This window comes from Capricornis sumatraensis, unplaced genomic scaffold (genome assembly GCF_032405125.1).
Source record: "Capricornis sumatraensis isolate serow.1 unplaced genomic scaffold, serow.2 scaffold1, whole genome shotgun sequence".
In the NCBI taxonomy this organism is placed as follows: domain Eukaryota; kingdom Metazoa; phylum Chordata; class Mammalia; order Artiodactyla; family Bovidae; genus Capricornis; species Capricornis sumatraensis.
In genome coordinates, this window is record NW_027184612.1 from 974,002 (window position 1) to 1,046,090 (window position 72,089).

At 39.8% G+C, this 72,089-nt stretch overlaps 1 pseudogene; it reads right to left on the reverse strand.

Moving 5' to 3' along the window:
• Nucleotides 1-21,245: 21,245 nt before the first annotated feature.
• On the reverse strand, nucleotides 21,246-21,366 carry LOC138072319 (5S ribosomal RNA; annotated as a pseudogene).
• Between the last annotated feature and the right edge of the window lie 50,723 nt (nucleotides 21,367-72,089).

A 72,089-nucleotide genomic window follows, 5' to 3' on the forward strand; every position in this document is an offset into this window, starting at 1 on the left:
AGACCACAAGTTTCCCAGGTGGCGCTGCTGCTGCTAAGTCGCCTCAGTCGTGTCCAACTCTGTGCGGCCCTATGGACAGCAGACCACCAGGCTCCTCTGTTCACAGGATTCTCTAAGCAAGAATACTGGAGTGGGCAGGTGGCACTAGTGGTAAAGAATCTGCCTTAGGTGCAGTAGATGCAGGAGATGAGGGTTCGATCCGGGTCAGGAAGATCCCCTGGAGGAGGAAGTGGCAGCTCAATTCAGTATTCTTCTCTGGATAATTCCAAGGACAGAGGAGCCTGTCGGGCTCAAAGAGGTCTTTGGGGGTTGCAGAAAGTTGGGACATGGCTTAGCAACTGAGCATAGCACAGCTCACGGACCACAGTATCTTAAAGAAAATAGAAAAAGGGATTTGCAGGAAAACTGCCCTGACCTAGTTCTGACCCAGTGGCAGAGTAATCAGCTCCTCCCCTCCCACAGCATCCCATATTTATTTTACGTTAGTAGTATTTTTTTTTTTTTTTTTACCACTTACTCTTACCATACTTCCCTCCTAGCTCTGTTTGGCTTGAAGCTTCATCTCCCTCCCTCTGGTTCCCACTGGCAACGGTGAAGGCCAGGATCTCCAGGAGAGGACCAGAGAGGCCTGACCCCACCTAAGGGAGGTGGCGGCTGCCTGTCCAGGGTCAGGGCCTTGCCCAGCACAGAAAACACCACTCAGAGGCCTCAGAGGCCAGCAGCCCCTGAGAGAGGGCTAGTGAGGGCACGGCTAGCCAGAAAGGGGCTGCCCCTGCTGTCCTGTCGGCAGCTGGATGTAGTATTCAGCCTGTGGGCCCCAGTTCCACTGTCTAGGCGGCCATGCGGATGTGGAGCAGGGCTCTGTGGAGAGCAAGCAGTGGGGGCAACACAGCAGTGCAGGCAACTCCTCTACCGGCGAGAAGCTAACGCCACCTCCGTCCACAAGTGTCCTCCGTAACCCTTAGCATCCCTGGAGCTTCCAGTACCAGACAGCACTGCCCTTGGCAAGCAGCTCCTCAGTTCCATGTCCTTCCCCTGCATCCTCATAGCGTCCCTGCTGGTGGTTTAGTTACCAAGTCGTGTCTGACTCTTATGATCCCATGGACAGTAGCCTGCCAGGCTCCTCTGTCCATGGGATTCTCGAGGCAAGAATACTGGAGTTTCCATTTCCTTCTCCAGGGGATCTTCTCAACCCAGCAATCAAACCTGGGTCTCCTGCATTGCAGGCAGATTCTTTACCAACTGAGCTACAATATATTTTCCAGCTTAGTCCTTACTCACTACTCAGCGTTCTCTGCTATACTGTCTGATGATGAGTCTCTTGAGCCAGGGGCTGTATTTTATTTTCTCTGGTGCCCCAAGGTCTCACCTGTGCCTGGCATATAGTAGTCACTCAGCAAAGATTTTTTTCATTTGAAGGAATACATACCTTTGAGTAATTTAAATCTTTAAAAAAAGGTAAGGGATGATCATATAATAAACTTTAATGCTTCCACTGGGAAACTTTCATGGCTAAAAGCAACCATGAAGGGTATTAAGTAAAACTGAGTTTGATTATCTCAAAAAATAATCCCTGGGTCAGGAAGATCCCCTAGAGAAGGGAATGGCTATCCACACCAGTATTCGTGCCTGGAAAATTTCATGGATAGAGGGGCCTGGTGGGCTATGGTCCATGCGGTCGCAGAGTCAGACATGACTGAGCTACTAACACTTTCACTTTCTTTCATCTCAAAAACTGATCATACTGTTTTAAGTACTCTCTCATGTATATGATTGAGCCTGATTTCCACACAATGCTTGGTTCCTAAATGGATTGCTCTCCCCTGGGGTAGGTAGGCCTGATCTCAGCGGTGGCCTGGCCATGGGCGGCAGTGTGGCTGGTGATGTCAGCTGCTGAGTCTTACTGTTTTCATGTCCTCCTAGAACTGGAGAGAGGAACTGGCCACAAATATTTGGCTCTGTCTCCACGAGGGGGCGTCTGTGCACAAGTAAAGATGAAAAAGCACCACTCCCTCAGGACCAAAGATGGCTCTCACTCAAAGCCCTAACAGTAGGCCACTAGAACTAACACTCACTAGCATCATTCAGTGTTTATTCAGTTTTCTTCAACTATTCTAAGTGCATTATATCCATTTAGTTCTCATATATACAAGATCCATCAAGGACTAATGGTGTATCAAATACTGTAATAAGTCCTTTCATGGAATTTATATGAACAATGGGCTTCCCAGGTGGTACTGATGGTAAAAAACCCGCCTGCCAATGCAGGAGACATAAGAGATGCGGGTTCGATTCCTGGGTCGGGAAGATCCCCTGGAGGAGGGCATGGCAACCCACTCCAGTATTCTCGCCAGGACCATCCAATGGACAGAGGAGTCTGGCAGGGCGCAACCCATACGGTTGCAAAGAGTCAGACACAACTGAAGTGACTTAGCACACAATATGAGCAATATTATTACTCCACTTTACAGTCAAGGAAATGGAACAGAAAGGCTAAGTTACTTGGTTAAATGTACCTAGACAGTAAAGGATGGCGGCAGCACTCCACTCCAGACAGCCAGTCCACTCCAGACAGCCTGGCTTAAGAGTGCTCACTCACAAATCATTGTATTATCCTGTTGCTAACAAAATTGTACCCAGTACCAAATATATGCCTCATAACTCTACAGAGTCAGAATCAGCCACTGACCATCTAAAATGTGGATGCATAGGCCTTGGTTCAGTGCTAATGGAGAGAAAGGGCCTGGCACCACCTTAAAGCAGTGGTTGGTTTAGTCACTAAGTCGTGTCCGACTCTTGCGATCCCATGAAATATAACCTGCTAGGCTCCTCTGCCCATGGGATTCTCCAGGCAAGAATACTGGAGTGGGTTGTCATTTTTCTCCATTAAGCAGTGGAGGTAGTGTTATTTGGTCTTTCATCAAATCCCTTCCCTATCAGGCCTCCACTGGAATAAACCTCCCATTTATTCTCTGTCCTACAGTGGAAAACCACACCTCTCCACCCACTCGAGTATTCTTACCTGGAGAATCCCATGGGCAGAGGAGCCTGGCAGGTTACAGTTCATGGGATCACAAGAGTCGGACACGACTTAGTGACTAAACCAACCACTGCTTTAAGGCGGTGCCAGGCCCCTTCTCTCCATTAGCACTGAACCAAGGTAAAAGACCTTGTTACGGCCTCTCTTGCCCTGTGGTCCTTTGTGGGGTCCCATTGCCCTGTTGGATATTTGTTCTGGAGGGCAGGGAGTATGTGTATATCTCCCTCATCATCTCTTTTTCAATCTAGAAAAGATATTATGCATTTCTTTTTCTTAAATAATAAGCTTTTATAAGTATATATCCCTTGATTTAAAAATATTAATGATCAATCTTCTTTTTCAGAAATTATTTTTCTACCAGAAAGGATTTTAAATATTTTTTATCTGGGACTTTCTGAAGTCCTGGATGAATCCCTACTAGAAAAGAAGGAGTGGGAGAGACAAGGTGAAAAGAAGAGGAAGGAGGTGATGAAGGAGAGAAGGAATTGGCAGGAGAGAGAAACTGTCAGTGGTATCAAAATATTAGGTTACTACTGAGAAAGAGGCTGAAATTTTGGTAACACCTTTCTATCAATTCATCTGGAAATGGGATGGTAGTGCTAATAGGGTGTGGAAGAGAAGGAGTGAGGTGCAAACGGAGCAGTGATAAAGGAGAAGGTGAGAAGAGGGTGGGAAGGGCTGGGCACTCACCCCCCTCCTCTCACACCAGCATAGGGGTGGTGCTAACACCAAGAGCAACTCGCAGTAATGAGCCCTGCTATCTCATCTGCTTCTTGACTCCTGCTTGGGAACTCCTTGAAATTTCGGTTTAATAACACTTGAGAAACGCCTTCCACAAATCACATAGAGCTAAGAATCCAGTCTTTTTATTGCGCATAACAAGATGTATATGGCTAGGCACAATAAGCTTTCCACAAATGATTCCAAGTTAACATATTCTGTCCTCTTGACCTCAAAAGCACATTTTATTTTATTTTTTTATTTTTTGCGGGAGAAGGAAGGCTTTATTTTTCCTTGTAGCAAGTAGGGAGAACACTGGGGATTCTTTGCAATGCAGTGTCTCCAAAACTTACATCATTTTTTTAATCGGAGGATAATTACTTTACAATAAATATTGTACTGGTTTCTGCCATACAGCAACATGAATCAGCAATAGGTATAGATATATAGACATACGTCCTCTCCGTCTTGAACCTCCCTTCCACCTCCCACTCCGTCTAAGTCCTCTAGGTTGTCAGGGAGTACCGGATTTGAGTTCCCTGCATCATAAAGCCGATTCTCAATGGCTATCTGTGTTGCATATGGTAATAGGTATGTCTCAATGCTCTGCTCTCAAGTGGTCCCACCCTCTCCTTTCCCCACTGTGTCCACAAGCCTGTTCTCTATGTCTGTGTCTCCTGTGCTGCCCTGCAGATAGGCTCACCAGCGCCATCTTTCTAGATTGCATATAAACGCATTCATGTATGATGTTTGTTTTGCTCTTTCTGACTTACTTCACTGTGTATAACAATTGAAAAAGACATATGCACCCCAATGTTCATGGCAGCACCTATTTACAATAGCTAGCACTTGAAAATAACCTAGATATCCTTCAACAGATGAATGGCTAAAGAAGACATGGTACATATATACAATGGAATATGACTCAGCTATTGAAAAAAAACATACTTTAAACTTGTCAATTCATGTGCCAAAAATTTTGCTTTGAGAAAAAATACAGTCAACATAGACTGATCACATGAATGCTTAAAGAAAAGAGCATTATCTTGTTATTAACAAAATTGCACCCAATTTCAAATATATGTATGCCTCATAATTCTACAGGGTCAGAATCAGTCAACAACCATCTAAAATGTAGGTGCATGGGCCTTGGTTTAGTGCTAATGGAGAGAAGAGGCCTGGGGCTGCCTTAAGGCAGTGAAGTTAGTGTTATTTGGTGTGTGTAACACTTGGAGTTCACTAGTTCTTTGCTCCAGATCATATTCAATTTTCTGCCAAACACCCTCCAACGACTCTCATTAGGTCCAAAAGAAAATCTTAAAATCCTTGCCACACCTCTCAAGGCCAGGTAGGATCTGATCTCTACCTTCTCTACCCTTTCATCACCACCTTCTAGTCATACTGGTCTGCTTTTCATTCTGTGAACTTGCCAAACTTATTCCTGCCTCATGGCTTTGGCCCTTGTTCTCTCCCCTGGCTAGAATGTTTTGCTACTTGAAGCTTTTCATGGTGAGCTTCTTCTCATGGTTCAGACCTCGATTCAAAGTCAGCTCTTTAGGATGTCTTCCTCTGTGGCCATTTCTAAACTAGCACTAACCTACCCCACTCCAGACACCTTCTTGGGCCCTTATCATGGCCTAGGATCATCTTGTTTACATAGTTAGTTGTTGATTATCTGTTTTCCCTATCACAATGTTAGTTGCAGTAGGGCAAGGGTCCTTTTCTGACCAGAATCTAAGATAGTATCTGATTCAAAATAGGTACCTAAGAAACAAAGATAAAAGGTCAGATACTAATAAATATTTGCATGATAAATGACTAAATCAAGGTGTCTCTCTTTTCCTTTGGTAATCAAACACATTGTAAGGTACATAGTATACACAGAAGTAAATGGAGAGGGTCAGAGTCGCCTAGCATGTGACTATCAAGCTCATTTCTGTCTCCACATCCTTTGCCCATTCTTTTCTCCCTTTCTTACTCTTTAAAAAAAAAGTATTTATTTGTTTATCTGGCTGTGCTGGGTCTTAGTTGTGACTTGTAGGATCTTTAGTTGCAGCATGAGAACTCTTAGTTAGGGCCTGTGGGATCTAGATCCCTGACCAGGGACTGAACCCCAGTCCCTGCACTGGGACCGGGAAGCCTTAGCCACTGGACCATCAGGGAAGTTCCTCCCATTTTTCCTCTTGTCTTTACAGTTTCTCAATCTCTGAACTAATAGAGAAAACATTGGGGAAAACATTTCTTAAGCCCACTGTGTTTGCTATATAACTATTGCCGTACTCAAAGCTTAGCTCTAAGTGACTCTCTCTCAGGAGAAGAAAATGCTTTCAAATATGCACTTTGGTTTTCTTTTTCTCTCTGCATTACTCTCATACACCACCGGCTGTACACAGGACAGATTGCTCACATAGTTGCATTCCCATGCTTAGCTTTGACCATGTTGGCGTTATTTCTTAGTCTATAGTACTTTTTGTCACCCTGCTTATTTAACTTCTATGCAGAATACATCATGAGAAACGCTGGGCTGGAGGAAGCACAAGCTGGAATCAAGATAGCTGGGAAAAATATCAATAACCTCAGATATGCAGATGACCCACCCTTATGGCAGAAAGTGAAGAAGAACGAAACAGCCTCTTGATGAACGTGAAAGAGCAGAGTGAAAAAGTTGGCTTAAAGCTCAACATTCAGAAAACTAAGATCATGGCATCTGGTCCCATGATTTTATGGCAAATAGATGGGGAAACAGTGTCAGACTTTATTTTTCTGGGCTCCAAAATCATTGCAGATGGTAATCGCAGCCATGAAATTAAAAGACGCTTACTCTTTGGAAGGAAAATTATGACCAACCTAGATAGCATATTAAAAAGCAGAGACATTACTTTGCCAACTAAGGTCTATCTAGTCAAGGCTATGGTTTTTCCAGTGGTCATGTATGGATGGGAGAGTTGGACTATAAAGAAAGCTGAGCACCGAAGAATTGATGCTTTTGAACTGTGGTGTTGGAGAAGACTCCTGAGAGTCCCTTGGACTGCAAGGAGATCCAACCAGTCCATTCTGAAGGAGATCAGTCCTAGGTGTTCATTGGAAGGACTGAAGCTGAAACTCCAATTCTTTGGCCACCTGATGTGAAGAGCTGACTCACTGGAAAAGACCCTGATGCTGGGAAAGACTGAGGGCAGGAGGAGAAGGGGATGACAGAGGATGAGATCGTTGGATGGCACCACCAATTCAATGGACATGGGTTTGGTGGACTCCGGGAGTTGGAGATGGACAGGGAGGCCTGGAGCGCTGCGGTTCATGGGGTCACAGAGAGTCAGACATGACTGAGTGACTGAACTGAACTCAAGTACTTTCTGACACTGTTTGCAAAGTACTTCATAACAATTTTTATAACCTAGAAGAATGTAGCTAGCTTTCTGCATTTATTCACTTTGATCTCCTCTAAGTCTGTCAACAAATGCACTGCAGCACCAAAAGCAACATTAATCTTGTTATAAATTTTCATGAAATGAATCAGTTAAAGATAACTATTGATTGTGCACTGTGACTAAATCCCTTATTTTTCATATTTTTGGGGAACTTGAAAGCTCCTGATATTTACTCATTTGAAAGAAACATTTTTGGATTCCTTCTGTATTCCAGGCACCAGGGCTGGGGACCCTGAGGACACAAAGTCTAATGAGATATGTGTTCCCCATATCTTCAAGGATCTTGTAGTCCAAACCAATGACTATCGCACATGGAGACAGATGGAGACAAGTGTCAGGAGCTATAGAAACACAGAACGTCAGCTCCCCTCAGACATGTAAGTTCCATGCAGGCAGGGACTTGTCTATTCTGTATATAGCGTCTAGAACTGGTACATTGTAGTCACTCAAAAACTTGATAAAGGAGTGAATGAATGAATTAATCTAAATCAGATGGTGCAGTCAAGTAAGATTACTTAGAAGGAAGATTGAGAAGGAGTCTTCTTGAGAAAGAATGATAGGCAAGAACATTCTAACTTCCCCTCCTCTTACTTTGCTCTGAGTTATTCAGGGCTGAGGGAAACCCTCAGGCTATTACAAACCACTGTGTGTGGTGACGTAAGCATCTATGAGAACAACTTGGGTATAAGTGAAAGAGGAGAGTGAATAAGTTGGCTTAAAGCTCATCATTCAGAAAATGAAGATCATGGCATCTGGTCCCATCACTTCATGGGAAATCGATGGGGAAACAGTGGAAACAGTGTCAGACTTTATTTTTGGGGGCTCCAAAATCACTGCAGATGGTGATTGCAGCCATGAAATTAAAAGATGCTTACTCCTTGGAAGGAAAATTATGACTAACCTAGATAGCATATTTAAAAGCAGAGACATCACTTTGCCAACAAAGATCCATCTAGTCAAGGCTATCATTTTTCCTGTGGTCATGTATGGATGTGAGAGTTGGACTGTGAAGAAAGCTGAGCGCTGAAGAATTGATGCTTTTGAACTGTGATGTTGGAGAAGACTCTTGAGAGTCCCTTGGACTGCAAGGAGATCCAACCAGTCCATTCTAAAGGAGATCAGCCCTGGGCGTTCTTTGGAAGGAATGATGCTAAAGCTGAAACTCCAGTACTTTGGCCACCTCGTGCAAAGGGTTGACTCATTGGAAAAGACTCTGATGCTGGGAGGGATTGGGGGCAGGAGAAAAACGGGATGACAGAGGATGAGATGGCTGGATGGCATCACTGACTCAATGGACATGAGTTTGAGTGAACTCCAGGAGATGGTGATGGACAGGGAGGCCTGGCGTGCTGCGATTCATGGGGTCGCAAAGAGTCGGACACGACTGAGCGACTGAACTGAACTGGGTATGTACACATTTGTTCACATTCTGTTTAAATCTGAATTCTGTGTATATCGATGGTTGAGTCTAAGGTTTTCTCCCTCACATACTGCATTTCAAAGACAATTGCAATATTATTTGGCATAAGAAAATGTGTCTTGAAAAACTAAGAAAAGTTGTCATCAAGTCTCCCCTTTCTGAATGGCACTTTTGGACTGAGAAGTGCATTTTGAGCAAGGACACAAATGAGGACCTTGACCTCTCACTTATAAACCAGTCTTCTAAAATGCCCTGCCCTCTGTGGTCACCATTATCAGTCAACTGGTGTTGACTGAGAGTTTCATGGGTTGATGCTGATCAGGCCTATCCATGATTTCTTTTCTTATAATTAAAAAAAAAATTGTATAAAATTGGTGTGCCCTTTATTTTATTTTTTCCAGCTGCATCATATGCATGAGGGAATTTTGCTTCCCGATCAGGGATCAAACCTATGTCACCTGCCATGGAAGTGGCAAGTCCTAGCCACTGGACCGTCAGAGAAGTCTCACCCATGACTTCTTAAGAACTAAAAATGATTTTCTATATTATCATAACACTTATAATGTGCTTCTGGAGAACAAAGTTGTGTTACAATTAGCAGATATTTTACTCCTCCTATTTAAGCAAATAAAATTGAGGCTCAGATTGATGAACTGATTTGCTGAAGATCACAAAGTTAGACAGTGGACGGGCTGGACCTTGGTCTCAGAATTTGGGTTCAGGTCTAGTGCTCATTGTCCGACTCTGGAAGTACCAATGGAGCCACCAAAGACATAAAGTGAAAGAAAGAGGAGCATGAGGTCCTGAGGTTAAAGATCTATGCAGCAGCGCATTCTGGCCATCATAGCAACTGGATGTAACTATGGATGATGTATTAGTTAAAATAGGATAGGTGATGATTCAGTAACAAAGGGCTCCACATGTTCAGGAGCTTTATTGATAAAGAATTATTCTCGCTCATGCACCTCATGTACAAAAGATGCACCCATGTACAAAGGATGCTCATTATATTTCAGAGACCCAGGCTGAAGGAGGCTTCATGTGACATGCTTCCATAATCTCAGAAGCAAGAAAAAGAGCACAGTTTACAGTACAAAGGCTCTAAAGCTTAAGAGCAGAAGTGGATTATATCGCCTAAAGCAAGTCGCATGGCCAAGTCTGCCATGGAAGAGCAAGGAATCTCGTGAAGGGTAGTACAGTCTACTACAGCTGCTCGAGCAGCTTCTGTTATCTTTTAAAACTGTAACATCTATGGATAGCAACTTTGCCAAACCGGCACCTCTGAATCTGAAAGGCAATCACTGATCTCTCACCTGACCGGGCTGTCAACATTCTGTGCTTCTGCCAGAGGTCATCTTTGTGCAAGGATATGATCACTTTGCCAGAGAGAAAAAGCTGCCATCAGGGGTTCTAAGGTCTTTTTTATATCCAAATGCGCTGTCTGGAATGGCGAATCAAAGTAACTATGAAACATTTTACACATTGCCAGCCGCTAGGCTAAGCTCTGTGAAAGATATTCAGTACCTAGCACAGTGTCTAATATATACAGTGTTGATAATAGCTAATCCACACCTAGCCTCTTTTTAAAGACTTTACCTGTTTTAGCTTTTTTAAGTTCTCACAACTCTTAAGAAAAAGTTACTGTTATTATCCCCACTTTACAGATAAGGAAAAGGTGACTGGCGCAGAGAGGTTAAATAACTTTAACCTCGAGTTCCCTTAATGAATAGTGATTTGAATCAACAAAGCCCACACTTTTAACCCCACTGTGTAAAGCTGAAAATGATAAATGTTGAATATATTAATTAATTCTTCATTTTAAATTTGTGACTTGGGGGATAGGAGTAGGTTTAAAAGTGTTTTGTTGGCAATTCACCGGAAAGCACTATCTCACTTTTTTGGACCCAGCAGACTTAATGGGCTAATAATCATCAATCAATAGCCTAGGTAAAGTCTCAATTGAGTTCTTTCAGATATTATTTTGGCATTCTCTGTAACAAGGAGCCAGACTGCAGAGAAAAGTGAAAGGAGGTTCTTTGAGCCCACCCATGGAGAAGATAGAATCAGAGGAAATGAAGGTTTCCCAACCCTCCCTTCAGCTGTGGAATGCTCTGGCTTCACTCTGGGTGAAGAATTCTGTTGTTACAAATGCTACAAAATAGAGCAACCCACACAAGTGGTACCATTTTCGTTTTGGCTGGTGTTCTGCAAAGCTGGCTCTCGGAGGACAGATGGCAAGCTGTCATTTCAGGCCTGCTTTTTGGCTCACCTGCATGTAGCCACATGAAGCTTTCTATTTCTTAAGAAAGCATTTCTTTCCTCAGGTCATATTTATAGTCCCTGACACCTCATTGCTCCTCCTAGATCTCTTAAAGTCTTAACGATCAGGAAGTCTTCCAACATGGATCTTCCCACTTAAATCCCAACAACGTTTCTTCTAGTAGAACCCTAATTCCATTCAAACCTGATTCTGCCTGCTCTTGCTCACCAACATGTTTAGTTTTAATGCTCACATTCTGAAACAAAATCTTTCTTGCCCAAATTTAGCGTCTCCTCCAAGACCTAAATAGATACAGGCAGATCTCAGAGATATTCTGGGTTTGGTTTGAGGCCACCACGATAAAATAAGCATTGAAATGCAGTGAGTCCCATGGATTTTTTGGTTTCCCGATGCATATAAAAGTTGTATTTATGTTATACTGTAGCCTATTAAGTGTGCAATAGCATTATGTTCTAAAAAAACACAATGTGCCTACCTCAATGAATAAAATACTTTATTGCTAAAAAATGCTAACCATCATCTGAACCTTCAACAAGTCACAGTCATTTTGCTGGTGGAGGGTTTGAAGTATTGTGAAAATTACCAAAATGTGACACAGAGACACAAAATGAACCCAATGCTGTTGGAAAACTGGCACTGACAGTCTTGCTTAATGCTGGGTTGCGACAAACTTACAATTTGTAAAAAAAAAAAAAAAAAAAAACGAAAAAAACAAACAAATAAAAAAAAACTGAGTACCTGCAAAGTATAATAAAACAAAATGTAATAGGCATGCCAGTATAACTTTATCTTACCAAATTTTCTATTCTCAATGCCTGGAATAGAATTAGAGGGCAGAATGTCTTGCTCACTACAGCAACACTGTTTATTTAAGTCATGGCAATGCAACTGTCCCATATGCTGGGAGCTTTATGATTCATTGGAAAATGAATTCGTAAGCTTTTGCATTTCTGTAGATCAGGGGTTGCAAATTCAAATGCCAACAGTGAGCAGACACATAAAACAATGAAGAAAGTGAGCAGGGCTGGAGAGTAGTAGTCAGAAACAGAGTTGAGGTTCTAGCTACAAGGCCAGCAGCTTGGAGCTCTGGCCAATTGTTGCTGCGTGCAAAAGCAGACTCCATGCCGCCAGAGATGATTTTTCTAGAGAAGTTTAAAACTCAGATTTTTAAAACTGTGAAAATCTGATTTTTATTTTTAATTTTTCTATTTTTTTGTTGTTAAAGTTTTAATTTTATATTATAGCTAATTAACAGTGTAGTGATAGTTTCAGGTGAAGAGCAGAGTGACCTAGCCATACAAATACATGCATCCATTCTCCCCCAAACTTCCCACCCATCCAGTCTGCCAGATAACATTGAGCCAAGTTCCCTGTGCTATACAGTAGGACCTTGTTGGTTATCCATTTTAATATAGCAGTATGTACATGTCCATCCCAAACTCTTTAACTATCCCCACTCTGATGGTAACCATAAGTTCATTCTCTAAGTCTGTGAGTCTGGAAAGCCTCTGAGTTTTCAGTGTTACCTGAAGTTGAAAAATATTATGGGGAAAGGACTTTACAGGCAGAGAGAATCTGAGAGAATGTGGTATGTCTGAAATTAAAGCAATTTCATGTACTAGGGTGTAGTGCATGCTAGGCAATAATGGAAAGTGGGCTGGAAAGTCACGTGGATTTTATCCTGCAGGTGATGAGAGTATATGGAAGGATGTTAGTGGTTATATGGTGCAGATTCACCTTTATATTTGAGTGGTTAAGAGGATGAGTTGAGGAGAAAACTGGGGTTGGAGCAGAAGTCAGGAGGATGCCACACCATTTCTGTGGAACATGTTGAGGATCTAACATACACAGGGATGCAGAGGACATACGGACTTAAGAATTCGTAGGAAGAGAAGTAGCAGGAAGTGGTGGTGGGGTCAGAGTGGTAACGAGGGAGAAGCAAGGACACAGGCTGCCAGTCAAGTTTCTAGGTTGGAAAAATGAGTGGGGAGTGACTTCTGTCATTCCCTGAGGCTGGAAATATGGGACAACAGTAAGCATGGTGGATTCATGGTGTGGGGAAGAGGAGGTAACAAGTTCAGGGTTTGACAAGTTCTGTATGATATGCTGTGAGGTATTCAGGTGGGCTGGAGACAATTTCTGAGGAGACATCACTGTAAAAACTGCTTGAAGTCCTGGGAGTGGAGGGTGAGACAGGAAATACCTTGGGATCAGAAGCTGGAGCACAACAGCCTTTAAGGTAGGGAGTTGAGGATGATGTCTTAGGGGTTTAAGGAAGACAATCAATGCAGACAATACTCTTACTTCCATCTCATTTACCCTTGGAGACTTGGATCCTACCACCAAAAAGCCTCAGTAGGCAGGAGAAAGCAATACTTCCCTGCCCCTACACATTGCAGTGGTTTGGATATCTAAGCTGACAAGTGGCGAGCTCCCTTTGCATGTAGCAATCCAATGGAAAACACCTGATGGAACAAATGTGACATCTAGAATGGTCCCTGAAAAGGCCCCAGAGGGACAGACTCAATACATGGAAGAAGCTTTCCTGGGACTGCTCAGTCCCTCCCATGCATTTCTTCTTCAAACAGTCACTGCAGCTACAAATGTTATCACACTGGGAAAAGGATGTACAATGACTTTGGCTTTGACTCCATCAGCAGGCTTTCTAGAGACTCAGGCAGTTATTGACTTTTGAATCTGCATTCAGAAATTGCGGGCACATTGTGGGGAACAGAAATCTTGTCTTCTGCCACAGATGTCAGCCTCATGGAGCGTGGGCTAAAGTGAACTGCAAAATATCACCTGACACTGGGGCACCAGACATACCCGGGCTATTACTGTAGGACTCCAGTAGCTCCACAGCACCTTGGTGGCCTTTAGAATATGGTAACTATTATTGAAATGTATTTCTAAAAAAAAATTTACATTTACCGATGTTATCTTCTACAATTTTTTAAAATTTATGTTACTAAAAAAATGTTTTAATGTTTTCTAGGGCTGCAGGCTTTTGCCCCATTTTTATCGTGACAAGCTTATATATGTGTGTAGCAAAGCCCCACTGAATGATGATGTTCTGAGCCATCTCTCTCTGCATATCCTCAATCTCTCGGGCCACCTAACTGAAAGTTTTGATACATGAAGATCTTTATTCAGTCTTTTCAACTGACAAAATCACATGGGTAATGTAAAGTGCAGAATTAGCTCATTTTCTCAAATTAGTTTGATGTTGGCACCTAGTAGAGAAACCATTTGAGTGATTCAAACCATTAGAACTCAAGTGACGGGAATGTAAGACCAATCAGGGCAGGGTTTTCCTCTCTTTTATTCATTGCTGCTCCTTCAATGGTTGGAATCATGCCTAGGATCCAGCAGGTCCTTGATGTACAGCTGTTAACTAATAGAATGACTTTACTCCCAGATAATCCTTAAAAGTAAACCATAGTAAAAGAACATTTTTAAAGGAGTAAAATTATATTTGTCATTCTGCATACAAGGTATCTATCCTGATTACTTGCTTCCTGGCTAGAAAATATTTCTTTAGCATCTCTTACTGGAAGTGACTGATGCTAAAAGTTAATTTACAGTCAAACATATGTCAATAGTTAGTTGAAGGGATGACTTGGAGAAAACAGCATTGGCTTGTAGTCAAAGACAAGGCTGTCTCTGAACTGAGCACCATCCTGGAGAAGCTGGCCACAGACCCTTGGCTGAAGTAGCCTATCAATCTTGCTAATTGCTCCTGGGTAAACAAGCCAGAAACTGGGAGCTCTGCCCACTGTGTATCTGGAGACAGAGAGGAGGAGCCTGAGTGGAGATATGTGGGGCCTCTTTCCCCTACTTTTCTCCACTCACTTAGGAAATCCTATGGCTTTCAGGCCTCTTTCATTCAGAAAAGTAAATTTTCCAAGAATTAGATCCAATTCACCTTCTAAAAGCTCATATGTAAGTTTGATCAAAGCTAGAGCAAAAGCTAGTGATACTGTTACCACACCAAACTTGAGTCTGCTTGCCTGTGTGCAGTAAAGTCAATCTACCAACACTGGGTTATGGTGAAGAAAAGTACAGCATTTGTTGCAGCACACCAAGCAAGGAGTCCAAGTAACTAGTGCTTAACAGGCCCAAATTCCTTGCATGGTGCCCTGTAATAAACACTGCACTTTCCTTCACCACAACCTGATGTCGATAGATTGACTTGGAACTATTGTTTTCACTATCTTTAGAAACCATTTTGGTGTTCATTTAATTTTGTACTACTAAAGGACTTTCAATCTGTGAACTTCTGAAAGTCTTAAGTTAAAGATTCTCTTTCTACTCTTGTATTGTGTGTTAGTCACTCAGTCGTGTCTGAGTCTTTGCAACCCCAATGGACTATAGCCCGTCAGGCTCCTCTGTCTATGGAATTCTCCAGGCAAGAATACTCGGGTGGGTTGCTATCCCCTTCTACAGGAGATCTTCCTGAGCCAGGGATTGAACCCAGGTCTCCTGCACTGCAGGCAGATTATGAGTGACGAGAGAAGCCCACTCTTGTATATGAATATGCATGTATTTTTGTTTCCTCTGACTTGGTACAAACTCATCTCGTGTGTGGAATTTGTGGAACTGGTTAGCCAAATGACCAGAGTATTTAATTTATTTCCTTCAGCATTTTCCAAAGTAAAGCAACTTTGTTAGTGAAAAAAAAAGAAAAGAAAAAGGTAAGAAGAGATAAAAAGAGATGTAGCTCTAAGTGTAGGTCAGTCAGAAATCCAAGACACTGTATTTTGCCCGAGGATTTATACCTAGTTCCAGTTCTGGCTTTCTCAAGTGAAAATCCCCCCACTTGGTTATGTCTTTCAATCAGTAAGACAAAAGCTGCTGGGCTATGTAATCTCTGAGTGTTCTATTTTTTATCTTTTACATTACTGAAGTCATTGGCTGCCTTCATGATTAGTTACTTTAGATGCCTTTAAGCACTGATCAGTTACTTCATATGTCTTAATTTGATGGAATATCATGATTTCTCCATTATAAGTTCAATTTATATATTTCTTTTGCTGACTATTACAAAGAAAGCTATTGACTTGGAAATGCCTCTTCTTCACTATGTTCCTAGAGTCTGGGCCTCATTTTCTCAAAATTCCTTTAAAAAAGAAAAAAAAAATTATAAGACGCCAACAAAACATCTTAAAAATATCGAGAATAAGTAGTCCATGGAAGGTGGTAGCTTCAGAGGTTCATCCACATGACTGCTAATCCTACATTACGATTGATGTGCTATTGTAAATGAGGTTCCATATTGACTACCTAACGTAGATTTGGTCTCAAATCAATCTAATCTGTTTAAGTAGAGCTACTAACTCTTTAGCACAAGTTTTATCTCCTCTAAAGGTCAATAAAACATAAAACCTGCTGACGTCATTCTTTCTTAATGCATTTTGGCAAAGGATAAAGCTTGTGGATGCTGTCTGCATAAAAGTGATGTATGTCATACATTATTGATTGAGATTATCTGGGAGTGAAAGAGAAGAACTCGACTATTTGAGATCCCAGATTATTTGGTGGCCAGGAAGGTGACCACTTAAAGACAGAATGTAGGAGTGACAGGCAACCATAAACCAAAACTGATATCCCAAGAATACAGTGGAAAAAGACTGTAAACTGGTAGCAAAGGCAAGTGAAGTGACAATGGGCAAACAGAAATACACAAAGGAATACAAAGGGAAAAATAGGCAGCCAGAAATAGGTCAAAACCAGGCACATTACCATAGGAATAAGGTGAAGATACACATACAAAGGTCTGGGCCAAATCTGGTTTGACGGGTAAGGATTGTTCTAGCTCTCTGCACTGAGACTGCTGATTACTTCCCCAATATCCAGACTCTCCATTTGCCGTAACTAATCGGATCCTCCAAATTTTAGGTGAACATGTAGCCATCTGTCTACAGAATACATTTCTCAACCTCTCTTGCAGCTTTGCTATGTGACTCAACTCTAGCTAATGAGAAGTCAGTAGTACAGTGTGCACCTTTCTGGATACCTTTGAACAGAAGCTGTCTGTCCTCTGCTTTATCCCCTGCTTATGGACCAGAATGTGGATATTGTGATGCTGAAGATGCTGTGACACTGTGATGTGAATGTATAGAATCATCTCCTAAAGTAGGGTGGGATGGCAAGAAAGACACAACATGGGTCTCAGATAAGCTCATTTGTTGTTGTTGTTCAGTTGCTAAGTCGTGTCCAACTCTTTGGGACCCCATGGACTGCAGCATGCCAGGCTTTCCTGTCCTTCACTATCTCCCAGAGTTTGCTCAGACTCATGTCCATTGAGTTGAAGATGCCATCCAACCATCTCATCCTCTGTCTTCCCCTTCTCCTCTTGTCCTCAATCTTTCCCAGCTTCAGGGTCTTTTCTAATGCACTGGCTCTTCACATCAGGGGGCCAAGTATTGGAGCTTCAGCTTCAGCATCAGTCCTTCCAATGAATATTCAGGGTTGATTTCCTTTAGGATTGACTGGTTTGATCTCCTTGCAGTCCAAGGGAATCTCAAGAGTCTTCTCTAGCAATTTTTTCAGATGAGCTCATAGATCAGAACTTTTCTGCCCACTTGATATACCTATCAGGCTAGATTTCTACAGGAAAGAAAAGTAAAACCACTGAACTGATATCCTAATTCACTCAAACTTTTTTTACTCCTCTTTATTTTGTGTGTGTGAACATATATGTCTAAAAGACATTTGATACATCATTGGTCATTGAACATGGTTGCCACAAGTCAGATGTCTTAAATCGCTAAAGATTATGGAAAAAAATCTTAGGAATATGTAATTGCAATATGTGTAATATGTAGCAATGTAATATGTAGCAAATCTTAGGAATATGTAACTGCAGCATATGTAATATGCTTGATCTGTGAAGCTATACAGGCTATTTTTAAACTATTATCAGTTCAGTTCAGTTCAGTCGCTCAGCCGTGTCTGACTCTCTGAGACCCCATGAATAGCAGCAGGCCAGGCCTCCCTGTCCATCACCAACTCCCGGGGTTCACCCAAACACATGTCCATCGAGTCAGTGATGCCATCCAGCCATCTCATCCTCTGTCATCCCCTTATCCTCCTGCCCCCAATCCCTCCCAGCATCAGGGTCTTTTCCAATGAGTCAGTTCTTCACATTAGGTGGCCGAAGTATTGGAGTTTCAGCTTCAGCACCAGTCCCTCCAATGAACACCCAGGACTGATCTTTAGGATAGACTGGTTCGATTTCCTTGCAGTCCAAGGGACTCTCAAGAGTCATCTCCAACACCACAGTTCAAAAGCATCAATTCTTCAGCGCTCAGCTTTCTTCACAGTCCAACTCTCACATATGTGACCACTGGAAAAACCATAGCCTTGACTAGATGGATCTTTGTTGGCTAAGTAATGTCTCTGCTTTTCAATATGCTGTCTAGGTTGGTCATAATTTTCCTTCCAAGGAGTAAGCGTCTTTTAATTTCATGGCTGCAATCACCATCTGCAGTGATTTTGGAGCCCAGAAAAATAAGGTCTGACACTGTTTCTACTGTTTCCCCATCTATTTCCCATGAAGTGATGGGACCAGATGCCATGATCTTTGTTTTCTGAATGTTGAGCTTTAAGCCAACTTTTTTACTTTCCTCTTTCACTTTCATCAAGAGGCTTTTTAGTTCCTCTTCACTTTCTGCCATAAGGGTGGTGTCATCTGCATATCTGAGGTTATTGATATTTCTCCCAGCAATCTTGATTCCAGCTTGTGCTTCTTCCAGCCCAGCGTTTCTCACCTAGTGTAATCGTATTGATGTTGATTTGGGGTATCTAAGTCAGGGGGATAAAACATTCCATGAGATATAATTTTATGGTTTGCAAATTCCTTTCTTTTAATGATATTAGAGTACCATAGATAGTTAGCGAGTAAAATAAGTGATTATTGAATTATCAACCTTGTGAGAAGTAGAAAGAACCTGGTTATGATATGGTTCTGAGCTAACGCACTTGATGACTGATTGATTGTGCTCACATGTGAGCAAGGTATAGAGTTTGGCTTCCCTCCACTGGGACACTGGTTGGTACTCTTATTGGTACTTAAAATATCTTTCCTAGAAGCAGATATAAACCACTATCAGTTCAAAACCAACATATCTATGCCATCCTGCAATATTAATGCCCTCTTATTGGCTTTCCTGTTGTCCCATAAAAAGTGATCAAGTCTTTGGATTCTGAAATGTGAGTTAAGTAACTACAGTCACTGGATTTTGATATCCTGTTGGTTCCTGAATGCCACTGTATTCATTTAATACTGTTGCCATAACAAATTACTGAAATTGAATGCCTGAAATAATACAAATTTATAGTATAGCTTTGTAGGTCAGAGGTCTGACATGGGTTTCACAGGGCTAAAATGTGTCTACCAGACCACATTCTTTTCTGCAGGTGCTAGGGCTGGGGTGAATTCATTTCTTTTGCCTTTTCCCATTCTAGAGGACGTCATGTTCCTTGTCTTATGGTTTCCCCCTTTCATCTTCAAAGGTGCCAATGGCACACTGAGTCGTCCTCACACTGTAACACTCTCACATTGCTTCTCCTCCACTTTTAAGGACCCTTGTGATTTCATTGGCCAGAATAGTCTCCTCATCTTGGGGTCAGTTTATTAGCAAACTTGATTCCATCTGCAACTTTATTTCCCCTTTGCCATGTAAAGTAACACATACATAGGTTCTGGGAATTAGGACATGGACATTTTTGAGGTATTATTCTGTCTGCCATAAGCATTTCTGAGTTAAATGGATTAATTTCTGAGTCTTTGATTGTAGCCAGCTGCTTCTTCCACTAGAGTCTTTCCAACACAGGATAGAGATTTACATGATTCTGAACAATTGGTGTGACAGCACACAGGACAGTGAAACATGGATCATCGTTGAAAACTGTGGGGAGAACCCACTGCAAATTCCTCCCCCTTTAAGAGGAAAAAAGACACAGCTGTGTATAACGGACTTTTGGACTCAGAGAGAGAGGGAGAGGGCGGGATGATTTGGGAGAATGGCATTCTATCATGTATACTATCATGTAAGAATTGAATCGCCAGTCTATGTCTGACGCAGGATACAGCATGATTGGGGCTGGTGCATGGGGATCACCCACAGAGATGTTATGGGGAGGGAGGTGGGAGGGGGTTTCATGTTTGGGTACACATGTAAGAATTAAAGATTTTAAAATTTAATAAAAAAAAAAAAATTTAAAAAAAAAAAAAAAAAAAAGAATGTTTGAGGCCTTGTTGGGGAGGCAGGCGTTGTCCTTGTGTCTCCATTTGAATATCCTTCACCCCATATCTTCCCTGGTGGCTCAGATGGTAAAGAATCTGCCTGCAATGTAGAGAACGGGTTTGATCCCTGGTTGGGAAGATCCCCTGGAGAAAGGAATGGCTACCCCAGTACCCTTGCCTGAAGAATTCCATGGACAGAGGAGCCTGATGGATCTTCACTTTTCACTTCTGCTACATAGCAGGAGATTAAGGTTAATCAAATTCCAGCATAATTCCTCCACCAGAATTATCAGAACAGGGGTTAGATTTAACAGAGATACCACGAAGTCACTATGCATACAAATATACTATGATCAATATGGTCAGATTATCTTCTTATCTCGAATTTTTACAAAGCCTTGTGTTTTGATTGGCTTTACCTCAGAGATAAGAGACCCTTACAATCAACTTATTTTGTGCTCTCAGTAACTAAGCCTTCTTTGGTTGGTTTTAGAGAAATCCCTGTACTGAGCCTTTTCTCTGCCACAGAAGAGCCATTCAGTGAAAATTTTGTCTCAGCTCAGTTGGACTCAGACTGCAATGTACCAACAAAATATCATAATGCATAAACAGCTGCAGCCACCCTTCACCTGAACCACCCGTGAACCAGCAGCAGAGTTAAGATGCAGGGCCTCAATATGCTAGACAACAAGAAGATCTAACCTTAAACTTATTAATATGATACGGGTAATGCAATTTCCTGTAGAGACACCACATAATTTCCCATATTTCTTAGAAGAAAGAAAGTGAAGTCACTCAGGCATGTCCGACTCTTTGCTACCCCGTGGACTGTAGCCCACCAGGCTCCTCTGTCCATGGGAATTTCCAGGTAAGAATACTGGAGTGGGTTGCCATTTCCTTCTTCAGGGGATCTTCCCAACCCAGGGATCGAACCCAGTTCTCCCACATTGCAGGCAGATGCTTTACCCTCTGAGCCACCAGGGAAGCCCTCCAAAATGGCAGAAGGTAGTGGAACCCTATCCATGGACTGTAGCCCACCAGGCTCCTCTGTCCATGGGATTTTCCAGGCAAGAATACCGGAGTGGGTTGCCATTTCCTTCTCCATAAGCCTACAGCACCCAGTATTCCCAGGCAGTCTCCCATCCAAGTACTAATCAGGCCCGACCCTGCTTAGCTTCCGAGATCAGAGGAAATGGGGCGTGTTCAGGGTGGTCTGCTGCTGTTGCTAAGTCACTTCAGTCGTGTCCGACTCTGTGCGACCCCACAGATGGCAGCCCACCAGGCTCCTCCGTCCCTGGGATTCTCCAGGCAAAAATACTGCAGTGGGTTGCGATTTCCTTCTCCAATGCATGCATGCATGCTAAGCCACTTCAGTCATGTCCAACTCTGTGCGACCCCCTGGACAGCAGCCCACCAGGCTCCTCTGACCACGGTATTCTCCAGGCAAGAATACTGCAGTGGGTTGCCATTTTGGCCGTAGGCTTATCTCCATTTGCATCACGAACTGAATATCCCTCATCCCCTGGCTGATTCTCTCAACCATGACTTGGGTGATCTCCCCCAAATTATTAGTATCTCTACAAGGTGACTCTTGCAACGTGACTCTGATTCTAAGTACCAGAGGCCATAGGAAAAGCTGAAAACTAGGACATAATTGCAAGATGTGATGCTTAAAATTGGGTAAAGTAAGAAAACCTTTGTCATGGAGTTGAAAGCCTATTGAAAATAAGGTAAGGATTGAAAGTGTACAATAATTTTGATTTTTACACAACACAATAATATCTTAAAATATTTAAATGTAAAACATTCACATTCCAAATGTTTCATGTAAGCTGAATAAAAGTAAAGACGACTTTCCTCTCAATTTAATAAAAATTTCTGATACCAGATTACTACTTACTTATTTAATTGCTCATGGCATTAGTTTTCACCATAAATTCAAAATCCAATTAACATTTTATTAATGAGAGTATGTGTATGGGCACATAGTACTTATAAAACAATTTACTAATACTCTGCAGATAAGCTTTTCTGTTAACATTCCCCCGGTGCTCTATTAGTATTAGCATTGCAATTTTCTTTATCAATACTCACGTCTCATAGCTTCAAATTTAATTTTACAAGTTTTCAAAAACAAAATACAATGTTAATATTTCCCCTGAAGGAACTTAGAACCAAATTTCCTCTTTAAAAGCACAATAAAGAAATTCCTACGGAAATGAAAATATGTTGTATTTGTAAACAACTGCTACCACTTTTTATGTAAGACTTCTGAATTTTGCTTTTTTATATGAATATATTTTACTTTTTCCCCATAATTCTCTGTAAGGAGCACAACAGATTATAATGAACATAACCAGATCTGTAAAATCATTGAATTGGTCAAATACCATTCTTTGGGAAATCTTTGTCTAATGAAGACCTTAGTATCTATTTAATCTTGAGTTGTTCCCAGTATTGGATTAGATGACATGCTTACTGGATTTATTTTATGAATATTAATTTCCTGTGGCTATTGTAACAAGGAACCACAAACTTGGTAGTTTACAACAACAGAAATGTACTCTCACACAGTTTTGGAGGTCAGCATTCTGAAACTAAGGTGTTGGTCTGACTGCACTCCCTCCAAAAGTTCTATGAAATGATCCATTCTTTGCCTCCTCCAGCTACTGGCAGCTGTATGCATTCCTTGACTGTAAGCCGGATCACTCTTGTCTTTGCCTCTGTGGTCACACTGCTTTCTCTTCTCTGTGTCTTCTCTTCTGTCTGGCTCAAATCTACCTGTCTTTCTCTTACAAGGACACTTATCATTGGATTTAGGCCTATCAGGGTAGTCCAGGATTATCTCAAGTGGAGATTCTTAACTTAATCACATCGGAAAAGACCACTTTTCTAAATAAGTTAGCATTCACAGATTTCAGAGATTTGGTGTAGACATCTTTTGGGGGGCTATTATTTAGCCTTCGATGGCAGATATTTAAAGCTTTTTTGCTTGAAATAGTCTAATTCTTCTGCCTTATAATTCTACTGTTCTTTTAGTTTGTTTAAAGAACTAGAACTAATTCAAGAAAAAGTTTTGGATATATACTCTACTTAAATATTTAAAGAAATTTGTTCAATTAAGTTTGGAAAACATGTTTTACTCCAAGAGTTAAAAGAAATCACTCACAAAATTAATGAAAAAGATGAAATACTTGTACTAAAACATGACAATTTTCTGTCTTTGTATAACTGACTGTTATACGGAGGGCAGAGGCTGGCAAAAAAAAAAAATTAACATGTTTGAGTTATTTAAAAAAAAATACTGTCTTGACTGTTGAATTAAGGAATATAAGGAATGAACTAGATCTTTATGTGTTCTGCAGTCTCCCTACTGTTAGTCTTAATGCTCTTCAGTTATGGTTATCTTACCCCAGAAATGTATATTGCAAGCTGAACAGTCTATTTTCTTGGGCTCCAAAATCACTGTCGATGGTGACTGCAGCCATGACACTTGCTCCTTGGAAGAAAAGCTATAACAAACCTAGACAGCATATTAAAAAGCAGAGACATTACTTTACTGACAAAGGTCCATATAGTCAAAGCTATGGTTTTTCCAGTGGTCATGTATGGATGTGAGAGTTGGAATATAAAGAAAGCTGAATGCTGAAGAATTGATGCTTTTGAACTGTGGTGTTGGAGAAGACTCTTGAGAGTCCTTTGGACTGCAAGGCGATCCAACCAGTTCATCCTGAAGGAAATCAGTCCTGAATGTTCATTGGAAGGACTGATGCTGAAGCTGAAATTCCAATACTTTGGCCACCTGATGCGAAGAGCTGACTCACTGGAAAAGACCCTGATGCTGGGAAAGACTGAAGGCGGGAGGAAAAGGGGATGACAGAGGATGAGATGGTTGGATGGCATCACTGACTCGATGGACATGAGTTTGAGCAAGCTCCGGGAGTTTGTGATGGACAGGGAGGCTTGGAGAGCTGTAGTCCAGGGGTCGCAAGGAGTCAGACATTACTGAGCAACTGAACTGAATTGAAACAGTTTATAAAAGTTTTTATTGATTTAAAACATTTAAAACTATTTAACTTTCTCATGAAACATGGCGTGGCTAATATTCATTGAATGTTAACTGAGTGCTAGAACTCTCTGGAGGTGAACATGAATGTCTAAAAAGGCAATGTGGATATTATGTGTTCACAAAAGCTCTCAAACATTATCTCCATAATTAAATGCTCTTCAAGGAACTCCCCAATTGCTCTGTAAAATATATGGAGCAAATCTCAAGGGCTGCTAGATGCTGGTGATAAGTGGATTCAGTTCTAGCAGATCTGTGTGATTCTGCACCAACTCACTGTCTGCTCACTAAAAGTCAGTCGGGTGTGTTTCCAAACCTGTATGTGCCAAATGCATTTACTATTGTTACTGCTGTAATTTAGGAACTCTTATGTAGGATGGTTAAAATCAGTACTGAAATCCAGATAGCTGTTATTTCTATGAAAACTACGCTGAAATTTTTGAAAGATTCAAGACACATATATTGCTAAAAAGAATCCCTGTCAAATTAGGTTTAGGTTAGACAATTGTACTAGGCTAGGAAAAATTATATAATTCTAGAAGGATTCTGTACTCACATTATATCTTTCAGGTTCTCACTCCTTTTTATTTGAAGCACAATTGATTTATAATGTTTTAGGTATACAGCAAAGTGATTCGGTCACAGATAGTTACTAGGTAGATAGAGAGAGATGACCTTTTTTAGATTGTTTTCCATTATAGGCTCTTACAAGATATTGAATAGAATCCCCTGTACTATACAGTAGGTCCTTGTTTATCTATTTTCTATATAATAGTAAATACAGTAGTGTGTATCCTTAACCTCAAATTTTCAATTTATCCCTTCGCTTTCTTTCCCCTTTAGTAACCACAACTTTGTTGTCTATATTTGTGAGTCTATTTCTGTTTTGTAAAAAAGTTCATTTATATAATTTTTTAAGAGTACATATATAAATGATATCATATGATATTTGTCTTTCTCTGGCTTACTCTATTTAGTATGATGATCTCTAGGTCTATCCATGTTGCTGCAAATGGCATTTTTCCTTTTTCTCAGCGGCTGAGTAATATCCCACTGAATACGTGAACCACATCTTCTTTACCCATTCATCTGTTGATGGACATTTAGGTTGCTCCATGTCTTGGCTATTGTAAATAGTGCTGCTATGAGCATAGAAATACATGTATCCTTCTGAATTAAAGTTTTCTTCTTTTCTGGATATATGTCCAGGAGTGCGGTTGCTGGATCATATGGTAATTAAAAAAATTTTTTTAAGGAATCTCAATACTCTTTTGCATAGTAGTTGCACCAATTTACATTGCCACCAACAGTATGAGAGTTTCCTTTTCCCCACAGCACTTATTATTTGTAGACTTTGTGATGATGGCCGTTCTGACCAATGTGAAGGGTACCTCACTGTGTTTTGATGTGCATCTCTCTAATTAGTGTTGTTGAGCATCTTTTCATGTGCCTATTGGCTATCCATGTGTCTTTTTTTGAGAAATGACTATTTAGGTCTTCTGCACATTTTGGGGGTTATTTGTTTTTCTGATATTAAGCTGTATAAGCTATTTGTATTTTGGAAATTAAGCCCTTGTTGGTCACATAATTTACAAATATTTTCTCTCATTCTGTAGGTTGTCTTCTCATTTTGTTTATGGTTTCCTTTGCTGTGCAAAAGCTTTTAACTTTAATTCAGCCCCATTTGTTTATTTTTGCTTTTAGTTACAGTACTCTAGGAGATGGAGCCAAAAAAGTATTGTTGTGATTTATGTCAAAGAGTATTCTGCCTATGTTTTTCTCTAGGAAGTTTTATTATAGTATCCAGTCTTACATCTAGGTAGGTGTTTAATCCATTTTGAGTTTCTTTTTGCAAAAGGGGTTTTCATTCTATTTTTAAAAACACTAAAATAGGAAATTAGATATAAAATTTGAGCCTGGTTTTTATAAGATAACATTGTACCTTAATCAGTGGATTCATAATAAAAAATGGTCTAAGGATATATAGTTGAAACTAAATAAAATAAAATAAAACTAAAAGGTACATCATTTTTATCATTACCTACTGCAATTGAATTAGTTAACAAATTATCAGTTTTGATTACATTATATAAGAAGGTTCATACTAGATTTGGACTTGAATTACATGATAATTTTAGTTGATTTAAATTTTTTTCATTCAAATCCTCTGGAAAGAGTAACTAGTAGACAAATATTTACACAAAATAAAAAATAAATACAGTTTATATGTACAATATAAACCTATGTTTCCTAGTAGCTGTGGTAGCAAAATACCAGATAAGTATCAATCATGTTGTACACTTTTAGGGAAGTAGAATTTAGTTGCAGGTAAGACCACAACAATAACATAAAAAAGAACAACAGTCAATACATAGAGGGCAAAAGTCTGAGTTACATTTTTTCAAGCATAATAAAAGGAAGGAAAAAATAGAAGACTTTGTGGGCTACTGGAATCAGACAAAGTTTCAAAAAGGAGATCGGATCTGAATTGGACAGTGAAGAAGGAAGACTGGGGAAGTTAGGGAAGACAGCTGGAGGGAATTGGAAAAGCAAAGGTCAAGAGGTAAAAGAGGATATTAGAGACTTCCTTGGTGGTCCAGTGGCTAAGACTCCACACTTTCAATGCAGGGAGTACAGGTTCAATCCCTGCTCAGGGAACTAAGACCCCAGGTGCTGCCTGGCACGGCCCCCCATAAAAGTGAGGATAGTATATGAAAGAGCAGTAAGGGACTAGCTTGAATGAGTGCATTTGGTTCAAGCTGTCATTAAAGTTTTGAAAACCATGAAAGCAGATCATGAAAGCTCATGAAGCTCATTTCCTTCCTCTAGGAAGATTTCACTGGGAGGTGAGAGTTGAAAGAATAAAAAAGTGCAGAGAGAAAGCAACTTGTAGGTGTGCACAGGAAATTTCCCCCAAAACACAAAGCTCTATAAAAATGAGTGGAAACATTGGAAACACTTATCTTGGTTAGAAAAACAAGTCAAAGGGGAAAAAAAAGGAAAGAAACAAAACTGAGTTATAAGGATTGCACTGTACAGAATCTGAATATATATTTATAATACATCATCTAAGAGAGGAGACTGAAAAGTCAGAATCACAGCAGGACAATTGAGAAAGGATTCCTCTATAGGCTTAGAGCAACGACATTTAGCATGCTTTTCTGTATCCCTTGAGGATGACCTGTGTTCTTCTTTAATTATCTTTAACACACACACCCACACACATAATGCTAATATTTTCCCATTAACCTTAAAAGGTCACTATTTCCTTTAAGGACTACCCCAACCACACCATGAATCTTAGGTCTTCACTGGCTAAAATGCCCAAGAAAAGTTTGAAATCCAGTGCTGTGCTTTGTGCCTAGTAGTTCTATAAATGACCACATGAATAGAGCCTCGGGAGCTAAGAGAAAAATGGAAAGTAGAGAAAGAAAAGAAAGCAATTCACTTAATCTTGGCATCTTGCCCTGTGGAGTCAACATCACTGATGAACTGTCTGGTGGCCTATCTTTTCTATGATTTTCTAGAATAAGCTTATGAATCTGCCTCCCTGTTCCTGCCTCACCAAGAGATGAAACACCAATTAACAGGATTTGTCAATAATGGGCTTTAGATCTAATCCTCCCACAACCATAATGCTTGGAAGCAGAGAATTTCTGGATTTCAAACTCTGTGGCTTCAAGTACCGGATGGACATCTCAAGAGCCTAGAAAGACTCAGCAGAACTGGGAAATTTGGCTGGATTTTCATTTTAAGAAGTATTTGTTCTATTTTTTTTTTTTCCCAAGACAGTTTAGAAATATCAGAACATGTAATTTGTGTTACTTGATTTGCATAAACATAATGATTTTCAGTGAAGATAATTTGCAGTCAGTTGATTTTTGGAGTACTCCATCCTTTCACTGAGATTCTGAAGAGAAAATTATTTCAAATGAGTGTGATCATAAACTATTATTACCTAGGACTAAAAATGCATATGTGTCATGGGGTCATTACAATGAGTTACAAGAAATGCCCACTCATATTACATATAATGGGAAAAAATGTCTTTAAAATTAACAGAGTTCAGATGTTGACTAGAGCAACCATCAAACAACTCTTAAAAATAAAATATAATGATTTAGTGTGTAGACAGCTGTACTGGCGCTGAGTAATCTCCATTTGCAATAATTACCCGGTTCTGTGATCAAATTTCCTTCTCTCAGTACTATTCCCCCTGGATATTGATATGCTCATCTGTGTTCATGCAGATTAATGGATATTAAATTGTAATGATCAGATTAGAGATTTGTCTGATAATTTAAGAATGGAAATGTACTTTGAATGCTATTTAGTTACTCTTAGAGTTTGAATAATGTGAAATATTCATTTACAATTCAGATTATTTACAGCTACATCAAACACTGGGGCAGAATATATGATAGATGCTTAGAATTATGATTTGAATCTGAGAAAATAATTTTCAAATAAATTTCTGTGTAGTGTCCATTCAACCAAATAGAATTAACATTAAATAACCCTCATTGGAGAAGGCAGTGGCATCCCACTCCAGTACTCTTGCCTGGAAAATCCCATGGATGGAGGAGCCTGGTAGGCTGTAGTCCATGGGGTTGCTAAGAGTTGGACACGACTGAGTGACTTCAGTTTCACTTTCACTTTCATGCATTGGAGAAGGAAATGGCAACCCACTCCAGTGTTCTTGCCTGGAGAATCCCAGGGACGGGAGAACCTGGTGGGCTGTCGTCTCTGGGGTCGCACAGAGTCAGACACGACTGAAGCGACTTAGCAGCAGCAGCAGCAGCAACACTCATGGGGAATTCTTAATTAGGTATTTCACAAATATTTACTGAATAAAGGCAACTTCTGACTATTTCATCTTGGTATAAGTTAAATAAAATTTTGTGACCTAGTTCACAACTGTAATCACCATCCATAATTTTGTGCTTATATGAAAATATGCCTTTAATTCTAAACAACTGACTCATCAATGAATTTTGGGGATGTAACATACTTAGCCTGAAGAAAAGAATACACAGATATTATTTAATAGCTGCTTAATTATTTAGATGCATGTTATTGGAATACATGTATTAGTTATGACTTAAAAAATTTCCAAAGGTAGTTGATAGGTATAAGAAGGAAATTTTTGATCAAATTAAGAAAATTTCCCAACAGGCAGAGCTGACCAGTTAGACCCACTGCTTTGGATAGGAGTGGCTCTCCCATTGAAGTAGATTCTTAAGAACAGGTCAGATAGCCTCTTAGCAATGACAGTATATAGAGAAACTCTGTCTGGAAAGAGCATTTAGACTTAGTTGCTAAGGCTTTGCCATTTTCAGTTGCCAGAATAAGCCTTTGGGATTGTCTGTGGGTTTTATTCAACTCAACTACCAGTTATTTTCATTAACATAGCGTTGACACTTATTTGTGTGGTAACACATCACCACATTTGAGAAGAGGGATATCTGGTGGATGAAATAAGCAAAAGAAGAGGGGTTTTAATTTCATATTTATATTTTAACTATTTTTGACATTTCCACTGATTTTTTCCGGGAAAAAAATTATCAATCTATCTATATAAATATATAGCTGACAAGTTCAGTTCAGTTCAGTCGCTCAGTCATGTCTTCGTGGACTGTAGCACGCCAGGCCTCCCTGTCCATCACCAACCCCTGGAGTTTATTCAAACTCATGTCCATTGAGTCGATGATGCCATTCAACCATCACACTCTCTGTCGTTCCCTTCTCCTCCCGCCTTCAATCTTTCCCAGCATCAGGGTCTTTTCAAATGAGTCAGTTCTTTGCATCAGGTGGCCAAAGTATTGGAGTTTCAGCTTCAACATCAGTCCTTCCAATGAATATTCAGGACTGATTTCCTTTGTAGCAATAACTATTTATAATCAGGTGATTTGGGTAAGATAATTGTTTCATCTAGTCCTTTAATATTTATCAAATTAATGCCTTTTTAGTAATTTTTCTTTCATCAATTCAGATTAGGCTCTTTGAAGATGAGTTTGCTTGTAAAACATAAGCATGTAATCTTCTTGGCTACCAATTAAGATTTGTTTTTTTTTTAAGCCCAGTCATTCAGCAGAAGAAATGGCATACACACAAACAGAAAATACCCAATTGTCTAAACTATAAATACAACTGTTTTATTTGTCTTTACCGAGATATTCATGTGATTTATTGGCTCTCATAAATTTGAAATTAATTTAAATATTCAAATAGAGTAATACATTTCCTTATGGGTATAAGGTAATTTTGTATCCACTAAAGAAAGAACAAGATAGCAGCAATTTAGAGGCAGCTTGCCTGAATTAATAAAATGAATCCAATTCTATTGACTAAAATGACTACCCAATTCCTTAGCGATGTTTTTCATCATTAATATCTACACATATATAAGGAAGTGCTAGGAGCATCACTCTTGAGAGCGGTGTGCTATGTGCTAAGTTGTCTGGATCTTTGTGACCCCATGGACTATAGCCTACCAGACTCCTCTCTCCATGGGATTCTCCAGGCAAGAATACTGGAGTGGGTTGCCATGCCCTCCTCCAGGGGATCTTCCTGACCTAGGGATCGAACCCCTGTCTCTTATGTCTCCTGCATTGGCAGGCAGGTTCTTTACTGCTAGCACACCTGGGAAGCCCCTGACATTCTATTCTCTGTATCCACAAGAGAGAATACTGAAGGCACTTAAATACACAGTGAGTGAATCTCTTCACATCCATCTTAGCTGGGAGTGATTTCACCCTTCCTTGAACACTCAGAGCTCTATGACTATATACTTTTTTGGGGAATAAGAATTGATGTACCTCTCCTTCCCAACCATTCATTCACTCACTCACTCATTCATTCACTTTCAATGTCAGGCTCTGTGCAAAACACAAATGCATTTTGCAAGGTATCTTCCTTCTATAGATCTTCAGGTATAAGAAGGAAGATACTGTCCCTCTGTTGCTTTGGACAAAATACAACCTCAAATGTATTTTGTAGAATACATGCTGCTGCTGCTAAGTCGCTTCAGTCGTGTTCGACTCTGTGCGACCCCATAGACAGTAGCCCACCAGGCTCCCCCATCCCTGGGATTCTCCAACCCACTGGAGTAGGTTGCCATTTCCTTCTCCAATGCATGAAAGTGAAAAGTGAAAGTGAAAGTGAAGTCGTGTCCGACTCCTAGTGACCCCATAGACTGTAGCCTACCAGGCTCCTCCATCCATGGGATTTTCTAGGCAAGAGTACTGGAGTGGGTTGCCATTGCCTTCTCCGGTAGAATACATGGATAAGTTAGTAAATTACTAACTTTTCTGAGTATTTCTTCCTAACATGTTTTAACCTCATTCCCTCCCCTTTTACTTCAGTCTCATATACTGATTTCATAAAAGTTATAAAAATCATTTAACATTTGTTGGGCATTCATTATGGTCAGTCACTGTCCTAAATATATATGTCATTTGATTTCATACTCAAAATAACCTTATAAAGCAGAATTTCTAAAAACATTAAATACTTATTCTTTAAAATGAGGAAATGGAGGTTAGGTAATTTGTCCAAGGTAGGTGAGTTGGTAGGTAACCAAGCCAGTGCTTGAACTCAGGTAGTTTCCAGTCCCAGAGATGGCTCTTTTAATGACTGCATCTATCGTAACTCTATTAATGGCCCTTTGGAAAAACATGCAGACACAAAACTACAAATTAATTAAGTAATTTTAAATACCAGTGAGAATGAAAATGGATAGTATAGTTATTTTACAAAAATATTTAAGTATGCTAAGAGACAATCCAGGAGATGGAAACAAGAACATTCAAAGTCCTATAAGAAAAGCCAGAAAAATGTAGCAGGTAGAGGTTAAGAATGCAGCCTTGGGAAGGAGTCTGGGTTCACATCCCAGATCCATTACTGACTAGATGTGGAACGTTATAGGCAACTACTTAACTGCTAATCTGCCCTTGTTTCTCTAATCTGAAAAGAGGAAGGATAAGAGAACCCACTCTGGAAGTATTTGTGAGGATTAAAGAAGTTAATATGTATCAAATACTCAGAAGATGACCAGCACGAAATGGCACTGATACTGTTATTGCTGTATTTCATCATGTTGAAAACACCCTCCATCATACAATGACATATTTTTTGTGTAACCTGATAGAAAAAGTGTTTATTATAAAATGCAAGATGCTATCACGTTGGAAACACATCATAATGTTCGAGATGTTGAAATGTTTTTTAAAAAAGTATGTCTTAAAATTGATGAAACACCATTTTATTATTATAGACAGAATAGAGAAGAAAAAAGAAGCCATTTGAGAGAATTAAATGTTTGAGTACATTAACAGTTTCTTTTTTTTTCAATACTAATTTTTACTTTCTCTTCATTATTTTTTCAAATATTTTGTGCCTGATCATCAGCTTTTAGTCTCATTGATGTGGGAATACTACTTTTGCTTAGATTTAAAAGCTAGTTGCTGGTGCAGCGGTTAAGACTTCGTGCTCACACTGCAGAGGGCACAGGCTCAATCCCTGGTCTGGGGAGTAAGATCCTCCATGCTTTGTGGCGTGCCCCACTACTTCCCCACCTCCTGCCGAAATTACCTGCTGTGCTCAGTCCTCTGAAGAAAGACAGAAGGCTCTAGAAGGACCAGAGACAATGTCCGCGTGTACGAATATGAAGGGGTAAAGAGTTGAAGAGTGTGCGGATACTTAGGTTTTTCAAATCGGTATCCAAAACTACCTGGCAAATATGAGAATCAGAAAAATGTAAGGGGTTGAAAAATTCAATCAGGTATCAAAATGAGTTGTCAGATTTAAGAAAAACCCATTAATCAGATTATTCATTCAACAGATATTAAGTTAACCAGTGTGAACTCAAGATGTTTTATGTGCTACATGCAGGACATAAAAAGAACAAACAAACAAATAAGGCATTATCAATTACAGGAAGAAAAATACCTAAGAGAAATTTTAAATTAAAAGTATGTTTAAAAATAACATAGTTAACTGTGACCATAACATAGTTTTCCTGTTGCTAGCATAATGCTTTCCTGATTAATAGTACATTATTTCCTTTTATACTGTGATTCCTATCAGAAATACTTAGCACTCATCCAGCAGAAATTGGAGACCTACTCAGGAGAGGCTCACTCCATATTGAAGTTAAGCTAAGGTCCTTCATGGAACTCAAGTCAGCCCCAGAGGAGGCGTCAGTTAGGTTGTGAGAATTGAGAAGAGGCAGAGTCAGCGTGGCGGAGTGGAATAGATATTAGACTAGGGGTCCAAGTATTATAAGTAAATTCTAGGAGCAGCTTTATAACAAGCTAGTTGTGTGTCACTGCAAATTACCTTATCCTTCTGGGCTTCTGTCCCCTTGTTCATACAAAGCACAGACTGAATTTAGGACTTTAAATTCCCTTCCATCTTGCACTCTTCAATTTTCTGATATTGTTTTACAGGATGAGAGAGGCAGGGAAGTGGCTGCTGTCAGATGCTAAGCTTGGAGTACATACTTTACGATTTATCTGATTTATTGGTAGGATCTTAGGGCTCTTAAAAGCAGGTCTGTCCTCATGGGATATTACCTTGGCAAACACATCCTCTATGGACCTGATAACAATTCCTGACCACTGTTCTGGAGCCCGCTGCCTCCACGCCTTATCTCATTTATTCCTTGCTACAGCCCTCTGCGGTGTGTGTTATGACTTTCATTTTATAAAGGAGATGCAGAAACACAAAAAGATTATTAATAATGATAGTAACAATTATTTGTGCTTACTATCTGCAATGACTGCACTAAAGATTATTCATATATTAACTCACCCAATCCTCACACCCACCTAATGAGGAAGAAAACTGAAGTCGCCCAGACTTGTCTGACTCTTTGTGACCCCATGGACTGTAGCCTGCTAGGCTCCTCCGTCCATGGGGTTTTCCAGGCAAGGATACTGGAGTGGGTTGCCATTTCCTTCTCCAGGGGAATCTTCCCAACTCAGGGATCGAACCCAGGTCTCCTGCATTGCAGGCAGACTCTTTACCGTCTGAGCCACCAGAGAAGCCTCTGAAGAAGAAGGGTCTTCTCTAATTTCCAGATTCACAGCTGAAACATCCAGTGATTAAATAACCTACTCATTTGAGACAGGCTGGGTCCTGGGACCTGGCACCCTTTACTGAATTGCTGGAGCCTGCACAAACATCTCTTGGAGCAACAAAATACAAAGAAATTTTAAGGGACTGAAAACAACTGCTTGCATGTACAGTGGGGGCAAAGTATGAACAATAAGATACAAAAGGGCCAAAATCCACCTGCTTCTTCTCAGGTGCCAGGAGCAAAAGTCTGGTACCATGTGTGATTGTTGCACACAGTACCAGGAAGGTGGTGGGCAGACCACTTAGGCCACCCCTCTGTCTGACTGCCTATCACCCACCCTCACCCCCTTTAAGGGTCTTGTTTGCCTCCTGTCAAAGAGTGAGCGAGAGCACCTGTTACTTGATTCTCCTCCCTCGTGCTATAGCACGAGTCCCAGTAAAGCCTTGCCTGAATTTCTCATCTGGCCTGTTAACAATTACTGCTGCATAAAGAGTCCAAGAACCTGGGTTGGTAACAATGTCACATGGTTGGTACTAAAGAAACAGGATTCAGACTTCAGCAGTCCAAGTGCAGGATCTAGTACTCACCCACTGCACGTTCTTCTTACAAACAGGCAGACAACTAGTAAGAAAAGTAGGGAAGCCTGTGGCTCAGATGGTAGGGAATCTGCCTGTGGTGCGGGAGACCTGGGTTTGATCCCTGGGTTGGAAAGATCCCTGGAGAAGGAAATGACAACCCACTCCAGTATTCTTGCCTGGAGAGTCTCATGGACAGAGGAGTCTGGCAGGCTACAGTCTATAGGGTCGCAAAGAGTTGGACACAACTGAACGACTAACACACATGATAAGAAAAGTAGGAATTCAGAATTGACTCCAAAACATAGACTTTTAACATCTATTAAGCAATATTGCCTTGTCTCCTTGCCAGACCACATTCTTCTCCTAGTTTATCTGTGTCTCTGGCCTTCCCATATAAATTCTCCGGTAGCTCAGACAGTAAAGAATTAACCTGCAATTTAGGAGACCTAGGTTCACTCCCTGGATCAGGAAGATCTTCCAGAGAAGGGGATGGCTACCCACTCCAGTAGTTTTGCCTGGAGAGCCCCATGGACAGAGGAGCCTGGAGGGTTACAGTCCATAGGGTCACAAAGAGCTGGACATCACTGGGCAACTAAGCAGACACTCTGGGCTTCTCACCTACCTTTACTCAGTTTTGGTGTCTGACCTGACTTATGACATAGCACCAAACCCAATTATGCTTTTGCTTCTTGTATAGGACTCTGTCGTCCATTGTGCTCACCCCAGAACAAGATGGCATTCTATCCTATCCCTGGCTTCTGTTTCTAACATAGCATGAGAGTTCTTGGCTATCAGGCTTGCTATAGGACCAAAGTCAAGTCAGCCAGCAATGCCCTTACCAAATATGAACCATATGGATCACATAGGCTTATGAACAAAGTTTACTATAGACCAACAAGGGGGAATGATAACAAGCATAACATTCCAAGTTTACAAGTGTTTCTATCCTTCATTTTTGTATATCAGAAAGTAAAATATAGCGCTCACTCTCTCTCTCTCCATCTCTGTATTTTCAGAGTGATTCAACAATAAACCTCTAAAATTCCAATAGCTAAAATGTCATTACTATCACTATTGGAGTTAGAGTTCTATCAAATCTTAAAACTTGGAAAAATCTGAATCGTTTCTGTTTTTACATTCTATTAATAAAATTGCATACTGGTGATTAGTGATAATTATTTTGTAGCCATACATTGGGAAGGAATTACTTATCCTCCCCTGCCCTTGCCTTGATTACATACAATTCCCCAGCTTGACTGGTACGGATTTCTTAGGAATCTCATTCAACCTCTGTGTGATACTGAGTGATATTACAAGCTTGCAAAGAGAAGTGGAATTACTAACAAGGAAAATGCAGAGCAAAACCAGCTGCTCCTACCAATGTAATCTAGCAATCTACGTTTTACAAAATCAGAGTAGCACAAGGACATACACTGCATTTCAGTTTCATGGGTCTACTCTGTGCCAAGCGCCCTTTACATCTTTGACTGAAGTAGTAGGTGCATCTTCACGAGATCCTCAGAGTCTTCAATGTCCATAGAAGCAAGCATATGCTCACTGCTGCATATGCAGACAAAGCACTCTCAGCTCATTTATTCAAGCTCCTTAGCTCACATTTCTTTGGTAAGGACTACCAACCGATGATTTGTTTGCTGTTTCCTTTTATGAATCATACAAAATCTGACATTGTATCTGGGCACTTGAGTGTAGCGCTTGCCTCTGGATCCAGAGTGCCTGGTCTGAATTTCAGCCCTGCCACTTGATGACTATATGACTGGGCAAACTACTTAACTCTTGGTGCGTCCATCCTCTTATATATAAAATGCAGATGGCGAGATGCACCTCCAACTATAAGAGTCTGTTGTGAAAATTAAACAAAGTAATATTTGTAAAATACTGAAAAGAGCAGTACATAGATATACAGTACATAAATATTAGCTGTTATTTTTAAACCACGACGTATACTAATACAGATGGGGTGCAAACTCAGACTAGTTCTGGGGCCAGAAACTTAAAATAAAGGACTTAGGATGGGGGCCCAGGGAAAAACTGAAAGGTACATACTCTACCTAAAATCTTCCAAATTCTAACTGTGTTTTAAAGCACTGTAAAATCCAAACAAAGCACATCTGCTGTTAAACTTGGCCTTGTATAGAGAAATGTGGGCTAAGAAATTCTTCCATGAGGGCTACAAAAAATATTCTAGCCCTCTGCAGAATTAAAGAATTTCAGTTTAAACTTAAAAAAAAAAATTGTTGTGATGATTGTTTTTACATTCAGGAAGATGAAACTATAAAACCATCAAATGTAGGATTGCAGCTTAGACACCAACCCAAGAGCAATAATCATTATGTAATATCAGTAAAAGGTTTACTAGTGTAACTCGAGCTGGCAGGGCCAACCTTAACTAGGGCAGCTGGGGGAGCTGTTGAGGAAAAGCACTTTTGAAATGAAGTAACTTCTATAACATCCACAGTCGACAGTGACTGGTAACCTTGGGGCCATGAGAAACACTGTAGGAATGCAAACTGATCTGGGGAGTGACTAACAGCCCACAGCTCTGTCTGCTCTGCAGACAGACACCACCAAGAAGGCTGCAAGGCTGGAGAGGAGGAACATGGGTTTAGCAACCAGAAGTCATGCATCCCAGCTCCAGTTAACGGTCAGTCTTGAGTAAGCCTCATTGCCTCTCAGAGCTTCTGTTATCTATAAAAAGATGATCAGTTTTGTCCTGACTACTTCATTGAGATACTTTAAATATCAAGTAAAATCAGGGTGTGAAAATGGTTTGGCGACTGTTAAGTACTGTATGAATATAGTTTTTTTTTTTTTTTTTTTAAGGATTTCAGGCCAAATTCCATTTAAACAACAAGAAAGCACTGCCTGTGGAAACCTTCATATAACAATGTGTTCTAAGACACCGCCATGTCCTATTTGCACTGGAAATACTTGATACAACTGAAGCTATGACAGGCAGTTGGAGATAATCCGCTGAAGTTGCTTGTTATAGAATGAAATCTGTGTACTTTAGCAAAAAGAGGAAAATTTTCCTCCATAACCCACAGTATTTTTCACTCCCAATATTTTTTCTCTTCAGGCAACTATTTTAAAACAATTTAGGAAAGGACATACTTTTAAAAAATTATTTTCAAGACTCAGTTCTTTGAATTCATTCATATTCATGTGCTCATTGAAACTCAAGTATCATGAGTCACTTAAAGGCCCAGGCTCTGGGAATATATTGATTAAAAGATATAACCTTTGCATGTAATTAGTGTCATTTATGGTGAGGAGACAGACGTTGTTGGCTTTGCCAACAGTGGCAGGCCAATTGCAAACGCTACAGTGAAGGTACGTGAAAGAAAGAACAGGAGCACAGAGAAAGGACAAACTGGGGTACGAGGAGTGAGAAGGCATTTTCCAGGCTGGTAGATGCAGCCATATATACAAAAGGGCAAGTAAGAAGGAGCGTGGTGGCTTCTCCCCATGAGTAGTTCAGTTTAAGCAGAGCACAGGAATGTGAGACTTAGAGGGGATGGAACTGGATACATTTTCAGAGCCGAAATGGTGGAAGACTGCATGTGGTATACAAGCAGTATTTAATGGTGAACTCCTGAAGACTTTCGAGTAATATGAACAGATTGCCCATGAGAATAATCTCTTGAGCAATAACAGAGATCACATCTGAAGTTAGGAATGCCAGTTTGAAGGTTATAGCTCTAAATGAGCAGGAAATTATAAGTCCTTAACCGTTAAAACTGCAGTTAGGGTGGCAAAGCGTATATGGATTAGAATTACTTAGAGCTGGTGTTCAATGTGAGATGGAGTCGGCAAGCAAGGTGGGGAGGAGAGAGAAAGAATCTACTGTCATTCTGTAGTTATGTTTTGGGCAACTGAGTGGATTTTTTTTCTTTTTACCAAAACAGGGAATAATAATCAGGCAAATGGGAGAAATACAAGGGATATGAATTTAGAAATACATGGGATTGACTACCTTTGAGGTACTTGTGTAACATCTGAAGGGAGATTTCGATGAAGGAGTCAAATGACCAAATAATTGTAAGTGGTGGTTCATTCTGGGGCTGTAGAGAAGAATCTGTTGTGGAGATATACATTTGGAAAGCCATTAGCAAATAGGTATTTGATATCTTGGCTTTCCCTAGGTAGCACAGTGGTAAAGAATCTGCCCTGCTAACACAGGAGTTGCAGGTTTGATCTCTGGGTCAGGAAGATCCCCTGGAGAAGGAAATGGCAATCCACTCCAGTATTCTTGCACTGGAAACCCCATGGACAGAGGAGCCTGGTGGGCTGCAGTCCATGGGGTCACAAAAGAGTCAGACATAACTCAGTGACTAAACAAACTGTACATTTCCAGTGGCTCTATGTACAGATATATTGTCGAGCAACTCTCACCATCATCCATCTCCCAGATTTTTCACCTTCCTACTGAAACTCTATCCTGAGTGACTGAACACACACATACACACCCACACATCTTGAGTGAAAATGATATCGAATAGAGATATGTGTGTGTATTAAGTTGCCTCAGTCGTGTCTGACTCTTTGCAATCCTATGGACGATAGCCCACCAGGATTCTCTGTCCACTGGATTCTCCCAGCAAGAATACTGGAGTGTGTTGCCATGCCCTCCTCCAGGGGATCTTCCCAGCCCAGGGATCGAGCCCATGTCTCCTGCATTGCAGGCAGATTCTTTTCAGTCTGAGTCACCAGAAGTTTGGGGACACATAAAAGTCTAGTTAAGTTGATAAGACTTAAATTAGGGAGACAGGAAAAAAATCTACGCAAAACCTAGAAAGCAAGACCACTGTTTTTTGACAATAGGCTGCTAGATAAAAGCCTGTGGGGCACAGAAGAGGAGCCAGAAGGAGCCGGAGGTTGGTGGCATTTACTACGTCACGGCAGCTGCGGAGCGTGCTGCTCAGATCTGCCTTTAAGAGAAAACCTGCTGCTGACCGTCTCCAGCTCTGTGCTTTCACCAGAGGTTCATGCGGAGGTTATTTTCTGGCCTTACCACTCCAGTCAACCACCGGGCTCAGCAGGAGCAAAAAGCCAGGCCCTTCCTGCCCAACACGGGACTCTCTAGACAATCTTTTCTATGGGTGCTCATTCCATCAGCCTGGCTGAGCCCTGCTCAGAGCTGCACTTCACTCTGAGGCTCTTCTTAGCCAACCCTGCCTTATTACTCTCTCTCATTTCACAGGGGTGGTCCTACAAACTGCTCTGTTCTTTTACTCTAGTTTCCTACTTAATTCTCACTCCAATTTTCCGCAAATACTATTTCTAAAATTCTTTTATTGTTCTCAAAAGTTCTCTTCTCATCAGTGATATTAAATCAGACAGAACTCGCCTAGAATCCCACTATCCTACCAGACTGGTGCCCTATCGTCCATTGTGGGCTCTCCTTGGTCTTTTATAGTGGTTCTAATTAAAATCACGTTCTTTCTTCTGCTGATGCTGTTAAGTTGCTTCAGTTGTGTCCGACTCTGTGCGACCCCATAGACAGCAGCCCACCAGGTTCCACCGTCCCTGGGATTCTTCAGGAAAGAACACTGGAGTGGGTTGCCATTTCCTTCTCCAGTGCATGAAAGTGAAAAGCGAAAGCGAAGTCATTCAGTCAGGCCCAACCTTCGAGACCCCATGGACTGCAGCCTACCAGGCTCCTCCATCCATGGGATTTTCCAGGCAACAGTACTGGAGTGGGGTGCCATCGCCTTCTCCGGTTCTTTCTTCTGCAGAGGAACAAACCCTCTGCCAAGAGAGCTGGCTTCTCAGAAATGCTGCACTAGCCCCTTTCTCTTGATTCAGTCTTAATCTCTTCATCGCTCATGATTGCTTTCCTTTCTGTATTAGAACCTTGTTGGGAAAAATGTTTCCTCTACCCCTCTAGGTTCTTCTGGCTAGTTTAGTGATTAAATTGCCATAAGGCAGATTAGGAGGAGAAAAATTACACTTTAATTTCATATGTAGAAATATGAACACAGAGAAATGGCCAAAGCAGGCAGCTTTTATACCTTTAAGACAAAGAAATAATTCATTTGTCAAGAACTGACAAGATAAAGAAACTTAGGCTTGGGTACTCGTTAATGAAGAATCTAAGTGAAGTTCATTCACACAGCCTTCTGGACCTTGAACTCTCTATCTGTCTGGTGATAAGAAAATATTTCTATCTCCTGGTGAGGAAGAGTACCTTTCACAGGAGAGATTTATTTTCTACTTTCAGGGGGTCAGTGTATTCATCGTGGCACATAAAAATGTTTTATAAATATTCATCAAATAAATGAGACTCAGATGTGGTAGGATTTAGGGCAAGACTATAGCAAACTAAGAAAGCTCCATACAAGAAGCTCCTCTTGGCCTAGTAGGAAATGAAAGGTGAGATATCCACATGAGGAGAAAATGCCAGCTAGAAAGAAAGACTAAAAGAAATCTCAGAGCAGAATCTCTAAGGGTATTTGTTAACATTACTGTTAACCAATTCCTTGCCATGGGTTTCTGTACAATTATTTTCACATGTGGTCTTTCCCATTCCTAGAATTGATAAGTATTTAATTTTGAAATTCCCAAATGTTTTCATATGGTGTCTTTAAAGTTGAACTTGAGAAACTGCCCAGCAAATGGAAAATAGGATAAGCTTTTATAGAGGTCATCAGTCAGATTATGAAATCTATAAAACCATAAGGCTGTAAAACCATAAGGCTGGGCTGCTCTGCTCCAAATATCCTTGTGGAGATTGAATTCCAATGGCATCCATGCAGATCTCCCAAGGCCTTGTGGAATGACTGGGATTGATCTCAGTCTGGGCTGTGTTCTGGGTTACACTGTACCCCTTTAGGTCACACAGAGACCCTTGTTTAGTCTGGGGTTGGGTAAGCAAATTATGGTCCTCTGCCTACAGGAGTTATGATCCTGTTGAAGGGCCATCAATCTCTTTCATTGTACAAGAACTCCAAACACATCACTGTGCCCATAAACAGATGACTTTAATTGGCTACTGCCTTCCAAATCTAGTTCTTAAGGAATAAAAATTGGATTTCAAAACCAGGATGTAAACTTAAATTCAGAATAGGGTGATCCTCAGACTGTCATGCTCTTTTAAGGAAGAATTTTAAACAGAATGACATCTGGCCAGAGGGTGGGGGCACAAGGCAAATAAATCAGGATTGCTCATGATCAGAACTTTCTTTCCCACACCAATCCAGTCAGCATGACAAAGTTCACGTTTAGTGATGGAGAAAGTAGGGCGATTGTCCACAGTCCCCATGGGAAAGATGAAGCAGTGTGCAAAAATTTATAAGTGCTTGAAAAATCTCCAGGACTTACTCAAAAAGCAGTCTTTTTCAGAACTTCGCAGCCCTGGAAAAGTTACGTTTTGGTGACATACATAAGCCTCAGTTTCTTCATCTGTAAAATGAAGAGAGTGATGCCTTTTGTACAGATGTACAGGTATTACAACTAGTGCTGTTTGGTGTGCAATAACTAGTAGAATAATCATTTGTATTAAAGAAGGGAACGAAGACGGTTAGGGAATTCAAAGGGTAAAAACTAAAGAAATTATATAGTTAACTTCAGAATAATAAAGTATACCAGCCAGTCTATCTGTTGCTTTATTTATCAAAGAATTTTATTATTTCTTAATAAAATTAATTTTAATTAATCAATTAAAAGAGCAATTAATTGATCTTTTCTTTCTAAAAAAATCAATTAATTGATCTTTTATAATAGTATCTCATTTGGGATCTAAAAAATGTTCAACTTTATTGCAGCAATTGATGAGTAAGTAAACATAAAAGGAAGATAGAAATATGATGGCATGAGGACTGGTCTAGTGTGAAGACTGCTACAGGATATGTCTTTTTGTCAACCAATTGACCTATGGCCTACTTGGGGTCTGGGCTTCCCAGGTGGCACTAGGGGTAAAGAATCTGCCTGCCAATGTAGGAGATGGAAGAGACATGGGTTCAATCCTTGGGTCGGGAAGATCCCCTGGGGCATGAAATGGCAACCCACTCCAGTATTCTTGCCTAGAAAACTCCATGGAAAGGGGAGCTGGCAGGCTACAGTCCATGGGGTCGCAAAGAGTTGGACACAACTGAGCACATGTGCTCATCTAAGACTACTTGGGGCCTAAAACTATTTTTTTGTTTTGCTACACAATTGTAGCTCACAATAGCTTATACTGTATCTTACTAGCATTGCTCAGAATGAAAATAAAAGATAATGTGCACTGACCAGAAGATGACTATAACTAAATAAAGCCCCACGACTCAACATGACTGTGTATGTTTAAAAACCAGGCTCTCAGCCTCCTAAAATTAATTAACTCCCTAATAAAAGTTGTCTGCTATCAGAATTACCAATTTACTTTTTTTCAACAGTAAATCCATGCCAGTTTTCAATTAAGATTCAAAAAGTCAAGTCCTGATGAGCAAGGAAGTCATAAATGATTTATGAATGTCCTACTTTCATGTAATGTTACATCTATTATTCTACTTTAATCCCCGAGCATGCTTTTTAATTCGTAAAAATTTAATGCCAAGGCAATTGCACAAAGATTATACCCACTCTGAAGGTAGTTATTCCAGGAAGCATATTAAAAAACCAAGAATGCAATCTTTACAAATTTAGCAAGCTGATTCCTAAAATGCCCAATTAAATATTAACAGTTTCTTTTTATTTGACATCCTTTTCAGTCCAATGAATCTAATGAACCAATTGCTATCATTTATTTTTGGTTTATAATAGGGTGAAGTACCTCCGGGTGCTTTTCTTATTTTTTTTTTCCCCATTTAGAATGGAAGGATTCAGGCACATTCACATATTGAAAACCATTCAACACTAAAAACTGTTGAGTCCCAGTTCTGTTCACTGGGAGTTTGTAGCACCTGAAGCTGGCAGAATTCTTGGTTCTTCACTTTGGCCACATGCTATTCGACAATCCCTCCTTCATTAAATTCTGCTGTCATGCTAGGATCCCAGACTAAGGCAACGTTCTGGGCAAGTGTTTTAATGATAGTCTCTCTGAGCTAAAGACAGATGAAGCAAAGTTGTAAGGGTACAACAGGTAACTTCAGAGCCCTCCCAAAATAGCCAAGCCTCAGTAAAATGTTAACTGGGAGCTGGAAAATCAGGCACTGAGGTTCTCCTCCATCTCTCAGTGGCTGCATTATTTCTGCCTAATCATCTTGCATGTAGCCTGACTGGGAGTCTGTCCCTAATCCCAGTATGATCCATTTGCTCCAGCATCTGCTGCCAACTGTAGAGAGACTGTTTCTCTTGATTTGAGTTCTCAAAACAAAAACACCCTAGAGGGCTAGATTGATTTCTTGGGAATGCTCTTTGCAATTGGCCATGTCATAGGTTCCCGGTCAGGTTAAGGATGGGGAATCCTTGGCTTAGAAATCTTTCTGTGGTCCCATCATCTGTAGCCAGGAACAGAGCATCATATGATAAATAAGGTAGCTTTTCCAGGGCTTGTGGGAGGGCATGAACTTGTCTCTATCAGGACTACAATTGCTAACTCATTTAAAGATGCAACATTCATTCATAACTAAGTTCACATAAATGTTAGCTATCATTACCAATGTCACTCATTATCATCATTTATTCATCCATTCAGGAAATATTTATAAATCACTTATTATACACCAGCCACTCTCTGAGACTGTGGACATAAAGAGAATGACTGTCTTTTTGTGGAATAAACTAGATTCTAAATTTTAAGAAACTGATATACTTATGAAACAGTCTTAGGAAGAAGAAAAGGAGGGTCACTTTTCCCAGTAACAGGTAGAAAATTTTGCCTCCAGTGAAATGGAAATATTAAACTGATGATTAGGAATGCTTGGCCCAGGTGTTCATGTTAGGCTGAAAAAATAAACATCCAAAGGGAGGATCCAACCAATCTGCAAATGTCAGGATGCTGCTGTAGGACAAGATCATTCTCTCCCTTGCATGGATACCCAGGGATTAACACAAAGTGTTCTAGTACAAATAAAGTTACTTCCCTGCCCTAAATGACTGAACAGAAGTTCTCTGATATGCATGTTAATGCTGTGGTTTGAGAATCGTTATTGTACATTCAGATACTCAAACTGCACAGTCCAAGTGGTTAAAATAAATGAGTGAAAAGGCCAGTGTAATTCATGATCAGACAGTGACAGGGACTAAGATGAATGGGAGAGACAGACTCTGTCTAAAGTGGAAAAGTGGAAGCCATTATGCAGCCATTTGAAAACATGGCACTGTGATGCCAGATCTCCCAATTTTTAAATACTCAAAATGCCAGTTTTTATAGAGAACATCCAACTTAAGAAAAAAATGCACATTCAAAATTTATCTACGAGCTGCATCCAGATTGAGGATACCAAATTGCAAGTCCTGTTTGACAGCAAGAAGCCCAAATTGGCTTCGCCACTCACACTCTTGCCTTGAGGAGGTATGCACGAGGGCAACTCTGAATTCTGTGTCTTGCGAGATGCTGGGGCAGTCCTGAGCTGTCCAAAGTGGGATATCATTACCAGTGGAGCAATCACCAGGAACAGCGGCTGTGGTATGCTGAATAATGGACCCCCGGTGATGCCAACATCTTCATCCTATGAATGTGACTTTACAGAGCAAAAGATTATTTGCAGATATGATTCAGTTGAATATTTTGAGATGGGAAATTATTCTGGATTTTCCAGATGAGATCAGTGTAATCACAAGAGTTCTATGAGAGATAGGCAGGAAAGTGAAGGATGGCTGGGTCAGAAAGATGCCATTGCCAGAAGAAGGTCATCAGTCAAGGAATGCAAGAGGCCACTAGAAGCTGGAAAAGGCAAGGAACTATTTCTCCCCTAGAGCCTCCTCTAGAAGGAACCAGCCCTGTAGACTCCTTGACTTTATCCCAGTAAGACTGATTTTAGACTTCTGGCCTCCAGAATTATATGATAATACAAGAGTGTTGTTCTAAGCCACTATGTTTTTGGTGATTTATTGCACACCCATAGGCAGCTAATACAGCAACATGGAACTTTCCAAGGAGTCAGGCATTCTCTTCTGGACCAAAGAGAGTGCTGTGGGAGAGTTAGAGACAGAATTTTTCACAGATCCAGGCCATGAATTTCAGAGCTTCCTAGCACTAAGGGAATCTACTATCTATTAGAAAGCCCTTGATTTTCCTTGCACAAATAATTCTCTTGCTAGAGCCCAAGGAAGATAGTTACCAGTCATCTCCAATCCTGATCAGACCTTTCCCAAAGCCCACAGATGAGAGGAAACCCAGAGCCACATGGTGGAAAGAACACTATCTTTAAAAGTCAAACGAGATACGTTCTGTGTGACAACTTCTGTGAGCCTCGATGTCATTATCTGTAAAATGAGAATACTAATATGACACAGATTTAGGAACTAGAGGGATGAAAAGCCTCTACCACGGCCTTATGAATAGTGGGAGCCCAATACATGGTTATTCCTTTATTGTTACCCTATATTCTCTAGATTCACCATGATCACAACGTTGAGTTTTCTACATATCCTTAGTGAACCAGCAGCTCAATAGAAACAACAAAAAAACCTTTAATTGTGGTCTTCATACTCTATTCCCTCAAAGACAGGGGTAACAGATACTGCCATCACTGTGAACATAGTACATTTATAGTACAACCTCCTATCACTAGAATATTAGAAGCATGAGAAACTTCTAGAAAAGTCCACTGTCCTGAAGCCATCCTGACAACCATCATGTCCAATACACACAGTGTGTTACTGCTGCTGCTGCTGCTTAGTCACTTCAGTTGTGTCCGATTCTGTGCGACCCCATAGAAGGCAGCCCACCAGGCTCCCCCGTCCCTGGGATTCTCCAGGCAAGAACACTGGAGTGGGTTGCTATTTCCTTCTCCAATGCATGAAAGTGAAAAGTGAAACTGAAGTCACTCAATCGTGTCCAACTCTTCACGACCCCATGGGCTGCAGCCCACCAGGCTCCTCCGTCCATGGGATTTTCTAGGCAAGAGTACTGGAGTGGGGTGCCATTGCCTTCTCCGCAGTGTGTTACTAGCACCTGTTAAAGAAGGATTTAATTATTGCAGCTTCAGACTACATGCTTATGGCATTCAGCAGCCTTCAGGCTTTGCAAAGATTCACAGTGACATTTCCAGCAAGGTTTTCACAGTTTTATTGCATTAACTGAGCAGAGGATATGTAAAGCAGGGTGCACTCACAGATTTGATGTTGAAAAAAAGCAGGTAAAGGACATGAACAAATTTTGGAACAGATTAAAAATACAACCAATACTTGGGATACAGAGGTTCAGTGGATCTGAACATCTAAAATCAATGTTAAAAACCCAAAAGATTTTAGAAGTCAAGCAGGAAACCCAGGGTGTTAAGGATGAGGGACCTGCCATCTGTAGGATTCGGTGCAGACTGAGCAGCAAGTCCTGCTTGAAAGCTCTGCCCTGGGGTTTCCATCAAAACCCTGGAACCAACAGACTCCTCTGTAGGCTGGCTTCAGTTCACAGACTTGGAGCATGTGCCCCCTGCGGCTAAGGGATGTTTGCTGAAAAAGTCAACAGTAACAAACTCAGTCTAAAGGAAAAGAAGGCTATGGAAGCTATTTGTTTTCAGAGCCACCCCTACAACAAATCACCATCACTCCTCTTAGGTGTCCACACCCTGTACTTCCCATTCTGATTCCTCAGACCTCCCCAGCCGAAGGCCCATTTTAGCCTAACCATGCTGCAGTGGATGGGGTCACAAAGAGTCAGACATGAGTGAGTCACTGAACAACAACACAAGAATATTCCAAGCCTAGGTCACTCTCTTGTGGACAAGATTATGTATCTGAAGCCTCATTGATTCCTTGAGGACAAGGCTGGGAATCCAGAGCCCCACATGTACAACAGTATACATCAAGTCAGGATCAATAAGGCATGCTGCATAAATACATTATTTGGTGGTGCTGTCTAGAAAATGTATATGGGGAATATCTCAGTGCCTAGGTATTGCTAAAATATCAAGACTCTATTCACTCCAGATATCCTGGGAATTCAGTGCCGTTATTTGAGAAATTTCTTTTTCCACTGGTGGAAGTGTAGACTGTGTAGATGCTAGTGTATATATTTTGGAGCAGGGATTATTTTATCACCTTCTATCACCACCTTGGCTTCATTTTCATAAAGACAATAATAATGGTCAATAGAGAAGCCTGAAAGAGTTCAGAGACGTAACAGCAGAGCTTTCAGAGTGGTACTTTTGAACTTATTTTTGAAAACATAGACTTCATATTTCTGAACAAAAATCAATGGATATAAATTGAATAATCTGATTTTTTAAAAATGTGAATTCATATAGCTACAACCCACTCCAGTACTCTTGCCTGGAAAACCCCATAGATGGAGGAGCCTGGTAGGCTGCAGTCCATGGGGTCACTAGGAGTCAGACACGACTGAGCGACTTCAGTTTCACTTTTCACTTTCATGCATTGGAGAAGGAAATGGAAACCCACTCCAGTGTTCTTGCCTGGAGAATCCCAGGGACGGAGGAGCCTGGTGGGCTGCCGTCTATGGGGTCGCACAGAGTCGGACACGACTGAAGCGACTTAGCAGCAGCAGCAGCAGCAGCAGCAGCAGCTGTTTCATAAGGACCATAAACAGAATTGACTGGAGTGATATTTAAATTTTTTTAAGTTAGATTTATTTTCTTAAGGTTATTTAAAATGTGGGTATAAGTAAAACTTTACGTTCAGACATAAACATTTTTATTTCATGTTTGTAAAATTTTTACACTCATTTCTATAGAAGGTCATATAGTGACACATAAAATAGGCTTCATGAAGACAGGTGGGTTCAGTGCATAGACACGGGAAAAGATCTGCCTGAATTTGAGTCTTTTCTCCATGATATATTGCCCATCTTAAATGTCTTTCAGAAAAAATGATTGCAGAAACATCCTGATGTTTAACAAATCAACTATCCCATTCCTTTTGGGCAAGGGTAGAGGTGTGACAATGTGTGTGTAGGGGGAAGGGGGTTTCATTCGTGTCCAATTCTTTGCACCCCAATGAACTGTAGCCTGCCAGGCTCCTCTGCCCCTGGAATTTTCCAGGCGAGTATACTGCTACCCCAGGGGATCTTCCCAACCTAGGGACTGAACCTGTGTCTCTTGCTTGTCCTACATGGGTAGGCAGATTCTTTACGCACAACCTGGGGAGCCCTAGAGGTGTGACAATAAAAATCTCAAAATAAGGTTGGTAGAGGGCCCGTTCATAGATAGCATCTCAATAAATGGTGGCTATTATAATCCATCCAGAAATTCTTACTACAAGGAATTCAGCACTCATCTTTAAAACAATTTTGTGGGAATCTTCCTGGCAATCCAGTGGTTAAGACTCTGCTTTCACTGCAGGAGATGTGAGTTTGATCCCTGGTCAAGAAATGAAGATCCCACATGCCACATGATGTGGCCAAAAAATAAATCAATAAAAAATAAAAATAAAACAGTTTTTGATATCTGACATTTGTGCATAACACAATTATTTCAAAATGTTTTCATACACATTGATTCATTTGCTCATCACCAAAATCCTTGTGAAGGAAACAGAACAGACATTAATATCATAATTTTTCATGAAAGAAATTGAGATTCAGATGATCTGGCTCAAGATGCTTTAGTCCTTGATAAGCTTTAAGTCTCCAGCAAGACATCTCATATTTCTGAACTATCTGCAAAATAAGTGTGTTAGACAGGTAGGTGGTGTGTAAGACTACTTCCTCTACTAGTACTTGTATACATTTAAAGATCAAGTGGTTGAAACAACTCAGACTTCACTGGGTGGTAAACTGATCAGGCTGCCCATTTGTGCCAGAGATTTTACTTGAGATTTTACTCCCTCTTGCTAAGTGCCTAGATGTGATGGAACCATGAGCAAATGCATGCCAATCAAGAAGCCTGGGACAGCTGGGTGTCTAGTGATTTCATTTACAGAGAGAAGTGATTGCTGATTGCATAGGAACCAGAATCCTTTTTTTTTTTTTTTTTAATAAATTTCTTGGGAACTAGAATTCTTAAAACCATTTTCTTTGGAGTAATCTCATCCTGTAGTTAAGCTGGATGAGAGGCCTAGTCTTGAACAGAAGTCAGTTTTGTTGACTCTAAAATCAAAGCAAAAAGAATTGAAATGATCAATGAAAAAAAGAAAAGTCTTTAAGATAGCTGAAGGATTTTCTAACTATGCATGAACCTACGGAACCAAAATATTTGGAATCTTTTGACAAATACTCCATTCCATGGGAGACTATTGTGTGTATAGGAACACACCCAGCATGCCTTCTCTCTCCTTTTGTGAGCCACCTTTGCTATCTTCCACTGCGGTCATTTATCTAGGCTACAATTTTACCATGAGACTATTCCAGGGACATGATAGGAAAGAAAATAAATGTTCCCAGACAGGAACATTCAGAACATATAAAGACCAGAGTCCATAAATTTCAGTGATGCAGTGGCAGGATGCAGGAAGAGTGAGTGACAAACAGAATTTGTCATTAAAGAAGCTGCCAGGATGTCATGATGGAGGTGATCACTCTTTTCTAAGCTGGTGACCTGAGGTTATACATTTTTCTTGCTATGTGATAAGCAGGTTCTGAGTTTATTAATACTCTAAGCAGACTGACAATGGTGTCCAACAATTTTAAATCATGGAATCCAAGCTTTTTAACTCACCCTTATTAACTAACTTTTTGGAAAATAAATTTTTCTTAAGAATTGAATGATTATGAAGTTATCAGACTAAATTCATAAATGGTATTCTTTGGGTCTTCACTGAGAGTTTATTGACTGATGTTTAAATATTATGGGCAAATACTCTTCTGGTTTTAAAATCAAAATTTTGAAACATATCAGAGACAACCCAGTAGGTGGGGTGGAGCCATGACCCCTAGAAGCAGGCACAACACAGGCAGTGACTGAGACATTCAGAGAGGAATCAGGAAACTCACAAAGCTAACATACCACATCATGTAATCAAGGAAGTCAAAGGATCTGGAGTCATCCAGAAAGGGCAGGTTATACTTGATAGCTTCTTTAAGAAACCAGAAGTAATAATGAGATATAAATTTATACCTGTCATTCACAATCATTAAGACTGATAACATTGTTGGTGACAAGGATGAAAGGTGGTACTTGTGTACTTATGGGTGGAAATGCAAATTACTATTGTCTTTTGGGAAACAAATCTTGCTATATATTACTTCAGCCTGGCAATATCACTTTTGGGAATCTAGTCTGTAGAAATAAAAGGGCTAGCGTGTAGAAGCATATGTACAAAGATCTTTTTATAACATTATCCATAGGGCCAAAAATAAAGGTGGAACAATGTGAATTACTGTGAATAGAGGAAGCACTGAATAAATTATGGTATAACCACATCATGAAGTCGTATGGCCGTGGAGTAGAAAAGTTTTTCATGAGTTATCAGTGGGAAAGAAAGGGAAAAAGAGCAAAGAAATATTTATAACATTATACCATTTTTGTGGAACATAAAATGACAAAAATTTCAACATAGGTATATGTCTATATGTACATATATGTGTGTGACTGTGTATGTGCATGCATATGTACGTGTGTGTGAATTCTACAAGTACAAAAAATAAATAAGAGGACACCCACTAAGTTCTTAGTACGAATAACCAGAAGAATAAGAGGGTTCAACAGGAGAGGAAGTGGGAGAAAAGAAGGAGGAGAGGGGAAGGAAGACAGAAAAAATACTAAATAAGAATTATTACAATAAAAAATGAAATGATTTCTCAGGCAGACGCTTTAACCTCTGAGCCACCAGGGAAGCCCTTCCCTATGCATGCATAAGCTTATCCCATACAAAGAAACTAGGGAAAGATAAATGAACAAATTAAACCTGCCTTGTAAAAATGACCATGATATCTTGTTAAGTGGAAAAGAGAAAGCCACAAGAAAGTTACTTTTTAAAGAAGGCCAACATAAATGTTTGAATGCAAAACAATTAAAAATTTGTACAGCAAAAGACATCATAAAAAAGAAAATGAGAGTCTAGAAGGAAATCTGTGCAACACATATGGCAGACAAAGGGATTATATCCCGATAAACAGAGCTTCTACAAATTGTTAAGAAAAAGATGATTAACTTGATACACAAGTTACAAATAAGCAATTGCATGAGAGGCAATCCAAATAATCAATACACATGAGAGACACTCAATATTTTACACTGTCATGGAAATGCTAATGTAAGCAAAGCAACCATGAGGTGCAATTCTTTCCCCTACCGGTCAGCAAAAATTTAAAAAAATCAGCAACCAACTGCTACCAGAGAGATTTTGAATCAGTCAGATACATTACTAGTTAGAGGGCAAATTGCTACAATTATTCAGAAAATAATAATTTAATAATATATTAACTAAAATACTCTTGTAGCAAACAATCTCTCTTTTGAAAATCTCATATATATATAAATGAACAAAATATATTTTAATACATACTGTGTATATAAGCACACATGTATTATATACATATTATAATAAATATATACACACATACATATTATGTATTCTTTTTTCTCTAAGAGTGTATATTAAAGACATTTATTGCAGCAGTTTTGCTGTAGCAAATACAAAACATATAAAGAACAACTGGTTGTACACTGAATCTGAGGCATAGTTTAAGAAAATATGGTAGATGCAACCTTCAAACTTTAGAATTATTTAGAATTTTTCTTCTAGTTAGAATATTTATTCTAATTAGTCAAATTTATATCTAAAGGCTTTGAGGTATATCTATGACCTGCTACTATTAAGAAAAGCAAATTGTAGAGTATGACCTAGTTTTTCAAAAAGTAATTAAAAGCACTATATACCCATTAAAAATAGAGAAATGCATAATATAAATTTTAAAAACTCACAATCTTAATAATTATAGAGGTAACTTTCAATTATGTAGAGTATGTGTTTATATGTATGGAGTCCTTACTACCTGATCTTCCCTAATAAATTGGGAATAAATTATAAGGTTATTAATAAATTATTAATTTGTCAATAAATTACTCTTCATTTGGATTAATAACACCTTTAAAAAAATTTTTTCTGTAACAGAAACTACTGACAATACAGCAAATGTTAAGATCCTGAAGGCAATTAAAACATTATTTTCTTCAGAAAATTCTAGGCAAAAAGAAGTCACTGCATCTGGAAGCAGGTGATGAGAGGTGAACGTGGAGCAGGTGTTAACACATTCTGGCTGACGGAAAAGATGGTGAGGCTTTCTGTAGATAAGAATAGAAGGTGGGAGTTTCATAAGACATGGCCCACGGCAACATGAAAAGCTACCAGCAGGAAAGAGGTGTGGGCTAGCTGTGAGATTGGAGCTGAAAGACAAATGTAGTAATACGACAGGTTTCCAGGCTCAGAGGAACTGAAGTACCGGTTGACTGAACAAGCAGATACTCAGGGAAGGAAGATGATGTTAAGAACTTAGGTAATTAGCAATGGAAGTTGAGGAGGGCTTTAGTCAGGGTGACCACATGTGGCTGTGTGATGCACAGCTTTGGGTGATGCTGTTGGCTTAAACTACTGTGTGAGGGATATCTTCTAGGTTTGTATAGCAAGGCAAGAAGCCCGTTACAGTACTGAGGTTTTACCCCAAGATCAGAGTAGATCAGCAACAGAACTGACAACCTACTGATTATCATCATCCCATCACTATCATCACCATGACTGCAACAGCAGACATTACGGCAATGTGTTATGCTTTACACAATACAGTCACTGGTCCTGGAAAAGAGCCGAAGAAGGTAGCCAGGTCACATATTAAAACTGCCATTAAAATGAAAAATCAGAGACTCAGAAATGTTCATTGACTTGCCCAAGATCTCAATGGCAGTCAGTGGCAGAACAGTCGTGTGAACATAGGACATCTCTTCTAAGGGAGGAAGGGAGAGTTAGGGAGTTTGGGATTGACATGTTCACCTGTCATGCTATATTTAAAATGAATAACCAACAAGGATGCACAGTATAGCCCAGGGAACTCTGCTCAGTATTATGTAACAACCTAAATGGGGAAAGAATGTGAAAAAGACTAGATACATGTATATATATAACTGAATCACTTTGTTGGACATCTTAAAAATAAACACATTGTTAATTAACTGCATTCTAGTATAAAATGAAAAGTTAAAAAAACAAAAAAGAAAACCATTGTGTTCCTACTGGCTCAAACCACTCATGATAAGAATGAATATTGGCCCATGACATTGGATTAGGCTGAGGCTGAGGGTCTGCTGAGCAGTGAGCCAAACAGACCATTATGCACATTGTAATTTTTAACATAAATTATATTTCCTTATATTTTCAAACCCAAGGGTTAAACAAATTCTCCCTATAAGGGAAAACATGTAACATTCAGACTCAACTTGTCCATACTGATTGGCTATTTCCTTGTAGTGACTATTTGTTTAGAGAAAATATATTACACAAAGGATTTGTGGCAGCTTACAAAAACACAAATATCACAAAATAAAACTGAATAAAAACTAAGGAAATGAGGAAATTGAATTAGAAAACGAGTAAAGAAAAGTAAACATCCAGCCAAGAATGAGGTTAGTTCACAAAATAAATAAGGCACTCAATAAAGTTCTATTTGCTAGAGGTGGACCACAGATTTGGCTCTCTGCTTTCCAGCTGTCAAGGGAAAGAGGGAAATATGATTCACAGTATTTAAACGATAAAAGCCAACCAAGGGCTCAGGAGCAATACAAGTGTTCTTGGTACTGACTAGAAAGTTGTATTCTTCCACTGTCTCATATAATGCTAATAATGTGTGTATGTTAAGTCACTTCAGTCATGTCTGACTCTTTGTGACCCTATGAACTGTAGCCTGCTAGGCTCCTCTGCCCTTGGGATTCTCCAGGCAAGAATACTGGAGTGGTTTGCCATGCCCTCCAAGGTATCTTCCCAATCAAGGGACTGAACCTGCGATCCCTTATGTCTCATGTCTCCTTCATTGGCAGGTGGGTTCTTTACCACTAGCACCACCTGAGAAGTGCAATGCTAACAATTTGCTGTGTTGTGGGGCTCAGTCACTCAGTCATGTCTGACTCTTTGAAACCCCACGGACTGCAGAATGCCAGACTTCCCTGTCCTTCATCATCTCCGAGAGCTTGCTCAAACTCATGTCCATTGAGTCGGTGATACCATCCAACCATCTCATCCTCTGTCAACCCCTTCTCCTCCTGCCTTCAATCTCTCCCAGCATCAGGGTCATTTCTAATGAGTCAGGTGGCCAAAGTATTGGGGTTTCAGCCTCAGCATCAGTCTCTCCAATGACTATTCAGGGTTGATTTCCTTTAGGATTGACTGGTTTGATCTCCTTCCAGTCTGAGGCACTCTCAAGAATCTTCTCTAATACCACAGTTAAAAGCGTCGATTCTTCAGTGCTCAACCTTCTTTATGGCCCAACTCTCACATCCATACATGACTACTGAAAAAAACACAGCTTTGACTAGATGGACCGTTATTGGCAAAGTAATGTCTCTGCTTTTTAATATGCATGTCCAGCAAGCGTCTTTTAACTTCATGGCTGTAGTCACCATCTGCAGTGATTTTGGAAACCAAGAAAATAAAGTGTCTCACTGTTTCTATTGTTTCCCCATCTACTTGCCATGAAGTAATGGGACCAGATGCCATGATCTTGGAATGTTGAGTTTTAAGCCAGCTTTTTCACTCTTCTCTTTCACCTTCATCAAGAGGCTCTAGTTCCTCTTCGTTTTCTGCCATAAGGGTTGTGTCATCTGTACATCTGAGAGTACTGGTATTTCTCCTGGCAATCTTGATTCCAGTTCATGCTTCATCCAGCCTGGCATCTCGCATGATGTATTCTACATATCAGTTAAATAAGCAGGGTGACAATATACAGCCTTGACGTACTCCTTTCCCCAATTTGGAACCATTCTGTTGTTCTATGTCCAGTATTAACTGTTGTTTCCTGACCTGCATACAGGTTTTGCAGGAGACAGGTAAGGTGGTCTGGTCTTCCCATCTCTGTAAGAATTTTCTACAGTTTCTTGTAATCCACACAGTCAAGGCTTTGGTGTAGTCAATGAAACAGAAGTAGGTGTTTTTCTGGAATTCTCTTGCTTTTCCTATGATCCAACAGATGTTGGCAATTGATCTCTGGTTCCTCTGCCTTTTCTAAACCCAGCTTGAACATCTGAAAGTTCTCAGTTCACACATTCTGTTCAAGCCTCACTTGGAGAATTTCGAGCAGTACTCTGCTAGCATGTGAAATGAGTGCAATTGTGTGGTAGTTTGAACATTCTTTGGCATTGCCCTTCTTTGGGATTGGAAAGAAATCCCAAAGACCTTTTTCAGTCTTGTGTCCGCTGCTGAGTTTTCCATATTTGCTGGCATATTGAGTGCAGCACCTTAACAGCATCATCTTTTAGGATTTGAAATAGCTTAGCTGGAATTCCATCACTTATACTAGCTTTGTTTGTAGTGATGCTTCCTAAGGCCCACTTGACTTCACACTCCAAGATGTCTGGCTCTAGGTGAATGAAGCATCTTACTATGTGTCAGACATGATGTAAAGTGCTTTGAATGTTTTATCTCATTCAATTCCCACATGAATTCCGTAAGATGGGTATTGTTAGTATCGATTTTTTACAGATGAGGAAAGTGAAATATAGAGATGTTAAGTCACCAAAGGAAATACAATTAATAAGTACCTAATTTGGGATTTCAACCCCATTCTGTTGACTCCAAAGTTATGCTTTGTTGCAGCTTCCGTTTGGGAGCTATACTTTGATCCAATCCCTAAGTGTTTCTGGATATACAATAGAATCCCTGAATATCCAGTCCAGTCTAGTCCCACCGCTCTCTCCCTGCCACATAACTTCATTTTGTTTTATTCACTGCATTCATCACCATCTGAAATATGTTCAGTTGCTCACTTGTTTTTATTGTTTTTCTCCTATCCGAATGCGAGCTACACAGCTGTAATGATATTGTTTACCTTGTCAACTCTTGCATTTCCAGGGCCTACTTTACTTCCTAGGACATAGGAGGTACTCAGTGATTTTTTGAATGAATGACTATTTCAAGGAGCAAGCATTAGGTGTTCATTCAAACCTTTCGCATGTCTGAGGATACAGTTATCCCTACTTATTCTCATTTCCTTCTAGATACCACATACTCTTCTCTTGTCTCCATGACTTACCTATACTATAATAGTTATGAGAAATATATTGGTTTCTGTAACTGGCTGTTTCTCATAATCCAGTTTATCATAGATTTGATTTAATTAATTTGATCTTTTAATTTTAAAAACTACCTTTAAGTATAAAGATGATACCATCACCTGTCATACATGAAGAAAGTTTGAAACATTTATTTGCCCATAAAAAGAAGACTGCTGATTTCCAAAAGTCTAAATTCAAAGAATTTGCCCAGAGGCCCATTTCATACACATTTTGCCATTTGTTGCTCAAAACTTTCTATTTAAAATACAGACCAGCTCTAAGCAACTTGATGGCTTAAAGCACAATAAACCAACATGTTAAAATAACTTGTTCTGATTAAAGACCTAATTCTAGTTGCCATGTTTTCAGGCAGGAAAAATAGACAAATTCTTAAACTGTGCAGCTTCACTAGGTCAATAATGAAAGCATGAGAAAATCAGAGGCCTTTTTGAACTATAGACACACAAACATACAAAACCCCACGATATTCAAAATAATTGAATGACATTCATAAATACAATCCAGGAAATCTGGGATTAAGACTCTTAGCCATGATTATCTTGATGTATATCTCAGTGTTCTCTCCAGCTCTCTTGGAATTTGTATCGTGTGACTGCCATTTCCAGAAAAAAAAGGGCAGACAAATCTCACAAACACATCTTTCCTGCAGTCTTAGGAACTGTGAACATCTGTCCTAGCCCTCAACACTGGGTCTTTTTCTTCTTATTTCATTGAAGTTTCTGTTGCTAACTTACTGTTTCAGTTAAATGACTAAATCATATGAAACCACAGGCTAAAGTGAAAGATGTAAAGTTGATGATTTCCTCCTGGTTTATTTTTCTGGATTCATATGGTCCAAGTACAGCAGATAGGTAAGGAAAGAGCAACTTGGGATATGAATACTGGCTGGGTTGTACTTTCACTCTTCAGAAAGAAAATTTGGAAACATGTATAAAGTACAAGATGAAAATGCAATGATAAATGGCTAAGGTGATGTGATATTGTGATTTATAATAAGAATAAGTATTTTGATCTTCATCCACAGTTTCTGGCACCCTTACAGTTTCCTATATAAGAGCAGCAGAAACATCTTTTGTTACACAATTTAGTTTTTTTTTTTAATTTAAATTTATTTTAATTGGAGGTGAATTACTTTACAATATTGTATTGGTTCTGCCACACGACAACATCAATCTGCCACGGGCTTACAGGTGTTCCCCATCCTGAACCCCGCTCCCACCTCCCTCCCCTTACCATCCCTCTGGGTCATCCCAGTGCACCAGCCCCAAGGATTCTATTTCGTTTTGTCTCCAGTTCCTAAACTAACTCAAGTTATAAATGTGAAATGGGTATATTTTGTTATTCACATAAACCACACCTGGGTTTACATTAGTGAGGTGACTTTTGGACCACTCATCTTTCTAAAGATGAAGGCAGGTTGCCAGAAGAAATAACCTCAGGGAGAGATGGATAGAACTTTCAGTCCAATCCCCAAACCTCTGGGGCAGGGAGAGGGGCTAGGAGGTCCAATCAATTACCCATGACCCATGAATTAGTCAATCATGCTTACATAATGAAGCCTCTATAGAAATCCCAAAGAAAAGGGTTCAGAGAGATTGGTGCTTGGAGAACAGTGCACCCAGAGAGGGCAGGGAAGCTCTGTATTTCTTCCCACATTCCTTGCCCTTTGCCTCTTTCCAGTTGCCTTTTCACAAGTTATATCTTTTTATAATAAACTGGTAATCTGCTAAGTAAAATGTCATACTGACCTCTGTGAGCCACTCCAGCAAACTGATCAAACCCAATAAAGGGTTCAAAGGAACTCCAGGTCACAGACAGTTGATCAAAAGCACAGGTAACAACCTGGACTTGTGATTGGCATCGGAACTTTTATAGGACTAAGCCCTTAGCCTGTGGGATCTGATGCTCTCTCCAAGTAGAGAGTGTCTGAACTGAATTACATTGGAGGACACCCAGCTGGTGCTGCAGAACTGCTTGGTATGGAAAGCCTGCCCTCTCCTCAGATATGGCGGCCAGAAGTGTCATAACCAGAGCGCTGAGAGCGTGAAGAGCAGAGGAGTAGCAGAGGAGGGTTTTCTTCCTTTGCATTTTGACGTTAAAAGTGGGATTGATGAGGCTTTCCTGGCGTCTAGTGGTTAAGACTTTGCCTTCCAGTATGAGGTATGTGTGTTGGGGGGCGGGGGTTCAATACTTGGTTGGGGAGCTAGGATTACACATGACTCTTGGCCAAAAAACCAGAACATAAGCAACAGAAGCAATATTGTAACAAATTCAATAAAAACCTTGGAGATGGTCCACATTAAAAAAAAAAAAAATCTTAAAAAAAGTGGGATTTTTCATTTCAGTTCTGGTTCATGAAAACATGTGATTTGTGGGTGGGTGGGGGGTATGGATCAAAGGGCAGGGGACAGTGACCATTGATTCCCTGGTGGCCATGTGGTCACCCACAGAATGAAGCAGCAGCTGTGCTGTGCTCAGTTGCTAAAGATAAAAGTTACCAATGAGGAAGCTTCATAACGTTGCTCAAGGAGACAGCCTTCCAGAGGCTTTTAACTCATGTTTTCTTAAAACAAGAGAAAGGAACAAATTGCTTCTGCCCTCTGAGTTACAGGGATCATGGACAAAGAACTAACTCATTTGCTAAATGGGGCCAATCTCATTATTCACTGGCAAGGCCAGATGCCCAGAAAGCCCAGTTAAATTATCCATCAGCAGTTAGATTTTAAATAAAGCATTGTACAGTAAAACAAACAAAACAAACACACAAATAAGCATGATATACAGGTGTTTATAATTAGAGAGAAACAAAGAAGGAAAGAAAAAGGGACTAAGTCGCTCCCAGAGAGTGCGAGACCACAGTTCTTAACAACTGGTGACCTGAAGGGCGATTCTTAGAGAGAGACCTGACAAGTAAATATTTGCTCAAAAGAAAATATAAATCTCTTTGTTCATCTGCAGATTCTATTTGTTTTTACATTACTGAAAAATTTGGACTGACAAAAAGTTTTTAGGTTTCAACACAATGAGACACAGCACTTTCCATCTTCCTCAATGAAAAGTCCTGAAACAGAATATTTTTTAATATGCTCTTAACAGGACATCCTTTTTTTTGTCCTGCTAACTTCATTGACTGCTTTAAATATTTCCCTTGCTTAAAATTTAAGGTCTATGGAAGACATAATTTGGCCAAGTGGAAAAAAAATCAATCCTATATTACAATTATATATAGAGTTCATAAAGAAAGCCGTTTCCCTTAAGATGAACTCTCAAAATTCTCTCAAGACTATTAAGGAGGCAGTTGCAATGGAAACAAGTACTATATTTGATATACTCAACATTTATTTCTCCTTTTGTCTTAACTTACTGAATGTATTGGGGATATACATCAGTACATAAAAACTGAAATCTATTACACAATGGAAGTTTTAGCAGGCCCTGATGCTGGAAAAGATTGAGGGCAGGAGGAGAAGGGGATGACAGAGGATGAGATGATTGGATGGCATAATCAACTCAATGGACAAGAGGTTGAGTCAACTCCAGGAGATAGTGAAGGACAGGGAAGCCTGGCATGCTGCAGTCCATGGAGTTGCAAACCGAAATAACTGAGTGGCTGAACAACAACAACAACAAAAATAATGCTGTATAGTTATTAATATGAAGATATATCATGGAATTTCATAGTTTATGCAATACAAACTAAGCAAAAAAATTGACAAAATCTTACATATCCTGATTGCATATTTGGTAAAAAAGATCTATATCCATATATATTGAAAAGATCATATAGATAGACACATATATCAAGACAACACTGTTATCTGCTAAGGATTATTTTTACTTCCTCTTTTTTCCTTCTCTATATTTCTAAATATTCTGAAATGCTATGAAAATATATTACTTCTGGAGTTAAAACATAAACATTACTAAATATCCAATGTCCAATTGGTATGATAATTAAATCAGTTCTCCTAAGACTTCCCATCATTCTAATGTTGGGTCTAAATGATCCAAAACAAACACATGTACTGAGTGGCCCAGTGTTGAAACTTCACATAGATGTTGCCTAAGCTTGACCTCTATCATTTCCAAAATGTGTTCCAGCATTCTCCTTGCTGCTTTAGTAGCTAGAAACGGAGAAAAGCAACAGATGGTGACAGCTGTGACTGTCAGGGTGCCAACCTCGAGAAGGGAATTTCTACTTCAAGATGATTTTGCAGGGGTACAATAATATCTGGAGAATCTAGGCAAAAAGCTTTCCAAAATGCAAATGTTTGGGATTTTAAAAGAAAGGCAATTATGTAAGATCTTATAGTTTAATATGAAGGCTTTTGTTTCAGAAAAGAGTAAAAAGTTAACTAAATATCTGAAGTAGACTGCAGAATTTCTTTTACTAGACTTTCTTAAAATCTAATGTTACATTATAATTCATTTTATATTATGATCTGTGGAGCGGATCTTTTACCTTTTAACCTCTGGCTCCAACATGAACATCTAGCTATCAATGAATGTATTTCCAGAGTATAAAGATTAACATTATCATTAGCTTAAATAAAATGGAATTCATAAAGTCACATTCTCTATTAGGAAAATTTACAGTACTTTCCCAAAGCAAACCAAATAACTTCTGTTAAAAATGAAAATGTTTGAGTTTTAAAGTCAGGCAAATTTGAATTTTGCCTCTAGCACCTTTTATTAATTGTATAACTTGGAGAAACATTGATTTAGGGTTTTGATTTTTTTGCCTGTAAATTGCCACCAATCATGAGGGCTTTTTTTAAGGCTCAAAGATTCTTCACTGACACAGTTTCTTCCCCTTTTATGATATATGATGAAATTTCTGCAGTAATATGGTTTTAGCACACAGCTACCTCTCCTGAAGATTATATGTCATCTTTCTGGAAGTTTACAGGTAGAAGTACATAATAAGAAATAGCATAATAAAAAGATTCTCCCATTTTGCTTTGAAGATTGTGGCACCCACGCTCTAAAAGAGTCCCCAGTGATTTCAAGCCTTCTGCAGTTTCATCCATGAAAAGGTGGATAAGACCTAGCAACCGATTATTTTTTAAAATTTATTTCATTAAAACTCACATAATATAAAACATATATATTAACCATATGTAACTACATTTTGGACTTCCCAGTGGCTCATTGGTAAAGAATCTGCCTGCCAATGCAGGAAATGTAGGAGACATGGGTTCGATCCCTTGTCTAGGAAGATCACCTGGAGAAGGAAATAGCAACCCACTCCAGTATTCTTGCCTGGAAAATTCCATGGACAAAGGAGCTTGGCAGGCTACAGTCCATGGGGTTGCAAAGAGCTGGACACCACTGAGCACACACAGCACAACACAGCACTACCATAAATAAAATAGATGGTAAAAATATGCTGTATGACTCAAGGAACTCAAACCAGGGCTCTGTAACAAACTAGAGGAGTGGGATGGGGTGGGCGGTGGGAGGGAGGCTAAGATGGAGGGGACATATGTATATCTATGTCTGATTCATGTTGATGTATGGCAGAAACCAACATAATATTGTAAAGCAATTATCCCTCAGTTAAAAATAAAGTAAAAAAAGCTCAACATTTAAAAAAAATGGTAGAGATTTTTCTTTGAGTTTTTTTATATTCATTTTCTTTAGGAACTTGGGACTAGTTCTCAGGACTGCACTGGAAGACGTTACATTGCATTAGGCTTATGTCTGCATCTATTTAATATTTTGGACTTGGTACTTACTATCAGACCCTGAATATGCTTGACACACAATAATTCGTAATTTTCCCAAAGCCTGCATTTGCTTCCCACCTTCTGTGAGCTTGCCCACCATGACCATCACTCCACTGTCTGCAATCACTTAGCCCATGCATGAATGCAGCCATCTTGGTCCCCACCAAATAAGCAGTCACTATCAAGAAGTATGGAGAAGGAAATGGTAACCCACTCCAGTATTCTTGCTTGGAGAATACCAGGGATGGAGGAGCCTGGTGGGCTTCCATCTATGGGGTTGCACAGAGTCGGACACGACTGAAGCGACTTAGCAGCAGCAACAGCAGCACCAAGAAGTATGGGCTTCTCAGGTGGTGCTAGTGGTAAGGAATCTAACTGCCAACCCAAGAGACACGAGACACAGGTTTGATCCCTGGGTTAAGAAGATGCCCTGGCGGGGGAAATGGCAACCCACTCCAGTATTCTTGCCTGGAGAATTCCATGGAGAGAGGAGCCTGACAGGCTACAGTTCATGGGGTTGCAAAAGACTTGGACACTACTGAGGAACCAAGCATGCATACACGCATCAAGAAGTATACAGGCTAGAGTGGTTTTCATAAGTTCAGAACCTTCTTGGGATAAAATATCCTGGGTCCAAAAGATTGCACTAAATCATAGTCCTCATAGGCAAAAAATCTGAGTGTTAGGACATAGCCCAAGCACCTTTATTTAATTTTATCCTACATCAGTGTATTTGTTGCTTGTTTGGGCTACTGTCAGTGTGACTTTAGTCATATATTTTTTGGTACAAGAATCATATTCTTGAGGACAAGTTGTAAGCTGTCATATCCTCATTATTTCTTGAAGGCACTATCATGTCTTAAAAAAACTGAAGTCCTGGTCTTCTGCTTTCTCATACATTTAGCTGCTCTCCGGCATCCATTCTGCCTTTACTTGTTAATAGTGTCCCAATTTTTATCAGGTAACCTCTCCTCTTGTAAACAGATGGTGGGTTTTTAGGGATGCTCTACGGGTGAGGCATATGGTTTTAGTTTGAGATAATGTGCCTTATTTCATTAGCTGGCCACAAACTGTTCAGGGATGAAGTAAGTAAGTAACTTAATTTAGTCAATAGTCTGGGTAATGGTCTGGGTGAGTGGTGAGTGAGACAAGAAGCTTTGGGATTCTAGGAATCCCATAGAGACCATCTTGGGCTCCTGGAGACTCTCCACCATCTCATGTGCTCACAGAAGTCTTCCCACTGCCCCAAGAACTGCCGCTATATCTCCTTCTCCTCTGCCTCCCTCCCCTCCTTTCTCCCTCCTCCTCTCCCCTCCTTCCTTCCTGTTACTCTCGGGTTCTTCCTCTCCTGTCCTCTCTCCTCCCCTTTCCTTCTTCATCCCCTTCTCTTCCTCCTTCTCCTATCTCTTTTCCCTCCCTCAAATCCATTCTGTGGAGTAAGCCGTAATCTTACTAAATAATCCCCACCCTTTATATTCCAAAACCTTCCTGTTCCCCAGTCTTCTCGTACTTTGCCCAAGCTAAAACCTTCTTCACTCAGCAATCTACGCTGAACTTGCTGAAATGGGAAAGCCTGCATCTTCTACGCTCCCATTTCCCCTCACACCCTGACTTCCCTCTTTCTTAACGTGGTAGCCTTGTGACCTGATGTGTATTGATGGAATTATCAGCACATGTTTCGCTAGAGCCACTTTTTTTTTTTTACTCCTACCACAGCCTTGACCTTGAGGATATTCATATTTCCTCTTTGTACAAAAATCTGAACAGCTTCTTAATTGAGCTTCTGGAACATAGTTAGCATGCTTTAGGATAGACATTCTAATTGTGCTGTCCTCTCCCTGGAATAAATAAACTACAGGTTTTCCGGATTATAAAAGAAAGACAAAAAGGAAAAAAAAAAATCATTTGGGGACAAATGTTTTCTGAAATGCTTTGTGCCAACAATCGGGAATAAGAAAAATAAGAAGGATATATGCAACTTTCAAGACCTTGTTAAATTTTTTATTTTAAAATTCACGGTCTTAAAGACATCAGGAATAAGTGAAAGAGAAAGAAACAAGTGATCTCTCCTCTGAGCTAGGAAGTCTTAAAAGTTATCTACATGTATATTTTGGAAGTTGGGAGTAGATTTTAACCCTGGCCGAAAAAAGCTGCAATACTTTTCCCCAATTCAGGAAATGAATACTCATTGATACTACTCATTTTAGTATAAATTAAGCCAAAAAATAATTCTTTGGTATCACTGCAATATTTTATTTATATACATATATATATATATATATATATATATGCACAAACACATATATATGTGTGCAAACATATACCAATTACTCCACCAAAGTCATTCAGCAGCTGAAATATCTCCCTTTCACTACATATGTTCCATTCCTAACTCTCCTTTCTGTATAGAATGAACCATCAAACCAGCTGATAGTTGATTAAATGTTGACACTCTGCTTTTTGAGCAAGCTGAAAATTATTGATTTATTTAAAAATAACCCTACTTCTCTGGTTTTCCTAGTAAATCACCATGTGCACAAGTAATGTAAGTGGATTACAGGAAACATTAGCACTAGCCATTGTTGTTGCCAGCTACCAGAGCCACAGCATAGTTAGAGTCTAGACCAAAAGAGGTTAGTGAAGGCTAATGCAGCAAAATTGCTTATTGCCTCCATGTCATCATCACCCCAAAGAAAAAGCACAGCTTCGTCATGGATCTCTAAACCACAGATGGACTAAAAGTGAAATGACTTGCCAGAATTCCTCACTGATGCCTTTTATCCTCCATAATATTAAATTAACTCGACAGTACATGACATCAGAAGATAGAACAAACCTCTTGATCTGTAATTCACAGTGACTTTAAGAGTTGATAGCGATGAGTGTATGACGGTCACTAGAGGAAACATCTCTCCCGAGTCCGAGCATTAGCACAGGCATGTAGAGACCCAGGGACATCACTAACATGATTTGTCTTCACTCAGTAGACACAGTGCATGGCTTTTACCTTCAGAACATCTGTTACTCATGCAAGTGCAGAAACCTTGTCTGAATTTTTCAAGGAGCAAAATGACCCACATTTTTTTCTTAACAAAAGCTCATATTATGTTCTCAGTTTCTGATTTTTTTTCTTTGGTTACCAACATTCCTCCCAGACATTTCCCAACCAAAACAAGAGACTCCATTTCATTTGTAGATACCTCAAATGATGGGTATTTCTAGATGCTCAAAATGATGGCTGGATCATAATAAATATTAAGAGCATGCTAGCTGAAAACATCAATGAATGGATCTTTGATCCTCCATACTTAGTTGTCATATATGTGGTAGATAAAAAAGTAAAGAAAAGGAAAAAAAAAGCTTATTAATTTTCATTACATTAGGCTTATAGCTGCTACTGCTGCTAAGTTGCTTCAGTCGTGTCCGACTCTGTGCAACCCCATAGACAGGGGCCCACTGTCTCTGGGATTCTCCAGGCAAGAACACTGGAGTGGGTTGCCATTTCCTTCTCCAATGCATGAAAGTGAAAAGCGAAAGTGAAGTCACTCAGTTGTGCCCGACTCTTAGCGACCCCATGGACTGCAGCCCACCAGGCTCCTCCATCCATGGGATTTTCCAGGCAAGAGTACTGGAGTGGGGTGCCATTGCCTTCTTCTCTCTCTAGGCTTACAGAGAGGTTGCCAAAATGCAAACACGGTTTCATTGAATCATCTTGCCTTAAAAGTCAACATATTTGGTTATATTTGGAGACAGAAATGCAATCAACACTCATTTAGCTACTACTTTGTGGTTTTAATGTGAATCCTCCTATCGTAATTTTAAACTTGAGAGGGACTGTAGTCCAAATGCTCTGTCAACCTTAGCATAAGTTTATGATACTTCCAGAAATTGGGAACTTCTGGTGTAGGTTACAAATCTTAAGAATGCAAACAATGGACCCACTACATCACCTTGATTAATAAAAGGTGATGGTTGTTCAGTGATATTAGGAATATTATCCATCCAATACTTCCCAACCACTTTATCTATTCCAGTTAGAAAACTCCCCTCCTTCATCATCACTTCTTCCCTTTCAGGGTCCCTTCACTTCTTACCATTTGAGTCAAGTGACCAGAAGATCTTTAATAAATACTATGTATATATATGGGCTTTCCTGGTGGCTCAGTGGTGGAATCCACCTGCCAATGCATGAGGTGCAGATTTGATTCCTAAGTTGGGAAGACCCCGTGCAGAAGCAAACAGCAACCCACTCCAGTATTGCCTGGAAAATCCCATGGACAGAGGAGCATGGTGGGCTACAGCCCATGAGGTCGCAAAAGAGTCAGAAATGACTTAAGGACTAAGCAACAACAACAATTTATATATAAACTGAGACTCCATCTACTTAGAGCAAAGTATCACAGAAGGCAGGAGGCTTAGTGCAGGATATGATCCAAAACTGCAGGATACGAACCAACATAAGACCTCCTAATACACCTTTTTGTTCAAATTATTAAGTGCCTACTGTGCACCTTGCATTGGGCTGTGCAGAGAAGATACAGACAGAGTTTCTTATTTAATGAGCCTACATTCAAGAGGAAGCCAACAGATAATAATCAGTTAACAAAAAGGAAACACCAGAGAATAAGAAATGCTATGGTAAATAGTCATTGAGATCCAGGGACAACTCGTCACCATTAGGCTTCATTTGTTTGAAAGCATCAACCACAGAGGAAAGCATCAGCATCAGTTAAATGCAGTACTTACCACCACAACCACATTTGCTGCTGGGACTGGGCGGTTTTCCACTTCAAGGTCTTGACCAGCCATGGCCAACAGATTGAGAGATGGGTCATAAGCAGGTTTAGGAAATGCTGAATTAACAATTCGGTGGTGTTTGCCTATTTGAGCTTCAGAAGAGGAACGGTAGTTATATTTGTGTATCTTTTGTGGAGCTATATCCAGGCTCTTCTCAATGTCTTGTGAGTGGTGATAAATGAATGCTGGCTTCCCATTCTTCCTCTGATGAATTGCCCAAAAGTGATCATTATTTCTTGCAAGGCATCCTGAAAGGGGGCCGAAGTAGAAGCAAAAATCAAAGACCTTTTTCACTGAGCTGAATAGACTATCTGATAAAGAGAATTAACCTGTTTAAGACTTGTGAAGGCTTTAGATCAGTTACTCTTCATTTTCATCCCTACTCCATTATCCCCAATAAAGAGAACACACTTGGTGGTATGGAGGCATGTCAGAGCTTTTGAGTACACAGAAGGGTATAGTTTGAAGAAGTCCTATATTTCAGATATTCTAAAGCATCTTTTAGTCAGGAATTTCCTCCTTTATCTAAATGCACGGCTCTATCATCTTGTTGAGCGACTCTTCCTGGATGTCCTACCTATTCCTCAAATGACAACCCTTTATATCATATTCAAGCTTTCCTCCCTTTAATCAATAGCATTTCATACAATTCTTATTTCATATTTCTTTTATCCTGCTGATGTTTTATAATCAACTATGTGTAATTTTTAATACTTGTAGACTATTTGAAGCTGACTAATGGCAGAAGTCTGAGTATACTCATTGTGGTAGCAACTCCCAGTTGTATAATATCCATTCTTCCCTTCTTACTTAGTAATATGGCCATCCTGATAAAGTAATACATTCTCTTTTATTTCATCTGTTATGCAAATATCCATTGACTTGAATGGCTCTTTTGTTCTTTTTATCATCAGCCACAGAAAGAAACAGATAACATAGACATGTAAGTCTAAAGAGTGTCACTAGGTGACACGCCAATTCGAAAAGCAAGCTTAAGATCTTCTATATAAGATGACAAGCAGATTGATCAAATCACAACATAATAATGCCATCCACATTGTACCTAGCAACCTAGGCACCACAGATTTTCCCTCAGGATGCCTATGGCAACAATAAGCTGTAAAAATGCTCTCCCCAGAAGATGACATCGCTCTTTTTATAAGAATTCTGGGGTGTCTTGAATTCTTACCAAATATTTATAGTAGAGAAATTGCTAGTTTTATAGCTTTCTTTTCCATCCAGCCTCTGTGACCAGCATGTATTTACAGCACTTTCAGTAACGTTATTTTACCATTATGCTCTCAACTCTCACTTAGGGATAAGAAGACAGGTTATTTTTCTCAGTAAGCTCAACTGCATTCACCACGATGTAATTGTTTGGAAATTATTGGGTCCCAGTGCCTTTAGGCTTTTAGATCATTCCAATCACAATTAAATTCTGAGACAGTATAGAAACTAATCCTCATGTCTTCAATCCTCAGCATGCTGAATAGACTGTAACTTTTTAGAAAAAGAAATCAATTTGCTATAATTCACCAACAATGATGATTAGACAGTATGACCTTGAAATAACTATCAACTTTGTTTCTCTGAATGAAGTAGGAATTCCTCAGATTTGGAAATGACACTGTCATTAGGAACATATATAAATGAATACGGTCCTTCACTGTTAATATTCTTGTTGTGCTTTATTAATGGAGAATGGTGATAAAATGTTTTAGAGATATATTAACTTTCTGACCACAAATGTTTGTTTAAATTTTACTGAAAGTGATTTAATAAATTATATAGTAGTGTCCTACAGTAGGGGTCCCCAGCCTCCAGGATCTAATATCTGATGATATAAAGTAGAGCTGATGTAACAATAACAGAAATAAAGTACACAATAAATGTAACGCACCTGAATCATCCCCAAACCATCCCCCACCAGGCCTGTCCATGGAAAAACTCTCTTCCACGAAACTGATCCCTGGTGCCAAAAGGCTGGGGGCTACTGTCCTACAGTGTTTCTATACTATAGGTGAAGTTTCCTCCCTCCCCTCTTAGAGGACTGAGTCTGACATTGTAAAGAGCAACAACGGAGTGGTCACCTTAAGGCTAAGAAACAGAATGGAGATACTATTTTTATCTTAGCTGACTTTGTAAACATGCCTCAGTTAAAGATGGTCCCTTGTCTCAGAAAAGGCATATTGCACACTTGAATGAATTTAGGTTTCTCACCTGAGGGATTTGTTCTCCTACCAAAAAGAGGGATTATAACCCTATCTAACAAGATAGAGCTATAGAAATAGGCACGTTAATTAAAAAATTAACATGCAAAAAAGATTGGAAGTCCTTGCAAGATTTGGGAAGAGAAAAAAGGGGAAAAAAACAAAACAAAACATGGTAGGGGATGGCGAAGAGTTTCACTAAGAAAAAGAAGTAGCTCAGAAGATCAGAAAATGCAGCTTTATGAGAAGGGGAAAAATTAATGAAGAGCTGAGAAATTTATCTTCAGTCTTTCTTTTTATATGATATCAGGCTTCCCTGATGACTCAGTGGGTAAAGAATCCACCTGCAATGCACAAGACACAGGAGACGCAGGTTCGATCCTGAGAAGGAAATGGCAACTCAGTCCAGCATTCTTGCCTGAAAAATCCCATGGACAGAGGAGCCTGGCAGGCTATGGTCCAGAGAGTCGCAAAGAGTTGGACACGACTGAGTGGCTAAACACACAATACGTGATATCAATCCCCAAAAAATAGAATAGGTGAGTCCGACTAATAAGGCTCTTGTACGAAAATAAGCCTACAGAGAAAGATGAAAAACATCTAATTTTAAGTGCAATTGAAACACAACTAGAATCTCCCAGCCCTATCAAGTTATAAATGTGAAAAGACTCAGTCCTGGCTTGTCCCTGAGTAATGAGAACCAAGCTGGCATCACTATTAGGAACCCCACCAAAGACATTAGGAAAGAAAAAGTTTTTCAAAGTGTTATGCTTAGATCCCTGCATCAAAATTACCTGGGATATTAAGACTCAGATCCCCATATCGCAGACTCTTTGGAAAGGTAACTTACAAATCTGGATTTCTAATCAAAATTTTCTCACATTCCAACTCTGAAGTTGAGGACCACTGAGTTAGTATTTGGGACAAGTTTTATTTTTTTTGTCTTCAAATGTTACCTCTCTATCACCTCCTTCACTTCAACATTATGACTATATTCAGGTAAATATTTTGGAAATTTTAAGATTCAGATGTCTATTAAAGATCAAAGTGGAGATGTTGAATTAGAAATTTAATAAGTGTATACTTCATGGTTGGAGAGAGACATATTTGTAAATCATCCAGTATGGATAAAATTTAAAGCCAAGTGATTGGAGATTCCTTGAAAAGAGAAGAGTATATAGGGCAGAGCTCATGGTAGAATTACAATATTTAGAGTCAAGAAGCTGAATGAAATAGAGCCAGCAATGACAAATGAGAAGGAACGGTAGTAAAGAAGGAGGAAAATCAAGGAAGAGTAATTCCTAGAAGATTAAGAGAGAAAATGTTTTAGAACCTGTATGTATTATAAGGTCTTAGGAGCAACTGAAAAATCAATCTTATAGTGATGTCTCTAGAAACTTGAATATAAATGGAATTTCCATGTGTTTCCAAGTAAGGTAAGTCCCACTGAAGACATACTTATCGACTTAAAAAAATTACAAAGCACATAGGGATTACCGCCATGAGAGAAGGTCAGAAAATGGAGAAGTGGGTAGATTCTTAACTAAGAAGAAAAAATGAAAGAGAAAATTGAAGGGGGCTTCAAAATAAGTTAATTGAAACATCCAAATAGAAAAGAAAATAAGAATAAGGGATTTGAGGGAAAGAGAACTGGCATGTTTCAATTCAAGCAAAAATCATAGAAATGAAAAATATAGTAACTGAAGAAATGCAATACATGGGTTAAACAATAGACTAGACACCACTGAATAGAGAATTGGTAAGTTGGAAAGGTTTAGGTAATAATTCAGAAAGCAGCACAGAGAAATTAAGAGTGGAAATAGAAAAAGAAGATTCCTTTGGGACTCTAAGACCCATACCTACTGGCATTCATGCTCATTAAGAGTGAGTGAGACCTCGCTTGTGATGGGATGTCCTTTCTGTGATTCAGCTAAAAAAAGATGACTTCTGTGCTGCTGGGAGACTCCTTTTGATTTTGATGAAGCAAGTTGTTGGAGAGGTCCACGTGAAGAAGGAGGCTTCTAGCCAAAATCCGAGGAAGAACTGAGGCTCCCAGTTGCAACAGCGATTAAGGAACTGAATCCTGTCAGCAATCATGTAAATAAAGTGAGTGAGGTGAAGTCGCTCAGTCATGTCCGACTCTTTGCGACCCCATGGACTGTAGCCTACCACGCTCCTCTATCCATGAGATTTTCCAGGCAAGAGCACT